Below are 71,684 nucleotides of genomic sequence, written 5' to 3'. Positions count from 1 at the left end.
TCGTGCTTTCATTCTTGCAGCAGGGGTTGGAGCGTAGGCTATCCCCCTCCACCCTCAAAGTTCATGCTGCCGCAATTTCAGCATTCCACGACCACATAGATGGCAAGTCTGTTGGTAAGCATGACCTGGTCGTCAGGTTCCTTAGGGGGTGAGACAATTAAATCCTCCTCGACCCCCCTCCATACCCTCTTGGGACCTTGCTCTGGTGCTTAGACCACTCCAGAATGCTCCCTTTGAGCCCTTGCAGTCAGCAGACTTAAAGATTCTGTCTATGAAGACTTTGCTGCTGGTTGTATTGGCCTCCATCAAGAGGTTAGGGGACCTGCAGGCATTTTCGGTCGACGAATTGTGCCTAGAGTTCGGGCTAGGTGACAGCCACGTGGTACTGAGACCCCGGCCTGGCTATGTGCCCAAGGTTCCTACAAGCACTGCCCCCAGGGGAGGCAGACCCAGCCCTGGCTTTGCTCTGTCCAGTTCGTGCTTTGCGACTGTACATAGACAGAACTCAAAGCTTCAGGACCTCAGACCAGCTCTTTGTCTGTTACGGAGGCCAGCAGAATGGAAAGGCTGTCTCCAAGCAGAGGATGGCCCACTGGATAGTGGACGCCATCGCCTTGGCTTACCAAGCTCAAGGCGTGCCCTGCCCACTCAGGTTTCATGCTCACTCCACGAGAGGTGTTGCATCCTCCTGGGCACTGGCTCGTGGCGCCTCCCTGACAGACATTTGTAGAGCTGCGGGCTGGGCGACACCTAACACGTTCAGTAGATTCTATAGCCTTAGTGTCGAGCCGGTCTCCTCCCATGTTCTCACCTCAGGTCAGAGGCACGGAGAGCCCCCGGCTTAGTGTCGGCTTGCTGCACTTACATGCGCTTTTACTCCAGAGAGTTCCTACAAGGCAGCCCCTTTGAGTCCTCCGATCTCCCTTTGGCAGCCGACGTGGCAGAGCGTCTGGCGCCAGGCCTATACTTCGTTGCATCCTTCAGAACCAGGTTTAGGCTGGGTACCATATGTGTGACCCTACAGGGATCCCAGATGTCTAGTTCCACAGTTGCTCCTAAACGAAGCCCATGTCTTTCCCTCTGGGAGAACTCACCTCTCATCGGGTTGGAGTCACCCCAGTTCTTCCATATGTAATACAGCCCTACAGGGTTAGTCCATATGTACTTCTCCACATAACTCCATCGGGGAAGGATGTGGCTCCGCAGCGTTCCTTTCCAGTAAAAGGGTACGCTTTCCCAGTGTTATCCAATAGTCTCACTGAGTGGGGTTTGGGGAACAGCAGTGATCGACACTCTCTGTGTTAGCCCTGTCCCACCGTCCTTAGGCAAGGGGGTTCAGGTGGCTTACAACAGAGCACTGGAAGGGGGCAGCTCCTGTGGCGCTTTGGTAGGGATTCCTATTCGTCGGTCTGTCTGACGTACTTTGAACGTGACCGACTGAATGGGAACGGAGACGTACGTCCCGTCGCCACAATCACTGTACCCCGCTGATGTTGCCGCCTATCTGGTTCGGCTCCTCAGCGAAAACCTGAAGATGCAACGCACCTGCTGCTCATTATATACCCGCACTGCGAGGCGAGCAGCTGCTGCCTGTGATTGCATGCCAATGTGCATTGGCTCGTTTTTACACTCGAAGTAGATTGGCCTCTCTAGTGAGATTCCTATTCGTCGGTCCGACGTATGTCTCCGTTCCCTCCTTCAGGGAACGAGGGTTCCCATTCAGTCGGTCACGTTCGACGTACGTTGACGAATAGGAATCTCGCTAGAGAGGCCAATCTACTTCGAGTGTAACTAAAACGAGCCAATGCACATTGGCATGCAATCATATGCATCAGCTGCTCGCCTCGCAGCGCGGGTATATAATGAGCAGCAGGTGTGTTGCATCTTCAGCTTTTCGCTTCGGAGCCGAACGGTGTTTGTTCCTGTTCTCTGCAAGCGAGTGTCTGCTAGAAGACGAGTCAAGCTTTTTGGTTGAACTTCTCTTTTTTTCCGAGTGCGGGCGAACAGCACAGCAGCGGGGTCGAAGTCCTCTCTTTTTCTGTTTTTGTTTCGTTTGCCGTTCTTGAGCAAATAGCTGTTTGACAGCATCAGAAGGCTGTTCTCACGGCCGGTACGGTGCGCTTTTGAGCGCTGAAAAGCCGTTTTTACGGCTGGTAAGAGTGAGCGCCTTCAAAGAGAGAGAGAGAGCACACGACAGGCTGCACACAATCTCTGTCTGTGTTGCGGCGGCCGTTCCCCTGCGTGCTTCAGCACTTTTAAAAGAGTAAAGTCCCTGAAAGAGCTTACTCAAGTAGATTCGTGTCTTTTTAAAGATGACATCCTACTTGTGTTTCTGGATGCGGTCGTTCCTGTCCTCACTGACGGCCACGATCACTGTTTCACATGTCTGGGCGCGTGCTGAAACGATGTTCGTGGGTGTTTCATGTTTTCATATGAGAACATGATCACGTCGACACGCCGGTCGTGACTCTTCTTTCTCCGGGAAGCTTGAGTCCCCTCTGTTGTTGGCCAGCTGCCGCTTGTGTGTAAAAGCACAGCCGCGGGTCTGCCCGACACTCTGGGAGACCGTGGAGATCAACGAGAGCAAACCTCTCGCTCCTCTGCGTGTCGTGTGCCGTCGAGCTGCCGGGCTGCAGCGCGGGTTGTCACGGCAACCCAGCGCTCGCTCGGCGCTCTAGATGCACGGTTCCCTTGCATAATCTCCATTGTAGCGCCCTCTCTGGTGCACCAGAAGAGGTCTACTTTGCTGATATGGCTTGGGTGACATGAGGTTGAGGGGTTCCTTCGGGGAACCAACCCCCTAGGGCCCCTCCCTCTCTAGCACATTGCAAGCTGTGCAGTTTCTGGATTGGATTGCTGGTTCTTCTCATAGGGGAACCTAGCATTTCATTCAGAGCTCCAGCTGAGGGACAGACGTCGATTGCAGCATCGGAGAGAGTGCTGTTATGCTCTGGAAATGAGGGTGACGCTGCCCACTGTAATGGTGTGTGCTTATGCTGACTCAGATTCGGAGTTTACAGCCATGCTTTCCTGGTCTTCCAGATGTGCATGGAAAACTTGGCAGTATGGGGGTATATTGGTGCCATAAATATGGAATGCCAAAAGTGCCAAAATCTGCATAAGTTTTTCCTCTCTCACTACCCTCTTGGATGGGGTGGCTGTACACAGACCACACCCACCCTGCATGTGAGGCCAAGGCACTCTTTTTGCATGAGGGTAGTTCTGTGCTGGGGTTGAGCTGCGCTTGTTGACTAACCGTGATCAAAGTCACGGCGCAGGCCCTCAGCCAGACAATGTCCACCTCAGTGGTCCAGAAGTGCCCCCTGGCTTACCTTGTGAGGTGCGAGAGGTTGTCAAGCTAAATGCTTTCTCAATGCTCCCATCTTACGAGGTGGCCTTTTCGGTGACACTGTCGAGGACTGAGCCCAGCGGTTCTCCTCAGTTAGTAGCGGATCGGGGAGCTTCCCATGACAAACCATTGAGTTCCTCTTGGGCCGCCCCTCAGTCTGCTCGTCGCCAAGTGTGTCGTCCCCTGCAAGAAACTCCGGCCCAGCAGGCTCTGCTGTGTCCATTGCGGGGAGATGACGCCTCCCGTCTCTGCAGCTGTTTAAGTGGTTATTGAGAATCACCCTGAGACGGGCGACCTAGAGATGGGTGGGGATGCTCTTCCACCCCTGGAGGAGGGCCGGGTGGTAAATCCTTTTATTGGGTTTGTTTCTGTTCCGCCACTGACCCAAGAGGCAGCGGTACCCAAATTTAAAAGAGCAGTTCCTCCATTTCCAGGTCTAAAGAGGGTTGGAGAGCAGTGGGAGGAGAAAAACCTCACCACTCTTATCCCCCTCTTCTGTCGCCAGCGGACAGCAGCGAGCAGCGGGCAGCCAAAGCCTCGACTGCTCCCTCTGTCCATCCGTGGAACCAGGTAAGTGTTGCCTAGCACACTGTGACGCCGCTTCGGGCCGCCTCACAAAGAGAGCCCCCCGAGCCGCGTCCCTGTGTTCCACCTCGCTGCCCTGCTGCGGGTACGCCGCTGGTCCCTTTGGTCCCGCTTGTACGGTCTCTGCGAGCCTGGTTAGCGCTCCCCAGTCCGTCTCGCTGGCTCCTTCGGACCATCAGGCTCGGCTATGCGATTCAGTTCGCCCGGCATCCCCCCAAGTTCAGGGACGTCCTCTTCACTACAGTGAAAGATGTCGTTGCCCCTGTCTTGCGTGCGGAGATCGCAGTCCTACTGGCGGAGGACGCGATAGAGCCAGTCCCTCCAGCCGATTTGAGGTCGGGGTTCTACAGCCCCTACTTCATTGTACCCAAGAAAAGCGGCGGGTTACGACCGATCTTGGACCTGCGAGTTTTGAATCGGAGCCTCCACAAGCTACCGTTCAAAATGCTCACGCAGAAACGCATTTTTGAGTGCATCCGTCCCCGAGATTGAGTTGCAGCGATCGACCTGAAGGACGCGTACTTCCACGTTTCGATTCTTCCGCGACACAGGCCATTCCTGAGATTCGCGTTCGAAGGTCAAGCATATCAGTACAGAGTCCTACCCTTCGGGCTGGCCCTGTCTCCCCACGTCTTCACGAAAGTCGTGGAGGGAGCCCTCGTTCCCATGAGAGAACAGGGTGTTCGCATTCTCAACTATCTAGTCGACTGGCTCATTCTAGCACAGTCTCGGGATTGGTTGTGCGAACACAGGGACTTGGTGCTCAGTCACCTCAGCCAGTTGGGTCTTCAGGTCAACTGGGAAAAGAGCAAACTCTCCCTTGTGCAGAGGATCTCTTTTCTCGGTATGGAGCTGGATTCGGTCGAACAGATAGCACGCCTCACAGAGGAACGTGCTCAGTTGGTGTTGAACTGCCTGAATACGTTCAATGGCAGGACAGCGGTCCCACTGAAATTCTTTCAGAGGCTCCTGGGGCATATGGCGGCCGCGGCGGCAGTAACCCCGCTCGGTCTACTTCATATGAGACTGCTTCAACACTGGCTTCACGGCCGAGTCCCGAGATGGGCGTGGCAACATGGCACGTTCCGGGTGCCAATCACTCAGGAGTGCCGCCAAGCCTTCAGTCCGTGGTCGGACCCTTTGTTTCTCCGGGCAGGAGTGCCCCTAGAACAAGTGTCCCAGCATGCTGTGGTATTCACAGATGCTTCTGCCACCGGCTGGGGTGCCACGTACAACGGGCATGCAGTGTCAGGGGTTTGGACGGGACCCCATCTGCATTGGCACATCAATTGCCTCGAGTTGCTAGCAGTACGTCTTGCTCTGAGCCGCCACAAAGGGCCGCTACGGGGCAAGCATGTACTGGTCCGTACGGACAACACTGCGACCGTTGCGTACATCAACCGTCAAGGTGGTCTACGCTCCCGCCGCATGTCACAACTCGCCCGCCATCTCCTCCTCTGGAGTCAGAAGTCTCTGAGGTCGCTTCGTGCCATTCTTGTCCCTGGTGCGCTCAGCCATGTGGCCGACGAGCTATCATGAGCTGAGCTGCCAGCAGAGTGGCGACTCCACCCCCAGTAGGTCCAGCTGATCTGGAGAGAGTTCGGAGAGGCTCAGGTAGACCTGTTTGCCTCACTGGAAACCTCCCACTGCCAGTTGTTTTACCCCCTGTCTGAGGGAACACTCGGGACAGACGCACTGGCACTCAGCTGGCCCCGGGGCCTTCGCAAATATGCGTTTCCCCCAGTGAGCCTACTTGCACAGACCCTGTGCAAAGTCAGGGAGGACGAGGAACAGGTCCTCTTAGTTGCGCCCTACTGGCCCAACCGGACTTGGTTCCCAGAACTCTCACTCCTCGCGACAGCCCCTCCCTGGCCCATTCCTCTGAGGAAGGACCTGCTTTCTCAGAGACGGGGCACTCTTTGGCACCCGCGTCCAGACCTCTGGAAACTCCATGTCTGGTCCCTGGACGGGACGCGGAGGTTCTAGGTGACTTACCCCCTGAGGTACTTAACACCATCACTTCGGCACGTGCACTGTCTACGAGACGTGCTTACGCCTCGAAGTGGAACCTGTTCGTCGAGTGGTGCTCTTCTCGCCGAAAAGACCCCCGAAGATGCTCGATCGGAGTCGTGCTTTCCTTCTTGCAGCAAGGGTTGGAGCGTAGGCTGTCCCCCTCCACCCTCAAAGTCCATACTGCTGCTATCTCCGCTTACCAAGACCACATAGATGGCAAGTCTGTTGGTCAGCACGACCTGGTCGTCAGGTTCCTTAGGGGGGCGAGACGGTTAAATCCTCCTCGTCCCCCCTCCATACCCTCTTGGGACCTCGCTCTGGTGCTAAGAGCACTTCAGATTGCTCCCTTTGAGCCTTTGCAATCGGCAGACTTAAAGATTCTGTCTATGAAGACTTTGCTGCTGGTTGCATTGGCCTCCATCAAGAGGGTAGGGGACCTGCAGTCATTTTCGGTCGAAGAATCGTGCCTGGAGTTCGGGCCGGGTGATAGCCACGTGGTACTAAGACCCCGGCCTGGCTATGTGCCCAAGGTTTCTACCACTCCCTTCAGGGACCAGGTGGTGAGCCTGCAAGCGCTGCCCTCGGAGGAGGCAGACCCAGCCCTGGCTTTACTCTGTCCAGTTCGCGCTTTGCGACTGTACATAGACAGAACCCAAAGCCTCAGGACCTCAGACCAGCTCTTTGTCTGTTATGGAGGCCAGCAGAAGGGAAAGGCTGTCTCCAAGCAGAGGATGGCCCACTGGATAGTGGATGCCATCGCCCTGGCTTACCAAGCTCAGGGCGTGCCCTGCCCGCTCAGGTTGCATGCTCACTCCACGAGAGGTGTCGCATCCTCCTGGGCGCTGGCTCGTGGCGCCTCGCTGACAGACATTTGTAGAGCTGCGGGCTGGGCGACACCTAACACGTTCGCTAGATACTATAGCCTTCGTGTCAAGCCGGTCTCCTCCCGTGTTCTCGCCACAGGTCAGAGGCACGGAGAGGCCCCGGCTTAGTGTCGGCTTGCTGCGCTACATGCGCTTCTTTCTCCAGAGAGTCTCTACAAGGCAGACCTTGTCGAGTCCTCCGATACCCCTACGTTCGGCAGCCGACGTGGCGGAGCATCTGGCGCCAGGCCTATACTCCGTTGTATCCTTGAGAACCGGGTTTAGGCTGGGTTCCATATGTGTGACCCTACGGGGATCCCATATGGTTGGTTCCACGGTTGCTCCTAAACGAAGCCCGTGTCTTTCTCTCTGGGAGAACCTGCCCTTCATCGGGTTGGAGTCACCCCAGCTCTTCCATATGTAGCACAGCCCTACAGGGTTAGTCCATATGTACTTCTCCACATAACTCCTTCGGGGAAGGATGTGGCTTCCGCAGCGTTCCTTTCCCAGCGAAAGGGTACGCTTTCCCAGCGTTATCCAATAGTCTCACTGAATGGGTTTTGGGGAATCGACAGTGATCGACTCTCTCTGTGTTAGCCCTGTCCCACCATCCTCAGGCAAGGGGGTTCAGGTGGCTTACAACAGAGCGCTGGAAGGGGGCAGCTCCTGTGGCGCTTTGGTAGGGATTCCTATTCGTCGGTCTGTCCGACGTACGTCGAACGTGACCGACTGAATGGGAACGTCTCGGTTACAAAGGTAACCCTCGTTCCCTGAAGGAGGGAACGGAGACGTACGTCCCGTCGCCACAGTCGCTGTACCCCGCTGATGCTGCCGCCTATCCGGTTCGGCTCCTCAGCGAAAACCTGAAGATGCAACGCACCTGCTGCTCATTATATACCCGCGCTGCGAGGCGAGCAGCTGATGCATATGATTGCATGCCAATGTGCATTGGCTCGTTTTAGTTACACTCGAAGTAGATTGGCCTCTCTAGCGAGATTCCTATTCGTCGGTCTGTCCGACGTACGTCTCCGTTTCCTCCTTCAGGGAACGAGGGTTACCTTTGTAACCGAGATGTTACCTTTGTAACCGAGACGATTTGCTTTTGATCTACATATGCTATTGTCATCACTTCAAAAAAACTTTGAAATCCTATCTTATAGAAAATTGTTTTTAATATATTGTAATTTTTTTGTAAAGAATCATTCGTTGCACCCAGAATGCAAACCAGAAGATACAAAGAAGCAATTACGATCTTACAATTTCAATGCAATATTGAGGCATAGATCAAAGACCAAATGTTTGGTCGTTGTAATGAAGTCCACAGGAGAAGAGAACCTAAGTGCAGTTTAATATAATCCAAAACATGAACAAAATACAAAAACAAAGACGTGGCTTGACCAAAACTGACACTCACCAAACAGCAGGTTACACAAACAAAGCTAGACAAGAGAACAATGAAACACGAGTGCTATATATACACAGACTGAAACAAAGACACCTGTGAATGATCAACAAAGAACCATAAGGTGATTTCAACATCGGCTGCGACTGGAGACAATCGATCGGTGAGAGTATCCGCATGCAGACGGGGAGACGTGAAGTCGGACACTTTCTGCTTCTCGTAGTGACGCTCGTGCTGCGTTTGCATACTTTATCACAGCTGAAGTGAAATAAATGCAATATTTGACTAATACACAGATGTTTCAGAGACATTTTCATTCAAAACTTTATGTACTGCTTACAGCTTCTGTTTTTACAAGAACAAAGTTGTATTGTCTTATGTTTTATTTTACCAGTTGTGGAATCCAACCATTCATCCATCTGAAGTAACGTAGTTAGCCTACTTTATTGAGTATTTCCATTTAATGCAACTTTACACATTTATTAATAGTAAATTAATAATTAATACATTTAAGATCATCATGTTTGCAGTGAACAATATATTTCAGACCTAGTGGAGTGATAGTAACAATATCTAGGTCTGAATTGAAATAGGCTATATTGTACATTTTAATGGATCATGCTACAAACATAATGATCTTATAATACATGATGCATTGCTGTGTCTGTTACCGCATAATTCCCACTTTTGGACACTTTTGCTTTAACGGACATTAGACAACACTGCAAAATCAAGCTGCTATATTTATATATTTATTGTCCAACATTCCCAATTTTTCTGATGCATGTCCTTAATTTAATTTCATTTGTTGGTATTAATTCAGTGTTTATAAGCCTTTTAATGAATTTTAACCGAAACTGACTGGGTTTTTAGAGAGCAAAGGTTTTGTGAAAAAAGTGGAAGACTTAAAGTGTGTAAAATAAACTGTAAAAAGGATTTGATGATCACTAGTGATAGTATTTTATTCTGTGTTGTCATCATTCAGGTTGGATTTCAACTTTAATGTATGTTTTGTTTTAACAAAGCAGCTGATATTGCCATAGAAACTAGTGGACTGTGACTCACTTTCACCACAAAATGGCAGAAACACAGGACTGCTGCTGAGCGCCGGTGTTTCAATGGAACGTTCTATTGAGTGTCGCTTCTTGTTAGTGTATATTCTTTGACTGTGACTGGAGCACTGATGGCAGGAAATGACAGTAGCTCTGGTAGTGATCCGGAAATGGAAGATGAATCGTGTAGTGGGAGTACAAGAGGGAATGAATGGTGGAAAGTAGTCAATCTGAAAAGAAAGAAATCTAATAATCAATGATCATTTACGGATAGTGGAAAGGAGAGTAGGAAAAACATAGAAGAATATAAAGTAATGAAGAAATTTGCAGAATCAGGCATGACGATAAACCCAATTAAACTGACAAAACCTCTGAATAAAGCGTTAGGAGAAATAAATAGTGCAACATCTGAGAGATGGAAACTTGATTATCATGTGTAAGGATGAAAAACAACAAAAGAAGGCACTAAGTATAAATTCGATGTCTCTCAGTGTCATGAACATTGATTTACATGAAACCCTGGGTTAGAGGAGTACTGGAATTCCTAATGATGTGAATACTGATAAAATTAAAAGTTGCGTCAAAGGTAATTGGAGCAGAATACTTCAATATGTGAAAAATAAAGAAAGGATGGACAGTCTATCAGTTATGCTTCAGTTTGATGAGGAAAGAATGCCAGAGAGGGTAAAAATAGGATACGTAGTTACCCAGTAAGACCTTACTTGCCTCCTCCGCTTAGATGCTTCAAGTGCCAGAAGTATGGCTATGTTAGTGCTGTTTGCAGAGGAAAACAATGTTGTGCGAGATGTGGGGGTGACCATGTATATGGTAAATGTGGCGAAGGAGTGAAGGAAAAATGCTGCAATTGCGGAGGTGAGTATAGTGCTGGCTTTGGGGGATGTATGGCGCACAAACATGCTGTGAAAATTCAAAATGTGAGAATAACTGAGGGGTTAACTTACGCTGAAGCAGCACAAAAAGCAAAACAAAATGAGCAGATAAAGAGAGGTAAAAATACAAGAATGGACTGGGAATACTTTGGCTCAAAGTAAGACAAAAGAGGATAGTTTGGTTATCGGGAAAATGAAATTTGTTTCATTTATGGCTGAAGTGGTAAATTGTTCTGCTCAAACAGAAAGCAGAACGGACAGAATTAAAATCATAATAAGGGCAGCTGAGAGATACTTGAATGTAGCAGGTGTAACATTGGAAAAAATAAATGCTAAAGACTCAATCAAGTACTCAAACAGCATGTGGAAATACATAATAATGGTTTTAACGATTCTGCAATGGAATGCCAGAAGTCTTATTGCAAATGGATCAGAATTTAAAAAGTTTATAGACCTATTAGATAAGAAACCAAACATAATTTAAGAAACATGGTTAAAGCCTAAATTAAATTTAGTTCTGCAAGGGTATAATTGTCACAGACACACCAGGCTCCACCTCACCACAGTACCCACACACCCAATCACCAGCATACTAATCACCGCCACCTGCATCTCATTCACTCTGCAATCACCAGCACTTCAAAACCACCACACTCACACACACTCACTGTCCGGTCTTGTTTGCAATACCTTGTGTTTTTGCTTACCTTAAGGACTCCCCTTCATCCTACTAACCTGCTCCAGCGATCTCCTTCATCTCCTTCATCTCCTTCATCTCCTGGTCCCTTCGTGTGCTTACCCTTCTGTGTGTGTGAGTGTCTCCAACGTCTCCCTCCATCTCACTTCAGCTCCTGGATTAGCAACCATACAAGGACAGTATTACTCTCTATTCATCTCTCAAGAACCCGATAACAGCCATTACCACTCTGTGTTCTCATATTGTTCTAATAAACTCACCTGGATTGCTTTTATCTCTGCCTCCGTGTCTATATCATAACAGAAGACCGGACCATAACAACTAACGGCATGAGTACAAACGATCCATTCCAGGAACTCGTGGACGTGCTGCGTCGAGCACTCACACCACAGCCCTCAACGTCGTCATCCCGCAACACGGCTGTCTCCACACCCACCAGCACCACTCCTTCACCTGCATTCACCGCCAGTCCCATGGCCAAACCGGCGCCCTACTCTGGATCGGCGGAGGAATGCAGCGGATTCCTTCTACAATGTGAGCTGGTCCTGGAGATGCAGCCGCACCTCTACACCACAGACACGGCTAAAATAGCGTTCATTATTTCACAACTGCAAGGGAAGGCTCTGCAATGGGCAGATTCGTTATGGACCCAGAAAGGCCCAGTCGTCCAATCCTATTCGGCGTTCGTCTCCCACTTCCGGGAAGTATTCGGGAAACCCCTGACTGATTCCTCGACTGGTGAGAAACTTTATAATCTAAAGCATCTATCTAAAGCATTAATCTAAAGTTAACGAATATGCCTTGCAGTTTCGAACGCTAGCCGCCACCAGCGGATGGAACGAGCAAGCCCTCATCACCACGTTCCGTCAGGGGCTGGAACCCTCCGTGCGGCTGCATCTCGCTGCATACGAGGACTCCATGGGATTAGAACGCTTCATCCAACTCGCCATCCGCGTGGGGTCCCGTATGCAGTCGTGCATTCAAGAACACCAGGGCCAGTCATTCACCACCAACCTCCTCCGTCGGTCCGAACCCGTCAGCTCCCCAGAACCAGCCAACGAGCCTATGCAAATAGATCACTCTCGTCTCACCCCAAACGAAAGACAAAGAAGGCTGGCCCTGAATCTCTGTCTCTATTGCGGAACAATGGGGCATAATCTCTCCACATGCCCAATCCGTCCTCCTCGACCCGTGGTGAGTGCAATATTTCCCTCCATTCAGAAAATGAAACCACTCACTACAACTGTAACCCTTACTGCTGCTAACATCTCTGTTCCAGTGGTGGCGCTCCTTGATTCAGGGTCAGCCGGAAACTTCATCTCAGGCACCCTCTGTAGACAACTCAACCTTAAGATCTCTCCTTCACCGACGAGCTATCAAATCCACTCCATCACGGGCAAACCCCTAAGCCGCAGACACATCCGTCACTGCGTGGGTCCACTTCAACTCAGCATCGGTATCCTGCACACTGAACACATCCATTTGCTGGTTCTGGAGGAATCCACCGCTGACGTGGTTCTAGGGCGCCCGTGGCTGGAACAACACAACCCCAACATCTCCTGGCGCACGGGCGAAGTCCTGAAGTGGGGCGATCACTGCTTCCCAGACTGCTTCCCAGCGCTTCCTGTTCCAAAACCTCCACTCTCCAAGTCTCTTCTCGTTAATGCCACGTCCATCGAGAGCCCTGTTGAGAAGCGCTCCGTGGATGTTCCCCCTGACTACGCCCCCTTCAGCGACGTTTTCTGCCCGCAACGCGCCTCCAAGCTTCCTCCACACCGGCCATGGGACTGCGCCATTGATCTGCTGCCGGGTGAACCAGTGCCCAGGGGACGCATATACCCCCTGTCCATACCGGAGGAGAAGGCCATGGAGGAATACATCAAGGAGGCACTCGAACAAGGTTACATCCGCCCGTCTACTTCCCCTGCTGCTTCAAGCTTCTTCTTCGTGGCAAAGAAGGACGGAGGCTTGAGGCCCTGCATCGATTACCGTGCACTCAACAAGATCACCATAAAGTTCCGCTATCCACTTCCCCTCGTCCCAGCGGCCCTGGAACATCTCCGCGGTGCCACTGTGTTCACCAAGTTGGACCTCCGCAGCGCGTATAACCTCATCCGGATACGTGAGGGGGACGAGTGGAAGACCGCCTTTGTCACGCCCACTGGACACTACGAGTACCTCGTGATGCCGTATGGCCTGGTCAACGCCCCCTCCGTATTCCAGGATTTCATCCACGAGGTGCTCCGGGAGTTTCTCCATAAGTCCGTTCTGGTTTATATAGATGACATCCTCATCTACTCCCGGAGCTTGGCCGAACATCGCCACCACGTTGCGGAGGTCCTCCAGCGCTTACGGCAGTTCCATCTCTTCCTCAAGGCTGAAAAATGCTCATTCCACCAACCCTCCGTCCAGTTCCTGGGGTACGTGATTGATCACAGTGGCATCCGGATGGACGAGGGGAAGGTCTCCGTCATACAGTCCTGGCCCACTCCTACCACCATCAAAGAACTCCAAAGATTCCTAGGCTTCTCCAATTTCTATCGCCGGTTCATCAAAAACTACAGCACTATCGTCAGTCCACTCACCAACCTCCTCCGTCACCAGCCCAAGTCTCTGTCCTGGTCTCCACTAGCCACCAACGCCTTTGAGACCCTGAAGAAAGCCTTCACCACCGCTCCCCTCCTCGTCCACCCTAACCCGGACCTCCCGTTCATAGTAGAGGTGGACGCATCTACCACCGGAGTGGGAGCGGTCCTTTCACAGCAGCAGGGGACACCAAGTAGACTCCATCCATGCGCCTTCTTCTCCCGCAAGCTCAACCCGGCGGAGGTCAACTACGACATCGGTGACCGCGAACTCCTGGCCGTCAAGCTTGCCCTTGAGGAGTGGAGGCATTGGTTGGAGGGAGCTACTCACCCATTTCAAGTCCTCACTGATCACAAGAACCTCGAATATCTGAAGGCAGCAAAGAGACTCAACCCTCGCCAAGCTCGCTGGGCTATGTTCTTCTCTAGATTCAACTTCTCCATCTCCTACCGTCCTGGTTCTAAGAATACGAAGGCTGATGCCTTATCTCGCCTCTATGCTCCTGAGGAAAAGCCCGAAAAACCTGATACTATTCTGCCGGAGTCCATCTTCGTGAGCCCTATCCAGTGGTCCGAAGAAACCATTCCCTCCGCCAATGCCTCCACACGCACTCCGCCGGGTTGCCCACCGGGCTTGCAGTACATCACACGGACACGTCGCACTCCACTCCTGCACAACGTTCACTCTTCACTTGGCACTGGTCACCCGGGGGTCAAGGAGACCCTCTCGTTGCTCAAACAACGCTTCTGGTGGCCCAATATGGCCAACGACGTCAGGAGGTACGTGCAGGGCTGCAGGGAGTGCGCCATCTCCAAGAGCCCACGCCATCTTCCCACCGGCAAGCTCTTCCCTCTGCCCGTTCCTGAGAGACCCTGGTCCCACCTGGGAGTGGACTTCGTCACCGACCTCCCCGAGTCTGACGGTCACACGTGCATCCTGGTGGTAGTAGACCGCTTCTCAAAGTCCTGCCGATTAATACCCCTGGAGGGTCTACCTACCGCCATGGCCACCGCAGAACTAATGTTTAATCATGTCTTTCGCTATTATGGATTACCTGAAGACATCGTCTCCGACAGAGGACCCCAGTTTATCTCCCATGTCTGGAAAGCCTTCTTCTCCCTCCTGGGTGACCGTCAGCCTATCGTCTGGATACCATCCTCAGTCGAACGGGCAGACGGAACGGAAGATCCAGGAGATCGGCCGCTTCCTGCGTACCTTCTGTCACGGCCACCAGAACTCCTGGAACCAGTACCTGGGTTGGGCCGAGTACGCACAGAACTCCCTCCGCCAGGCCTCAACTGGACTAACACCCTTCCAGTGCGTACTCGGCTACCAACCCCCGATGTTCCCCTGGGACGGGGAACCCTCCGACGTTCCGGCAGTCGACTACTGGTTCCGGGAGAGCGAGAGGGTGTGGGACTCAGCTCACCACCAGCTGCAGAGAGCCCTGCGCAGACGCAAGATGGCAGCCGACCTTCGTCGCTCCGAGGCCCCTGACTACCAGCCGGGGCAGAAGGTCTGGCTGTCCACCCGGGACATCAGGATGCGTCTGCCCTGCAAGAAGCTGAGTCCCCGCTTCATTGGCCCATTCACCATCCTTCGGCAGATCAACCCACCTATCGTCTCCAACTCCCGGCACAGTATAGCAGAATTCACCCTACATTTCACGTGTCCCTACTCAAACCTTACCACCCTTCTGTTGTTCCCTCCACAGAGCCTGACGTGGCAGCCGCCGAGCCCCCCCTTCCACTTCTCCTAGAAGACGGCACAGCCTACGTGGTCCACGAGATCCTGGATTCCCGGCGCCGTGGTGGTAAACTCGAATACCTCGTGGACTGGGAGGACTATGGTCCCGAGGAACGCTCATGGATTCCCAGGAACGATATCCTTGATCCTCTTCTGTTACAGAACTTCCATACCAACCATCCAGACAGACCTGCCCCACGACCCAGGGGAAGACCACCACGACGTCGGGGTCCGCGGCCCTCAGGAGCGGGCCGTGGGAGGGGGGGTACTGTCACAGACACGCCAGGCTCCACCTCACCACAGTACCCACGCATCCAATCACCAGCATACTAATCACCGCCACCTGCATCTCATTCACTCTGCAATCACCAGCACTTCAAAACCACCACACTCACACACACTCACTGTCCGGTCTTGTTTGCAATACCTTGTGTTTATGCTTACCTTAAGGACTCCCCTTCATCCTACTAACCTGCTCCAGCGATCTCCTTCATCTCCTTCATCTCCTTCATCTCCTGGTCCCTTCGTGTGCTTACCCTTCTGTGTGTGTGAGTGTCTCCAACGTCTCCCTCCATCTCACTTCAGCTCCTGGATTACCAACCATACAAGGACAGTATTACTCTCTATTCATCTCTCAAGAACCCGATAACAGCCATTACCACTCTGTGTTCTCATATTGTTCTAATAAACTCACCTGGATTGCTTTTATCTCTGCCTCCGTGTCTATATCATAACAATAATATTGTAAGGAAAGATAGAAAGACAGGCAATGGAGGTGGGGTGGCCACATTTATAAAAAATGAATTAGAATTCAGAGTTCAAATTGATTTTCTTTCTTCCTAGATCAGATATTAGGATGAATTAGCACTCTGAGGTCTGACGGTATCGCCGGCGATACCACCGTGGTTTTTTTCTTATCAGTGTGAAAGAGACTAAAAATACTCCGTCAATGTTGCACATACAATTAAGAGTTATACACCATTTTAATCTGTGGAATATCTTCTTTCATTTGTGTACACTCAGAGTAAAAACAGAATGTTGTGCTTTTTGTAAAATAAAGAAAACTAACATGATGCGTGATCTCTCCTCTCCCTCTGAACGAACTCCAATCTGATAGTTCTCAGAAAATGAACTGTAACTTAGTGAATACTAATGACAAAAAAATTACACTTATGTCTAAAAAAACGTTAAGATGTCAGGTTTTAAATCATGTAAGTCAAATAGAAAACAAACCTTCTTTGTTTATGTAATCTGTATGAAAAGAGAGCCATGTCAGAAATCCGTGATTCAGCTCATTATCCGCTAATGCGGCCACGCCCACGGAGCCAGCGCTATTCAGACGCTAATTCAGTCAATACATGCATTCATTATCTCAATCGTGTATTTATTGTCTTGAAAAGTGTTTATCTGGATGTAAAAGTCATGGTTAGCGATCTCTAGAAGACATGCAGTTACTTCCTGTTTACTTGTCTTCTACAGATGAAGTTTAGATGAGTTTTTGTTTCTTTAGCGCCCTCCGGCTGCTGTATGTATTGGAAACTCCATTCATGGAATAGCCTCTTCTTCTTTTAGATGAATTTGTGGACTAAAATGCACAGAGCGCCCTCCGACTTCAAGGATGAATTGAAAACACCAGCGCTCATAGTAATGACAGTGAATATTAAGTTAATATAACTCCTCTGTATAGAAAATTGACATAAGCATATGAGAATCCAATATTTCTCCAAATGTGCATGCTTTTAAACTAAAAGTCTATATCTATATCTTTTTGCATCACAGAAATACATATTTTAAAGTATAATATAAAACCATTACTTTATATTGTAATAATATTTTTCTGTATGTTTCATATATCATAATGAGCTTGAGACATCACAGAAGGTTTTTTTTCACAGCCTACCTGACTGAAATGCCTCATTAATATGCAAGTCATTTCAGCTCATTACTATCCAATTCTTTTGTCTTCTCAGGTGAGAATGGCCCATTTTCAGTGGTGATTCACGCCTCCTCGCATACTGTGTTTCTTGGCAAAAAGTGTCTTACAAAAACTAAATCAATATATTGTTTTATATGAAGGAGTAGGCAGCATAATTTTTACATAATTTTGAAGCAAAAACTCTAGTCTACAACCTCCAATACCCTTAAGTCTTATGAACACAGATTTATTATACTTTTTTTGGCCTTATTTCAGTGACTTAAGTTTTTTGTTTTTTCAACAACCACGCATAAATGTTATTCCTTCAAAAACACAAACATGTACATACATGTTCCTCACATATTATTGTAGCCTAGTTTGTGCTGAATACAGTGTAATGACACTTTTTCCATTAATATGTTTATGAACAACTGAAAAAAGCACAAATGTCAGGGCATGTCAAAAGTTCTCCAGGCCCCAAATCAGCCTCAGACTCCAGAGGGTTAAAAATACACATTAGGAATTTAACAGGCACTGTTGAGGGAAACTGTCCCTCATGTCTAACTTAAAAATAAATATTTAGCTAACCTAACATTTATTCTACAGGCTCATTTTACACCGTTCTCCAATATTAGGATTTTATTTCCTGTGTACATAAATTCTACATATCAAACAATCACGTCATCCTCGTGACAATAAGCCCCCACACACTGGACGTCAAGTAAAGTATAAAAGCTGAGCTGTTTCTGGAACTTCACCAAATCTTCCTCTGAGATTCTACAGGCAACAACCAAACCAAGGTGAGTTTTGGGAATAAAACCTACTGAATAACATTTCTAAATTATCTTTGTTCTTTGTCTTTAAAATACATTGAGAATCCACATATGAGTGCAGACATTTAACTTTTCCTGCTTATTCATTTTTAGGTTCATTTCAGGTTCATCATGGCAGTGCTGAGAAGTCTAATGCTTCTTTTCGTCATCTTCTCCATGGGGAATGCAGAAGGTAACAAAAACATTTAATTGTAAAAACCCTTTCTATTCCATTTTAAAAGCATTTTGGAAATGTGCAATATTCCATTTACTAATATTTACATGATTAATGAGGGATTTACAGTGTCAAAGTACACTTAATTTAAATCACACAAACATAAAATAAACTACATAAAATAATAATGAAAAAATAAAAACATGCTTTGCTGTGAATATTACGAATGCCCTAACATTTATGTACTGGATGCCGTTGATTTAGTCATAAAATGCCCCAAAGGATGGTCAAGTTTTGGACTCCGGTGCTTCAGGTACCTCTCTCCGTCAGTTAACTGGATCACAGCAGAGGTAATGTGTTAAGTTACAACAATATTTGGTCACACTTTATATTAGGTGTCTTTCACTACATCTAGATAAATCAATATGGTACAATGTACCATTGAAGTTGTATTGCAAATCACTTGCACTATTGTAAACAAATCACATGCTGCTATTGAGGTGAATACAGGTAAGGTTAGGGACAGGTGTAAAGTGTAAGGAAAGGTCAACAGTGTAATCATTGTTCTAATTACAGATGTAATTACATGCAGGTACAATTTTTTTTTTTAATATAAGTACAATGTTAAAACGTGCATCTAAATAAGTGCACTGAATCAAATTAAAGTAAACCTTTCTTTTCTGCAAATAAATTATACAGAAAACTGTTACTGTGCAAATGATCGATCAGACTTTGAAAATGAGTAAAATGTTGTTTAAAAAGTCACTTATGCTTAATGCTAAAAAGATTTGACTTTGTATTGACAATAAAAATCTTTCTCTTTAGAGAAACTGCCAAGGTCTTGGTGCGAATCTCGCATCTGTGCGTAATAAACCGGAAAATGATTTTCTGCTGGGTCTGTTGCCGCCTTCTTCCACACGTGCTTGGATTGGTGCTCATGATGCTGTACAAGTAAGTTAAATTGTGTGTACTTAAGAGACCTATTTATTTGTAGACTGGAATTTCAGTTTCACTTGTTTTTTTGATGGTCCCTTCAACACATTCTGTTGACTATAAGTAATGTTGTGTCTACATGTCTACTACTGTTAGTCTAGAATTAGTAGACTGGAATTTCTGCTCTAAACCATAAATGTAAATGTTCTAATAAAGATGGATTAAAGCTGAAATGAATTAGCTCTGTACTGAAGTCTGAGTACAGTAATGCACTCTTATAATCATGCCTTTGCTCTTTAGGAAGGACAGTGGTTGTGGACTGATGGAACTGTGAATGACTTTACCAACTGGTGCTCTGGAGAACCTAACAATCTGGATACTAAGAACTGTCTGGAGATCAACTTTACCTGTAAGAATTCAGTCCAGTTTTTGAATACTTCACATTATAATTTACATTACTATAATTTCATATCATACAGTAACATTTAATGGCTCATTTGGATTTCACAAAGAGCCTATAATGTTCAGAATAACTTACTTTATTTTTCCACCCTACAGCTAAGCGTTGCTGGAACGATGAGACCTGTGCAGACCAAATGGGCTATATTTGTGTTGCAGATGCTTGAGATCATATGCAGGCATGCTGCTCCACAGTTACATTGATTTTACACTGTGATCTTTACAAAAAACATGATATTATAAAATTAAACTTCATGTGAATCTTTTCTAAGCTTTAATCTCTTCTGAAACACTCCTCTAATCAATAAAAGCATTAATAAAGCAAATCATTTGTGTTGTGGAGTTAAATCAAATAAATGTATAAAAAAATAAGAATACTGTGTCACAAAATATCCCATTACTATTTTGGTGTGAAAAACCGAATCATGAACAATTTCTGTACCTGTTTGTCCGATCAGGTCAATAGTGATTCATTCACTGTTATGGCATTGCTAGTTCTGAATCTAAACAGCTGATAGAAACCAAACAGGACATGATTGCTAAAATATTATAGGAAAAAATTATTCTCATGCCAGAATAGGGCAATGTCCAACATAAGAGAAGGTTCTCTTTCATCATCTCAGCTGAGTCGGGAACCACATACTTCCCTACTATATAGCAGGCAAAAAGCAGTAGGCGAACAGTCCTCTATTCCAATAACAAGTCCATCGTGAATGTGTTCGTCTTTCTGTGCTCTGAATTCGCAATGCTTGGACAGCACATACAATTGTAAGACTGGTGCCGGACTGTCTGGACCAAGAGAGGACTTCTCTCTGAGAAAATTAACATTTGAACTCTCCCTTGCAAAATTAGCATCCTCATCCAAGACACAATCACACTCGATCACACCTCAGCATTGCCTTAATCTACATTACCTTTCCATCAACCTCTCTTCCCCCATCTCTTTTCTCTACATGCAGAGATGATCTGAAATTCATCTAAAATCTATGGTTTAATGTGAACAGTTATCATACAACACTATACATGTTTGGCATCATTTGAAATGTCTCAGTGTGACCAAAGATGTTAAGCATGTTGTGAACTAGAAGAAGAATGAGGACATGAATGAAAGCATCTAGAAAAGGAGTTAAAGGGGGATATATGAGAGGCTACGATGGTATACAAATTAAAGCTGGAAAAGGCTTTTAAAAGTAATAATACAAAACCGTTATGGCACATGATGAAGGGCAAGTCTCGGTTGTCAAAGACACAAATAGCATTAGTGGTAGATAATGAGATCATCAAAACATAAAAACCTCCAGGAAATGATAGGCTGGCTTATTCAAACTGCTACCCAGGCTCAATGCACGGGGCAAAAAAAGTGAACTCATATATGGAATGAAGTGACCCAGACACAGTGCTTGAAACGAGGCAGGTTTTATTCAATCTCTTTCATGGGTCTACATGGTCTGATGACTTTCAGAGCCAGCTTCCTCGAGGTAGAACTGCTGGGCAGTATGGAAATCTTGGCACATGGAATGACTGAGGTGCTCTGTCTGGTCGCTCTGTAGTCAGGCGTGGGCCTGCAGGGAAACAGAAAAACAGTGTTTGAGCATGCCAGGTACACTGTGGGCTACACATCAATATTATTATGGGGAGTACTCACGTGTGTCACCTTAGGTGTCCAAAGTTCACGTTCCCGCCAAAGCCCAATGCGCGCCTGATGGCTCTGAACTGGCTCAGCAAGTTGTTATAGGGTCCAGCCAAAGAAAGAAGCGTCACCGAGATGACACTGCTCCCATCCCATGTTCAGGCTGTCCTCTGCACCTCCTGGGTGGTCATGTTGTTCAGAACACCCTGTCGATGACCACTGATGATGGCAAGGTAGCCCGTGATTGTGCCCTGAGCCATGAGCACTCCACGGTACTCTGTGGATCCCTGCAGACGCACAAGCAGTGTGGGCACCTTCCTCTCAAGCTGTTGTTTGTACCACCAAAAGATTGTGAGTTTTTGTATTTTGTATTTTATTTGTATTATTTTTAAACCTTATTACAGACTGTAGCAAGGTTAGGAGATCAGGGAAGGAGGAGGTGGGAACCACCGACCATTTCAACACACTTTAATAAAAATAGAAAATAAACGAACACAAAAAGAATAGTAAAATGTCGGCAGTCCCTCATGGACAACTGCTCCACACACAAACAACATAATAAGGCCTGGCCCTCTCTCGTCCTTCTCTGTCGTCGCTCCTCCTTTTATGAAAAGTGCTGTCTGTCGTGCCATTCACAAAGTTTATCTGGCACTCAAGCAGTTTTTAGGGGGGTTTTGTGGTAGCCTATTTCCAAGCCACTTAAGACCACAGGTTGTGAAGCAGAATTTTTTGTCATTGCAGGTACATTATAATTGTTAATGAAGATCATGCAACCATGATCATGCCAAAAAGTAGGACTTACAGTATTTCTTCATCAGGCTTCCCTAACGTGATTGGTGCCATAGACTGCACACACGTCCCCATCAAGGCCCCACCAGGCCCCAATGAAGGGGATTTTGTGAACCGAAAGGGATTTCACAGTGTAAATGTACAGGTAAATTACTATTACGATTCTTATTCCACACTACTAATATATCAAATAATACAAAAAGTAATGTAATCAAAAAGTATGCAGTTGACTGATTAAAAATATCTTAGATGGTGTGTGACTCCATGTCCTACATCACAAATGTGGAAGCAAAATGGCCTGGTTCTGTGCATGACTCCAGGATTTTCAGAGAGTCACATTTATGCACATTATTTGAACGTGGTAAGGAAATATTTAATATCAAGCTCACTGTATTACATACATTTATTCTGAGCCTAACAAAACTGCATTTTTCCAGGTGCTTACGACGGGATCCTGCTTGGTGACAGGGGCTATACCTGCAGGCAGTATTTCATGACGCCATTCCCTGACCCAAACCCCGGACCACAAACCCGTTTCAATGCAGCTCTAGCCAGGACAAGGGCACGCATTGAAATGACCTTTGGGCAACTAAAGGAAAGATTTCAGTGTCTGCGGGTTGCACCTGACAGGGCCTGTGACATTATTGTTGCATGTGCCATACTCCACAATATTGCCACCATCAGAAAGGAGAGGACCCCTGTGGTGGAGGTGCAGCCTGATGATGACCTCCAGCCAGTGCACTTGGACCAACCTAGTGGCAGAGCTGCACGGGACAGAATTGTGGAACACCGTTTTTGATTTGATTTTCTCTTTACACACAAAAACCTTCATTAAATGAATAGAAGACAAGACAACATGCTTAGTTCCTTGAGTTTTATTTCAATTATTCTTTGTCAAGAAAAGCCAATGATGGTCATCTTTTGCCTGCAATAAGATATATTGTTATCCAAGGTCAGCAATAGTACTCTGTGTGAAATAGTGTATTTAGCACTTACTCTGAAGTTCCTTTTGAAGCAACTCAATCTCTAGTGCCAGTTTTTTCTTCTTTAAGGTGTCAAGTTCTATTTCTCCCCTTCATTTTTCTGTTTTTTCAGGTCAAAATACTAAATTTTCTGTTGTAGATTCCGTTTATATACGGATATCACCCTGTGCCATGTTTGGATAAAAAGAATAAAAAAACTAAAATAAAATAAAAAAGAACTGTCAACACAAGCCTCATGCAACAAAAATAAAAAGTACAAGTAGGTTACTACACTGCCCACCTCTGTATCACTTTGTGCAGTAGGCCTTTCCTCCTGCCACTCATATTGCAGTCAGAAATAATATGTACACAAGTTACTATAAATTAAGTAAAGTTATTTATGCACTTACAAGTACTTCCTCCAAAGGACAGTCATCTGAGAGGGTTTCTTCACTGTCCTGTGCAATGGAAACAAATGGGCATTACAAAGTGTTGCACTTTCTTCCCTTTTGATGTAAAGTTAGAAAAAGTCCACTTACTGCACATATTTCAGCCATATATCAGCATATATCAGCTTTGTTGGGAACAGGTAAAAGTGTTGGTGTATTATGTAAAACTGCACAAAAGAGGAAACACAATGGCATTACAATGAACTACACTATATGAACAAATGTGATCAGTAACTCATGGCAAAATATTCTTACATTAAGTTCAGCAGTTTTCAACTTCACAAGTCAAAGCAATTCATCACTACTCAATATTTAACAGTTGAAATGACAGTACCAGCCATTTGGATTATAGGCACTCTTAATTTAATGCAGCAACAAAGTATTTACAGTGTAGCAAGATACATTTAAAACTCTTTCCAGTAAGAAGGTGTTGCTGCTACTGGTTCCTGGCTGTTGGTCTGAGGAAGAGCTGCCCCCAGGGATGCCCTCCACAATGGGTCGGTTCACATTTAACCCCAGGGCCAGCTCTACTGCTGGGGTATAATGTGGTATAATGTGAGGGAGCAGGACCACCACCTGTTTTTTTCTGCTCCGCCTTTTTCTTGGTTCTGTTATAAACAGACAAACACATCATTTAAAATGTCTTTGCTAAAAGAGACTAATCAGTAGAAGTAGAAAAGATTACCAGTTTGAAGAATATTCTTGTACTTCACTTTTACTTGTTCCCATGTTCTAGTGGGTCCTGAGGTGGCTCTGACATTAAGCAATTATGAAATTATTAAAATACAAGAATATACACTGTAATAAGTGATATAACCATAACATGGAACACTTACGCATTTAATTTGTCTGCTACTTTTTGCCAGCCCTCTCTCCTGGCTTTTGCACACTTTGAGGTGTTCCCTGGCGTTTTAATTAAGGTTTCATATTCTGCATAACCTTCAATAACTCTTGCTCTGCTGCAGAGAAAAACTGTGCGCGCTCTTTGGCCATGGTGAGCAGCCAATAGCAGCGTTGCTGATCAATGTTTCTACTATCGATACATATCCCCTTTTAAACCAGCGCATGAACGTGCAATTAAATCACGATACATTGGGCCAGCTAACCAATCTGAGCATATTGCGTATTTTGGAGGGAGTGGCTTCTTAGAAGCAGGAAGTCAAACGAGCTGTTCATATGAAAATGGAAACAGAGGTGTAGAATAAAGATAAAATATATGAAAAATACAGCGTCTTCAAAAAAAAAACAAAAAAAAACAAAGCATTAAGACATGTTAAAGTGTGCCCCAAAAACACAATCAAGCCTAGATAAAAACCACTGAACCACCCCTTTAAAAAAAGTACCTTTCGATTGAAAACTGGAAGTCACCACTTTGACATTTGTTTAAAAATCATACTAGCAGGCAACTTTAGCTGATCTGCTTCTTTATTCTCTTTCTTTAACAATGTGAAAAGGAATGTGTCAGTGAAACACTATTGAAATTGTTAATAGAAAATTAAGAGTTTAATTAAAGTCAACAGTTTAATTAAATGAAACATTACTCACCATAATGATGACCATTATTAAACCAATAAAACATCTAGAGCTAAACTTCTTAATTCTTAAGAAGAACTTCTGTAGACATATGAAAGAAATAAAGTCAAACTGGTTAGTAATGAGTGAAGATGATAATGCTGATTTTGGAGTCATCTGCTGAGATCTTGAGAGATTTAATGTCTTCTTTTATCTTCAGTTGATTAAGGCTGTGTGTTTGTAGTCAGTTGTAGTTGTGTTACTGCTCGCCTCTTCTTTTTTCACCAACAACTAGGGATGCACTGATACCGATACTAGTATCGGTATTGGGCTCGATACCAAGCTCATGTGCTTGTACTTGTACTCGTACTTGTAAAAATACCCCCGATACCAAAGACCGATACCTCACGTGACGTAACTGACAGAATTGTCCGTGCACAGAGACACCTGAGGCAGCCTCAGAGGTGTGGAAATACTTCAAAATTAATGATGACAACACACACATTGCGAACTGCATGCTTTCAATCACAATTCGTTATTGATTAGCGGGATAGGCAGAATCACGCTGAATGACACAGACCAGAAGCGCTCTCTCTGGCACGCACTCTCGCGATCCCAGTTCTCTCTGACAGCGCGCGATCAGTTCTCCTCGCGCCTGAATGGTCAAATGCACACATAGTTGTCAAAATGTCCATCGTGTGGAGTAGCTCATGTAAATACAGTCGGTTATTGCTTAAGTGGACATAAACATTTGGGTATCCATGGATTCGGTCTTAAAGGGACCTTAGCCTATTTGTCATTAATGTTAATAAAACAACAAAATATGTTAAATAAATGTATACATGGTAAATAAACCTACTGTATCTGAAAAAACAAGTTTATTTTATTTGTATCTCTATAGTATTTGTTGTATTGTTTGTAATTTGTTTGTAAATTTCTTTTTAAATAACAACAATTATATATATTGGTAATTATACCCTTTGAAGGTTATTGGACACTGTGAAATTTTTGTTCTTTAGGTTTGTGACAAGCACATAAAAAATTATTACTTTTTTCATTAGAGTAATACTAAAGAAGCTGTCCTACATTCTGTTAAGTCTTCATGTAGACAAGAAGCACAAAACTATGGAAAACTAAGGAAACTTTAATAACTAATAGGAACAAGCAGGATAACATGCATGAACATGCTCAGCATTCTTTCTCATTCTTCTCACTTACTTCCTATGTACATATCTAACTCAAGAAGCTTGAGTGCCATCTAGTGGCGCATTAATGTGACATCACATATTCCCCTCTTAGTTAAATTAATTCTTTCTTTAGCAGACAATTGGCATGAAATAGAGATTATAAAGAACATAAAATCTGCAATGTATCAACAATTTCACATGTATATGAATTATACACTAAGCAACACATTAAATGAATGCAAAAGAGCATTTAAAATAAGCAATATGAACAAAACTTCTATTCAATATTTGAATTTTCATGTGAGAGTGTGTAATGTATGTTGCAAAAGTCCATGTCAGTTTCTGTCCCTAATGGACATAGTCCTTTAGCCAACCTGGCTCACGTCTTTGACGTCTCTCCCATGGACAAGCATCAGAAGACACTGAATTTCCAGACAATGGAACATGAGAGGGAATCAAGTTTTCAGCATTGATGGTCAGTCCATTATCCATCGCTTTAGGCGGCACGGGTGCAAGACACGAGGCATGCCACTTCTTTCTATCATCCAAGAGATAGGTGTAAGGGCCAACTTTTTTCCTAACCTGAATTTTGGATGGGCTTTTGGTACATGTACTGACTTTTTAATGTGTACTTTATCCCCTTTTTGGAAAGAAAAATGGCGCACTTGATGCTTATGGTCAAAGCGAGATTTCATGACATCCTGACGTGATAAAACACGCTTCTGCAGCTGTTAAGGCTCATGACCAGAAGGTGAGGGTTTCAGGACATTGAGGCAGGTATGCATTTTCCTTCCATGAAGTAATTCGAAGAGGGAAACCCCTGTCACAGCATGAGGTGTAGCGTGAAGGATCTGCAGGAAGTCAGTCACTGTTGTTTTCCATGGTGCTGATTGTAGGATTGCTGATTGAATTGTACTTTTAAGAACTCTGTGGAAGCGTTCAATAGCTCCATTTGCAGCAGGATGATACACTGATGTGCGAATGTGCTTAATGTCTCTCTCTTTCAGGAAAACGGCGAACTCTGGGGAAGTGAACTGAAGTCCATTATCACTGACCAGAGTGGTAGACAGAGGTAAGAAATGCAGTCACCTGTTTTGCTGCAACAAACGCAGTAAAAGCTACCTCAGGTCATTGACTATGATAGTGAGTGTCAGAGCATATCAACAGTCCCAGACAGCAGTCTCGAAAGGGCCCACAATGTCTATTGCCAGTTTTTCCCAAGGCGCAGAAAGTAAAGGAACAGGCTGGAGTGGAACAGCAGAGGCTTTCGCAGTTTTATCCAGAGAAAGGCATAACTGACAGGCAGTAATTTTCTCTGCCACAAGTGTGTCCATTTTGGGCCACCAATACATTTCATGCAGGTGTTGCTTTATTCTCACACTCCCCTGATGGCCTTCATGTGCAATGCAGACCAATGGCTCATGCAGTTCCCCAGCTACCACTAATCGAGACCCTCTAAACACAAAATCAGCTTGCACACTGAACTCATGTCTGAGTTTGTAGTGCAGGCGAAGAACAGGATCCAGAGCAGAAGAAGATGGAGGCCATGACATCAAAACACCGCGAGAACGATCCAAAAGCACAAGGAGTCGTATGCTCTACAAACACACCCGTGGACCTGCAGCACTCTGATGTCACCCGGTCCACGCTCCGAATCGGTCCGTGCTGCTCCGATGCATCTTGAACAAGCCTTCCATCAACAATCGCGAATGTTTCACTAATGTTAATGCTCATGGCTTTGCAAACCTACATCGTCATCCTACCACGGCTCGCTGTAATTTGTATATAGACAGAGATTACGATCGAGCTGCTATTAGCTCGATTAGCTGCTATTTCAAAAATGACGGTCACAAGATTCTTGTTGATCACAGTAACCCCGTCCCCAACCCCTGACGCAAGTGGTTCTTACTTCTAGCCCAGCAATGTTTTGGTGCTACTTTCCTGGTTCGGAGCTGGTGCTTTGTGTGTCAAAAGACAAATAACTGATTTGAAACTAGGCTCTGGCTCCGAACCAGCACTCAAACTGCCTTGGTGGAAAAGAGGTATCAGTGAGTTTTTCTGCTTGTTTTCTTAGTGACCTACATTGTAGGAAGTCGTTCCTGGTCCTGGGAACAATGTTGGTGAAAGTGACTGTGGAAATCATGACATGAAGAGCGTGATTATCATGTCAAGAGAAAATGATCCTGCATCCGTTCCTAAGACATTTCTAATATGATCTTCTACATGATATGAGATGATGGAGGATCATTTCTGAGAGCAGGTGAATCTCCAGGACTTTACCTCTGATCTTCTTGAGCTCCTCTCTGCAGAAATCCTCCAGTTTGTCTCTCAGCTGATGGACAGATTCTCTCACGTCATCAAAAGAGGAGAGAAAACTAAAGGGATTGTCATTTACGTCTGTAGATTCAGGAGGAGTTGAGAGAGACTGGAAACTCTACAGAAAACAGAAATCAAAGCTCATCACCTCCACACTTCAGCCAATAACCTGCACTACTGTCAGATTTGAGCAGCTCTTGTTGATCTTTAGTGACTCTCCTCAATCCAGCACTTTCACAGCATCTGCTTCATTCTTCTCATATTCATTATATTAGAATAACAAATTAGACTGTATGTGAACTTTCTAATAAATCATTTTGTTTGGATGATAAATCATTTGCTAAGAACATAAATGTTGAGTAGATTTGATCAGGAAAAGCATTTCAAAAGCTAACAGTAGATCAAGAATTATTAATAACTTTTGAGCAGTTAGTGGTCATTTTATGCATGGCTTGCTTTCGATGGCTCTGCATGAGCTTTCAGCGCCATCTAGTGGCTATATTCAGCATATCCTTAAAATCTCAAAATGATCATTTGATAAGCGCCAAGCTTGTGATCTGTGATCCACAAGTCGCTTTAAACGTGCATTTGATAATGCAACATGCGCCAACTGTCTTCCAGGATTTGTAATTTTATCATGCCAGCATGCATCCATACAGCAATACAGAAACAGCCAACCTGGTACTTTACATGCTGTCATCAAAATGTTTTTTTTTTTTTTTAATCTTTAAAAGTAAAACGGCTTTGATATATAATATTATAATATTTAATATATAATATAAAATAGTATAGTGAGAGAAAGTGGTCAAATAAAATGTCTATTTATTCACTATAATTCATCAAATTCAAATAAGGTATTTTAGTCCAGTGAATCTTATCACAAATGTAATAATTTATTCTACACAATCAAAAAAGAAAGAAATGTATATTTCTTTTATGATAAAGAGTGGGACAGTGACTCTCAAAATGTGAATTACACCTGTGGTGGGAGATGATGCAAAGGTTCTAGTTAATATATCTCTGAAATCAAAGTAGTTTATTAATTTAATCAAAATCAAAACTGAATATTGGACTTTACGATCCTGTCCTGCATCAGGACATCTTTTAAACTGTCTAGACTACAAGCTGCTGGAACTGAACAGTTTTGACTGTGCAAAGGTCTGCATTATGTTCTACAATTTGTACTTCACAAAAGACGTAATGTTGTTTCGCTGGAAAGTTAAGTGCATTATTGTTGTTGCTCATGTTTTGCTGTCAGATTATCATACAGTATGTATCAATGAATAACACGGTTTTGACTGTTCATGCACACACCATGACAAGCATAAAATATCTGCTAATTACGTTGCTTATTTTGATCACTTATATTGGCCACTTTTTGCATTTAATTTGGCTTATTTGTATCGTTGACACTGAAAATGATGCATGTGTTTTACCGAGGATATCTGTAAATTTCTTGATTGCCGTTTTGATATAGTGTCTGCCTGGATATTTTAGTCATATTTGCTAATTCTCTTTAATTGCCCTGATTTGATCAGTTTTTCTGAAGTATTTATGTAATTTTAGAAATGTTTCTCTGTGAGTCTCTTGCTCAAGTCCACTATGATCCTGTTCTTCTAGATCTCTGTTACCTGCAGGAAATGGATGTGATCCTGTGTGTGTGAAAGCTGCTCCAGTTCAGCGTCTCTCCTCCTCAGATCATTGATCTCCTGCTCCAGTCGCTCCAGTCGTCCTTCAGCTCGACTCACTGCAGTCTTTTCCTGATCTCTGATCCGCTGTGTGACCTCAGAGCGGCTTCTCTCAATGGAGCGGATGAGCTCAGTGAAGATCCTCTCACTGTCCTCCACTGCTGTCTGTGCAGAGCGCTGTTAGGACACACATCACAATCACACAGTGGCTTCAGTGAGTCCTGACTGAGACTTCTCAAACTTCTCTTCTTCTCCAGACTCACCTTATGAGACTCCACAGCCTCTCTCAGCTGCTGAAGATCTTTCTCTCTCTGCTGGATCCTCTGCTGGAACAATTTCTGCGTCTCCTTCAGCTGGTGCTAAAGGACAAACCAATGACAGGAGAAACATCACATAAATCATCATGCTGCTAAAGGACAAAACAGTTACACAAAATCATCATGAGAACATCTGATATGAATAGTGGTCGTCTGATATAGTATATCGCCAATGCTGATATATTGGCTGTAGCCCTATAGGTCATTTTTAAGCACCTTATTATGACCTATATTTACATTTTAAAGTCATGCGCCCTCTAGCTGGCGTAAAAATAATGACAGTGTCGTGTTACGTCTGTCGTCATGACTGTCATTACCAATCAAAATGTGTGTTCATTTAAATGCAGTGTGTGGAGTTTTTACACCATTTCTCCTATTTCCATTTAGCAAAACTCATTTTTTATTAAGGACTACACCCAGCCCACAGACGCAGATAAAAGGGAACAATGCATTAAAATGAAAGTGTCCTGTTGTCGATAGGGGCGCAACTATAGCAAACGCTCCTATGGGTCGTATTTCAGGGAAGTGACAAACGATCTATATGGTCGTATTGGTTGGAGAACATGTTTCAGTAAGCACAGTGAAGGCTTCCGTGTTTACGTCCGAATGCCGGCTCAGTATTGGTCAAAGCTGATCACATGAGCAGCACAATGAATGCGTGTGATGCTGATGCAGGAGCCGGCCAATAATGAGTCAGCGTTGTGACGTAGAACCTGTAAGCGCTGGACGTAAACAACTTATGAGAATATGACACAAAAGAGAAGATATTGTTGAATAAATGTTATTTTTGCACACAAAAAGTAATCTTGAAGTGAATGTGGACAGGAGAGTTCAGCTTCACTGAAGACGCGATCGTCAAACTTTAAACCCTTAATTTCAAACTATGCTGCGCTATTTTCAGTTGCCCACTACGTCATATTCATGTCATTTTTACTTAGTGCTTAATGTGAAATTAGTGTTACTTTGTCTTTATTTGAAAAAATATGATTCCCAGTCTGCACAAACTTACCAGATATCTGAGTGCCCTGTTGGTTACAGTCTTTCTTTATTTGTGAAAAATACTGTAATATGATAAGTTGTTATCTAAAGAAAGCCTGTTTAATTTAGAGATTTATTTAATTAATTTTCAACTTATTTTTTTCTAATATATTAAATATTAATTAAAAGAAATATAAAGTATACAGGTGCTGGTCATATAATTAGAATATCATCAAAAAGTTGATTTATTTCACTAATTCCATTCAAAAAGTGAAACTTGTATATTATATTCATTCATTACACACAGACTGATATATTTCAAATGTTTATTTCTTTCAATTTTGATTTCAATATTGTGAAAAGCTTCAATATTGAAGACACCTGGTGCCACACTCTAATCAGCTAATTAACTGAAAACACCTGCAAAGGCCTTTAAATGGTCTCTCAGTTTAGGTCTGTAGGCTACACAATCATGGGGAAGACTGCTGACTTGACAGTTGTCCAAAAGACGACCACTGACACCTTGCACAAGGAGGGCAAGACACAAAAGGTCATTGCAAAAGAGGGGAGATGGGGGAGATTCAAAGAGTGGACTGCAGCTGGATTCAGTGCTTCAAGAACCACTACGCACAGTGTTTTCTTCTGTGTAACATTACATATATCCTTTATAAGTAAAATTTTGGCTGTATTATTTGTGTCCCCTTCAAAAATTGCTCTTGAGAAATTTTATGTTTATTGTCCCCCCCTACTGTCAGATGAAATTTACGCCCCTACATGTGTGTTCCCACCAGGAGTTATTTAACATAAAACAATGACAAACCTTGGTTTACTGCAAAACTCTCAACCTCAAATAGCACACTTGAACTCATAGTGTACTACAAGTGGTAACTAAATACATTTTTAAGTACTGAGATATATTAAAGAACATTTTAGTTAATATTTGTCTCATGTTGTCTCAAAATAGCACAGCTGAGTACACTTAGATGTTCTTAAAATGATCTTAAGAAGTACTAAATAAGAATTTTTAGTATATTAAGTACAAAATTAGTGTGCGAAAATAGAGCACTTTAAGTATTTTTGAAATGTACTTTTTTTTGCCTGGGACATCTGGACAAACCAGGGACTCTGTTTGTGGACTTCAGTTCAGCTTTCAATACCATAATCCCAGATACCCTCCTGAATAATCTGACCCAGCTCTCTGTACCCACCTCCATCTGTCAGTGGATCTCTAGCTTCCTGACAGACAGGCAGCAGCTAGTGAGGCTGGGAAAACTCACATCCAGGACCCGCACCATCAGCACCGGCGCCCCTCAGGGCTGTGTTCTCTCCCCACTGCTCTTCTCCCTCTACACAAATGACAGCACCTCCAAAGACCCCTCTGTCAAGCTCCTGAAGTTTGCAGATGACACCACAGTCATCAGCCTCATCCGGGACGGAGACGAATCTGCTTACAGACTGGAGGTTGAACAGTTGGCTATCTGGTGCAGTCACAATAACCTGGAGATGAACATGCTCAAAACAGTAGAGATGATAGTGGACTTTAGGAGAAACCCCCCTGCTCTCCCCCCACTCACCATCATGAACAGCACTGTGGAGGCAGTGCAGTCATTCAGGTTCCTGGGCACCATCATCCGTCAGGACCTGAAGTGGGACAATCACATTGACTCTGTGAAAAAAGCTCAGCAGAGACTTACTACAACCTGCCACAGGAACTGCTGACACAGTTTTACTCAGCTGTTATTGAGTCAGTTCTGTGCACTTCTGTAACTGTTAAAAAGACTGCAACGGATTGTTAGAACAGCTGAAAGGATAATTGGTATGCACCTGCCCAACCTTCAGGACTTGTACAACACCAGAGTGAAGAAACGGGCAGGTAACATCATCACAGACCCCTCTCACCCTACACAACCTGTTTGCACTTCTGCCCTCAGGCAGATGTTACAGATCTCAGTGCACTAGAACATCTAGGCATAAGAACAGTTTTTCCCCAATGCTATCTCCAGTTTAAACAGCTAACATAGCAATTACCCCGGTTTTTAGTATTCACTTTTAGTACTTGAGAGAGAGCAAATTTAGTTGTGTAAATACATATATATAAAATAAAACATCAAAATTAATTATTGCTCAGGAGTCCCAATTATTGTATACAGTCTGCTTACTATTATGTGTGCATAAAGTGCATTATGCATAAAGTGTATTGCATATTTGTGTCTGGGATTACTTAAGCTTCTGCAACCTGTCCACAGCCCTGGAAAAGAAACTGTTCCGCAGCCTATTTGTTTGTGTTCCTGGAGTTCTTAGTCTACCTGAGGGGAGGGTGGCAAAAAAGGATTCCTAGGATGTTTCTAATCCTGCTGGATGTTTGTAGCTCGTGTGAAAAGACGGTTTGAGTAGATGTCACCCAGGCTTGGAAGAGAAGAGCCGACAGTCCTTTCAGCCGTCCTCACAACCCGCTGCAGATCTTTCCTGTCCACAACTGTGCAGCTGGAATACCACACAGTACAGCAGTATGTTAAAATGCTCTCTATCGTACAGCGGTAGAAGCTTATCAGCAGTCTCTGGGGAAGCCTATTGTGCCTCAAAGTCCTCAGGAAAAACAGCCTTTGCTGGACTCTCTTAATGATGGAGGAAATATTTAAGCTCCAGGTGAGGTCTTCAGTGATGCCCCCAAGAACTTAAAACTTGGGAGTCTCTCCACTTTTTCTCCATTAATACACAAAGCATTGTGGGATTTTTTTAGCACTCCTGAAGTTTATTATGATTTCTTTTGGGGTTTTTTTGTGTTAAGAATGAGGTTGTTGTCAAATTTGATGAGAGTATTACAGTTGTGGGAGGAGGTGTAATCGTGTGTGAAAAGAGAGTAAAGTACTGGACTGAGAACACAGCCTTGGGGGACCCCAGTGTTAACAATGATGGTGGAAGAGCAGTGATGGCCAAACCTAATATAATGGGGTCTATCGGTGAGGAAACTTTTGATCCAGTGACAGAGAAGGGCTCCCAGACCCAGTGCTTGTAGTTTATTGACCAGTTTTATTGGACTGATGGTATTAAATGCGGAGCTGTAATCCACAAATAAAATCCTGAGATAGCTGTTAGGGTTTTCCAGGTGTGTGAGTGCTGTACGCAGTGCAATTGAAATTGCATCGTCCATGGACCTGTTGGTCCTATAGGTGTATAGATGTTTGTCCAGGTCTGAAGGAATGCACTTTGCTGATAAGATGCCCTTGTGTAAGTTAGCCCTGGCTGTTCAAAGTGCTCCCACTAGTGTCCTCAAAACAATCCTGGAGGGCTGAGGAAACCTCCTCATTCCATATTTGTACTGTCTTGACTTGTGGTTTTATTCTGCCTATGAGTGGTTTGTAGGCTGGAATCAAGGACAGAGACAGATGGTCCGACTGTCCAAGATGAGGTGAGTGATAGCTTTTATGAACCCCAGAAATATTTGCATATACTTGATCAAGGGTTTTGTTTTTCCTTGTTTTAATTTTTAATGTCCACATTTCTATACAATTTAGACAGAACAGCCTTTAAACATGAGGGATTGAAATCACCAGCCACAATAAAAATCCCCTCAAGATGTTTGTTTTGTTGCTTACAGATGGAATCATGTAGCTCATCATGTGCCATAGCTAGCTTAGCATTAGCTCAAGGATGAACATAAGCACCAGTAATGTGGACAGATGAGAGTTCCCTGGACAAGTAAAATGGTCTGCACTTAAGCGTTAAGAATTCCAAATCTGAACAACGTCTCTCAATAACAGTCGAGTCAGTGCACCAACTGTTATGAATATAAACACACACACCTCCTCCTCGTCTTACCGGAGTTGGCTGTGCGATCCACCCGGTATAGAGTGCGGCCAGCTAGCTCAGCAGTTACATCAGGGATGTTTTCATGCAGCCAGGTCTTCGTGAACACCATAACACAGCCGTCGAGGCGATTGTTGGTAACCCTCAATCTCACATCGTCGATCTTGTTGACGAGAAAGCAGGCATTCGTGAGGAAAATGCTGGGAACTGCAGGCTTGTGCGTGCCTAATCGTAGCCTCGCTCGGATCCCAGCTCTCTTACCCCGCTTCTGCTTCCTCTCGCATCTCTGCCTGCATCTCCTCTCGGTGGGTCTGTTTACCTCCATATGTGCCACTGATCGTAAAATCTCCGTCGGAATGGAGCCCAAGTTAATAGATGATTGTCCCAAGCGCCAGTCTTTTAAACACAACATTTCCGCCCGTGTGTAAACTTTAATATCACTATTACTATTACTGCTACTACTAAAGCTGAATGTATATAAATCTGCATATTGTCAGCATACAAATGATAATGGAGGCAGAGCAATCTGATGGCCAAGTGGTGACAGATAAATGTTAAAAAGTGAGAGGGCCCAAGACTGACCCCTGAGGAACACCAGTGAAAACAGAGCTAATCTCAGACCTATGACCACCCATAGAAATGAAATGGGAACGGTCAGTAAAATAGGATCTAATCCCCTTCAAAACTGTCCCAGACACACCAAACACTTTTTCAAGATGTGTGAGTAATAGGTTGTGATCAACAGTGTCAAAAGCAGCTGTTAGATCGAGAAGTATGAGAATGGATGTTGTACCAGAGTCAGAAGCCAATAACAAATCATTGGTGACTTTATTTGTAGAAAAGCCATCTCAGTACTGTGAAATATATGAAAACCCGACTGAAGGGGTTCAAAAACAATATTAATTGTGAGATAGTTACACTGTGCGAAGCAACAATACTCTCAAGTATTTTTTGCCAGAAACAGAAGATTTGAGATAGGATGATAATTAAATTTAAAAAAATAATTAAAATGGTCCAGAGCAGCATTCTCATTTTTTGGTACAGGAGTTATAGCAGCAATCTTTAATGCTGCTGGAACAACCCCAGTCTGCAAAGAGTCATTTACAATACTGAGAACAGCAGGGTACAAAACAACGAAGCAAGATTTAAATAATCTTGTGAGGATAGGATCAAGCAAGCAAGTGGAAGATACCTCTCTTTTAAGTTAGTAAGAGAAGTACCATTGAGCCCAGGTGGATAATGGAATGAAGGAGTGGAAGTAGACAAGACAGAGATTTGTTTGTGAACTTTATCAATTTTAGAATTGAAGAAATGATGAAGAGTTACATAGCTGCTGAGAAACAGGCATGGCAGTAACAACATTGACTTGAAACAGTCTGTTTATAGTTTGAAATTAATGTCTTGGGTTTCCTTGATTGTTTTCAACATGTTTATGTCAAATTTCTATACAGAGGAGTAATATTTATTCTATATTTATTCTATATATCATCACTATGAGTGCTGGATACAATTCATACTTGCAGCCAGAGGGCGCTCTGTACACCTTTAGGCCACAAATCCATATAAAGAAGAAGAAGAACCAGGAACTAACTGCATGTCTTCTAGAGTTCGCTAACCATGGCTTTAACATCCAGATAAACACTTTTCAAGAAAATAAATACACGATTGAGACGATGAATGCATGTATTGCCTCTGAATTTGCGTCTGAATAGCGCTGGCTCCGTGGGCATGGCCGCATTAGCAGATAATGAGCTGAATCACGGACTTCTGACATGGCTCTCTTTTCATACAGATTATATAAACACAAAATGTTTGTTTTTGATTTGACTTGCACAATTTAAAACCTGACATTTCAACATTTCTTTAGACATAAGTTTAATTTTTTTGTCATTCGTATTCACTAAGTTACAGTTCATTTTCTGAGAACTATCAGATTGGCGTTCGTTCAGAGGGAGACGAGAGATCACGCATCATGTTAGTTTTCTTTATTTTACAAAAAGCATTTTTGTAAAAAAATTTTGTTTTTACTCTGAGTGTACACAAATGAAAGAAGATATTCAACAGATTAAAATGGTGTATAACTCTTAATTGTATGTGCAACATTGACGGAGTATTTTGAGTCTCTTTCACACTGGTAAGAAAAAAACGCGGTGGTATCGCCGGCGATACCCTCAGACCTCAGAGTGTTAATGCTCTGTAGTAATTCAGAAGATCCTTCCAAGCTAGAAAAACATTCAAGCCAGTGAGATGCCATCTACAATCCGTTTTCTGACAAGCAGCCTTCTTAGTGCACAGTTTGTGATTTTACCATGGAGCTGTCACAGACACGTCAGGTTCCAACATCACCCAATCACAGCGCGCACCATCACCAGAGTACTGATCACCGCCACCTGCACCTCATCACCTCACTCATCAGCTCCTCCATAAATAGCACACGCACACAGCACTCTATGTCCGGTCTCGTTTGCATATACTTCCTGTAATGCTTACCTCAAGGACTCCTCTTCGAATACTCACCTGTCTCCAGTGTGTCTCCTTCCCTCTGTGTGCCTCGTCTACTGTGTGGGTGTGCTCCCGTCAACTCCAAGTGTCTCCAGCGATCCCCAAGCTCCAGCGTATATCTCCCTGCAACAGAAAGGACAGTAACTATTCCATATATCACCTTCTGAAACACCATCTGCATCCATTCTACTCACCTGTTGATATCTCATGCTCTACTGTGGTCAATAAAACATCTATACCTGTTTACATCAGTGTCTGCCTCCTGTGTACCGTAACAGGAGCAGAGCGAGCAAATGTAACCTTGTGTGACCTCAGAGGAGAAAAACAGTCTAGGTTAGCAGCAAGAGTGTTATTTAACTGTGAGACTTTTTTCCTCCAAAGATGTAAAGTGCAGATCACTTCAAGTGGAAAAAAAAAACTTAAAAAAAAAAAACAATCAAAAAACAAAATTAAAGAAGACTGAGAAGCTGAGTGGTCCAACAGACCAATATCAACAGAAGATAACTGTGATACATAGGAGATATGAGACATTTGTAATCAAAATATCCAGAGTATGGCCTTTGCAGTGAGTCAGGGCCCACAAATAGCCCCAAAGGTAGCCCATTCTGCTTAGTGTGGGCCAGCCACAGTGTGCGGCGCACATGTGCCCTGCAATTCATGCCGGTATCTGGGCCCACTGTGGGCTGCCTGCAATGGCCCCATACGGGCCCCAAAGTAGCTTGGAAGTAGATGGGTCACTCATATCTGAAGGTGCTGCTAGATGCAGAAGAAGCTCATGAGAGTGTTTGAAATCCTCTGCTGAAACACTACACTTCATCATTTACTCTGATGAAATTGAAGTATATTAATATATTGAATTACCTGTGTTCATTACAGCACTGAGAGCAGCAGAATAATTGTTCTCATACTTTCATTGATCAAGGCTTTACAGTATGATCAGATGATCTGGATTGATACATTTTCTTTTACATTTTCTTTTACAATTTCTTTTATTGAATAACACATTTTAATGAATTCTGTGTGTGAACATTTTAATTAAAAGGAAATAATCAGTGAAAAGAAAAGCACAGATACACACCGTCACTCATTATGACTCACAAACACACACTGATCTCAATGTCTATATGAGGATTCATTACACTCATTACACTCATTTATTCTTTATTCTAACCCGCACAGAAAAAGCTGCATTTTTGAAAATAACCATGTTTGTGTGGACAGGGCCTGACATGTTATTTCACTGACAGAAGTTCAGCTGTAGCATTAATGGAATGAAAAGGAAAATAAGAGACTCTATAACATCTCACTGATACTGATTTATCATGAGCTCAAAGCATTATGGGTAGAATCTATTCTGATTCATCAACATAGTTTCACTACTGATCTAATCCGATGCCCAGGATAAACAATAAATCCAGGATGGAGCGGTTGAGTGAATGTGGTCTGGACTGTGTGGATGAGGCTCATTGTGTCTCCAGAGACACTGTAGAAGGACAGAGTTCCTGCACTGTGATCCACATACACTCCTATTCTACTGATGGACTCTACAGGGAGTTCAGTCCGTATGTTATTGTGCCAGAATGAGCAACTGTCACAAGAGTAGACCAAACACCAGGACTGATCATTAGATCCAAACCCACACTCTTTACCCCGTCCCTTCCTGCTGATGCTCTTATATGACACTGATATAAACACACCATCATCACCACTCCATTTAATCTCCCAGTAACAGCGTCCACACACACTCTCTCTACACAACACCTGCCACTCTTTATCAAATCTGTCTGGATGATCAGGATATGACTGGAGTGAGCCAGTAAATGTAATCACTCTGTTATTCTCAGACAGACGGAGGTTTTCATTCACTGTGTTTGGATCCAGAGTGAACTGATGGTAATCTGATGGAGATAAAACACATCACAATCAGGAATTATGAATCTGATGTATTATTATGAATTATGAATGTATCTGAACTCTTCATGTTTAATATATCAGCAGTGTCTCAGTACAGGATTTTTGGCTTGATTTTGCTGTCGCAGATAGATTTCCAAAGTTTGCAACGAAACCCCCAGAACGCCACCAAATCAGTGCTCGTCAAACATGAGCAGGTCAGTAACATTATCTGGAACTGTCTCTAGCAGTCACAGACGCTGAGATATTTTCAAACCTGTTTGATATTATCACCACGTTTTTGTATGTAGTGCGAGCGAAGAAACAAAATAATAAACTGCTCATATATGCATGCTTATCGTATATGAATGCGAGGTGACAATTTGATAATTGTTTTATTCTAATAAACTAACAATATATTTTTAAAATCTAAATACATGGTCTTCCACATTATGATATATTTTTTTACTGTCAGTTTTCTGCTGAAAAGACATTTAATGAATTCTGTGTGTGCAGCCCGCATTTATTTTTGCTCATTTGTTCCCACCTTTATTGTCATCTTTTTTTGTATACATGACTTGGACAGCGGCTCTCTAAAGTCTTGCATGAAAACTATTAATTTTATGAAGCATTTCCTAAGACCATGTTCATGTGAGCAGTCTATTTTCTAATGTAATTCTTTCTGTTGTTAAACTAGCAAAAGTGGATTCGGGCACACCCTAATGAGTACACCTGTGCCATGTGCTTCAGAACATGTGCTTAGATTCTTAAAATAGGGCCCTAAATCTTCATTATTCTTTTATCATTTTCCTTTTGTTTCTATTCAGCCATTATTTATTGTGGCATTATGGCTTGCCCATCTACACCACTTTCATCCCACTATACATTCATTCACCTATTATCTGAAGTCTTTCCAGAAAAAAAAGTATTCTTCAACCTTTTGTGAATTCTTTTAACAAAATAGATTGTGAAATAAATATAACTCCTGGCGTGTGAGGTGCATTAGAGCTACAATTGGCATCAAGCTATATAACACAATTTAAGATTCATATACAATTAAACTCAATTAAAACGAACATTCAATGGTGGTTTAAAGGATTAGTCCACTTTTAAATAAAATTTTCCTGATAATTTACTCACCCCCCGTCATCCAAGATGTTAATGTCTTTCTTTCTTCAGTCGAAAAGAAATTAAGGTTTTTGATGAAAACATTCCAGGATTATTCTCCTTATAGTGGACTTCAATGCCCTCCAAACAGTTGAAAGTCAAATTTACAGTTTCAGTGCAGCTTCAAAGGGCTTTAAATGATACCAAACGAGGAATAAGGGTCTTATCTAGCGAAACGATCAGCCATTTAATTTTTTTTAAATGTATATGCTTTATATAAACAAATGATCGCCTTGCACGTGCTTCCATTTTCCGTATTCTTCAAAACGCTTGTGCTGTATGTCCTACGCCTTCCCTATTCAACTTACGGAACAAATGCAGCGCCAGTTTTTTTTCCGTAAGTAGAATAGAGAAGGCGTAGGACATACAGAGTAAGCGTTTTGAAGAATGCAGAAAGCAGAAGCACCTACAAGGAGATCATTTGTGTTTATGATGGATGGAAGCACTTTCTTCAGTTCATACTCATTGGTCCTGTTCACTGCTATTATAAAGCCTGGATGCGTCAGGATATTTATTAATATATCTCCAAGAGTGTTTATCAGAAAGAAGAAAGTCATATACACCTAGGATGGCTTGAGGGTGAGTAAAGTTTGGGGTAAATTTCATTTGAAAGTGAACAAATCCTTTAAGAAATTAATGTCACTGCAAACTAGTTTAATCATGAACAGTTGTCAAATATCAAAGCTGGAGTCTTTAATCTTTCTAACGATACTCAGTTTGTCCCAAAAAAGTAAGAGTGTGATGATTTAAAGTGCAGTGAATACTCAACAACATTAATCTGGGGTTGTCTGCAATCTCTATGTAAAGGGGTTAAAGACAAGAAGATGATGAGAAAACTTGTTGTGTAGTGTGAGCACCATGGCAATTCATGTAGTCCTGTAGTGTGAGCTTGCCTTTACCAGATATCCTGTGCAAATCATCATTTACATGATATACTATAAATCTCTTATGTCATGTTTTCGTTCTCCTTCTACAGGAAGAACATGAACACACTCAGTGAGTTTTGCTGCTTGTTTTCTCAGTGACTTACATTGTAGGAAGTCGTTCCTGGTCCAGTGAACAATGTTGCTGTAAGTGACTGTGGAAATCAACAGACATGAGTGTGATTACCATGTCAAGAGAAAATGATCCCTGCATCCGTTCCTCAGACATTCCTAATTCGATGATCTACATGATATGAGATGGAGGATCATTTCTGAGAGCAGATGAATCTCCATGACTTTACCTCTGTCAGAGAACATCTTGAGCTCCGCTTTGCAGAAATCCTCCAGTTTGTCTCTCAGCTGACGGACAGATTCTCTCACAACATCAAAAGAGGAGAGAGAAATGAAGGGATCGTCATTTACATCTGTAGATTCAGGAGGAGTTGAGAGAGACTGGAAACTCTACAGAAAACAGAAATCAAAATCATCACCTCCACACTTCAGCCAATAACCTGCACTACTGTCAGATTTGAGCAGCTCTTGTTGATCTTTAGTAACTCTCCTCAATCCAGCACTTTCACAGCATCAGATTCATTCTTCTCATATTCATTATATCATGTTAGAGCTATAAGTTCTTGCATTTGACACTTACACCATATGTGAACTTGATGATCAAACATCTGGCAATAACATAAATGTAACAGATGAAGAGCATCAATGGCGTCACATGGCAGGATAGTGGCTCTGAAATTTCCAAGGACTCTTGGAAGGACACAATCCCAATGTCAGGTTTTGTGTTTTAAATACACTGAAGCATTGATAATATACAGCCTCACTTCCTGTTTGAGAACTTCACTGTTAAATTCATTGATGTGTTAATGAAAATTATTATAAAAGGTTTTATTATCTAATTTTGGTAAACATTACTCAAAATTTGTAGTCAACGATTGTAAAAAAATAAGTAAAGACATCGGAAATCTAGCTGGGTGAAACTTGGCACCATCAAGTTCATGGATTTCACATAGTTGTAAAACAAAGTTTAAATATTAATGTTTTGATCTTGTAAGGACTGTGGTTGAACCAGACAAATAAATCATTCAGATGATTCTTTCAAAACATAATTTCATAAACGTCTAGGTTACGTATGTAACCCTCATTCCCTGAAGGAGGGAACGGAGACGTTACGTCAGAGACTGACGAAATGGGGGTCTCGCCTGAGAGCCCTATCACCTTCGAGTCTTAACAAAACGAGCCAATGATACGAAGAGCATCTTGGTCTGCGGAATTTGCATGCGCAAGCTCCGCCCCACACTGTGGGTCTATAAGGAGCAACTCGCATTCAAGTCTTCGCTGAGGAGCCGAGCCAAGTGACCCGGCCGATCAGCGGAACAGTGATTGTGGCAAGGGGACGTAAGGTCTCCATTCCCTCCTTTAGCTCAACCGAAAGCAAAGGTTCAAAGGGAGCTCTCTGGAGCGCAGATAGAACCAGAGAGAGGTCTCAAGAGGGAACTTTAGAAGGGCGGGGAGGAAAAAGTCTCCTCGCCCCCCTGAGGAATCTAACGACCAGGTTGTGCTTTCCCAAAGACTTACCTTCGACAAGGTCATGATGGGCTGAAATCGCCGCCACATAGACCTTAAGGGTGGAAGGAGACAGCCTTCGATCCAACCCTTCTTGAAGGAAGGAGAGCACAGACTCGATCGGGCATGTCCGGGGGTCCTCATTCCTAGAGGAACACCAGGTGATGAGTTTCCACTTCAAAGCATAAACTTGACTAGTGGACAAGGCTCAAGCCCGAGCCGAAACGTTGTTGGCATGACCATCTCGGTCTCGTATGGAGCAACCCCAGCGGACTAACAAACGCTGTGGAAGCCATATGCCCCAGGAGCCTCTGAAAAAGTTTCAGTGGAACCGCTAGCTTGCCGTCGAACTGAATCAGGCAATTCAGCAGAGACTGCGCGTACTCGCTCGTAAGCTGCATGTACAGAGTTTGCTCTTCTCCCAGTTGACCCAAAGGCCCAGACGGGCGAGGTGTCTGAGCACAAGATCCCTGTGCTCGCACAACCACTCTCGAGAGTGAGTTAGAATCAGCCAATCGTTGAGGTAGTTGAGGACACGGACACCTTGGACCCTGAGGGGAGCAAGAGCTCCCTCCGCGACCTTGGTAAAGACGCGGGGAGACAGGGCCAACCCGAACGGGAGAACTTTGTACTGATATGCCTGCCCCTCGGAAGCAAACTGAAGAAACAGTCTGTGTTGAGGAAGAATGGAGATATAAAAGTACGCGTCCTTCAGGTCAATGGCTGCAAACCAATCTAGTGGACGAACACATTCAAAAATGCGTTTGGGCGTTAACATCTTGAACGGGAGTCTGTGAAGAGCTCGGTTCAAGGCCCGAAGGTCCAAGATTGGTCGTAACCCACCTGTCTTCTTGGGCACAATGAAGTATGGGCTGTAAAAACCTGACTTCATCTCGGCTGGAGGGACTGGCTCGATCGCACCCTTCTTCAAGAGGGTAGCGATCTCCGTACGCATGACAGGAGCATCTTTGCCCACCATCGTGGCACGGACTCCCCAAAACCTGGGGGTGGGGGGCTGAATCGCATAGCCGAGCCTGATCGTTCAAATGAGCCAGCGGGATAGGTTGGGTAGCTCTAACCAGGCTCCCAGGAACCGTACCAGCGGGGTCAAAGGAACCACAGGTGTACCCTCGGTGGGGCAGCGAGAGGGGGGGGATGAGAGTGGTGCGGGAAGACAGAGCACAGCTCTTTTAGTGAAGATTTGGGTACCACTGGCAGCCAGTGGCGAAAAAGATGGAGTGGTTCTCCCCCGGCCCTCCAGCGGGGGAAGGAGCGGCCCTGCCTACCGACTCCTGAAGAGCTGACATCTCTGACTTCGGGTCGCCCGTCTCAGAAACGCCGCTTCTTGGCCTGACGCTTGGCAGGTGGAGGGGCGGAGACGGGCTGTGCCGCCTTCCCACGGCTATCTCCTCGCTGCGCCCGGGGTGTAGGCTGCTGCTATGGCCGAGCGGGAGTGGAGGGGGCCGCGGGAGGGCGGCCTCACAACGAGCAGACTGAGGCACCTGGGCCGGCGGAGGTGCAGGAGCAGCAGCTGGCTGCCGGGGCAGGATATGGCTGATCGCCTCAGATTGCTTCTGAGCAGCCGAGAATTGCTGGGCAACAACCTCGACCGCATCGCCAAAAAGGCCGGCCTGAGAGACAGGGGAGTTTAGGAGCTGAGAGTGGTCCGACTCCCTCACGTCTGCCAGGTTCAGCCATAGGTGGCACTCCTGGACCACCAAAGTGGACATCACCTGACCAATAGGCCGCGCCGTGACCTTCATAGCCCGGAGGGCGAGGTCGGCGGCCGTGCGTGCCTCCTGAAGGGCCGCTTGGTCAGCACCCGCCTCATACAGGCCTTTGAGCACCTTCGCCTGGTAGACTTGCAAGGTGGCCATGGCGTGCAAAGTAGAGGCAGCCTGACCCGCAGCTCTGTAAGCCTTGGCCACAAGCGTGGATGAGATCTTACAGGCCTTGGACGGGAGCTTGGGATCGCCGCGCCACGTAGAGGCGCCCGGAGGACACAACTGCATCGCAACCGAGCGCTCCACAGGGGGTACCCCAGCATACCCTTTAGCCGCCCCGCCATCGAGGGTGGTGAAGGCGGAGGAGGCAGCAGAACGATTTCGGGCAGTTAAAGGTGCCCTCCAAGAACTGGTAACCTCCTCATGCACTTCCGGGAAGAATGGAACCTGTGGGGTGCCTTGGCGTGCAGCCCCCAGGAACCAATCATCCAGCCTCGAGTGTTCAGGACAGGGTGGATTCCACTCCAACCCAATGCTCTCAGCTGCCTGGGCAAGCATGGCCGTCAACTCGGGATCTGACTCGGACGACGCCGCTCTCCCAGGGGGAGGCAACGCAGCCGAATCTTCATCTCCCGAGGACTCAAACCCGCCTTGAGATGCAGCGATCGACATACAATTATCCTCTGGAGCCCCGAATGAGATGCTGGGTCCCCTAGAGGAAGAGGCAGCAGGGCCCACCGGAAGCTCCACCGGCTGAGATGCTTGGGAGGGCGTGCGGCCCCAGGAGGCTGACTCGTCGGGGTGTTCCACACCGTAACCCTCAGATCACCCTGGCCACCAGCCGAAGATCGGGGTGTGGCAGAGGGGACTCTATACTGTTTAAGGTAATCGAGTCTAGATCTAAGCATCTTGATGGTCATGTTCCCGCAATAAGAACATGAACCATCCACGAAAGCCGCCTTAGCATGCTGGAAGCCAAAACACATAAGACAGCGATCATGGCCGTCAAGAGGAGCCATATAACGACCGCATCCAGAAAATGAAGCTCTAGCGCAAGTTCTGCCGGGAAGACTCAAATGTTACGTCACTTATTAATTCAGATCTAACCAATCATTATCTAACACTTGGAGTATAAAAGATTGGTACTTACACTTGTCTGAGTTCGCAGATGCTGACGCTTGAATGCGAGTTGCTTGCGCTGCTCCTTATATAGCCACAGTGTGGGGCGGAGCTTGCGCATGCTAATTCCACAGACCAAGATACTCTTAGTATCATTGGCTTGTTTTGTTAGCACTCGAAGGTGATAGGGCTCTCAGGCGAGACCGCCATTTCGTCAGTCTCTGACGTAATGTCAAAGTGACCAACTGAAAGGGAACCCAAGCTATCTAATTTTCGGCTCCAGTCCGTCTACAGAACAACCCCTTGCTAAGTACTCTTATGGCACCCATGCTTCCTGACTGAAGGAGAGGTGACAAAACTTAAACCATTGGTAGCAACCAAATGGTCACCAGAAGATAAAGAGTCTTTGATCTCCAGATCAAAAGAGACAGAGAGAGAGGCCTGTTTCTCTGGGTGACCTAACTTTACAGAAAAACCACAAAGACTGTTCTACAACTAAAACTGCATCAAATTGTTCCAAACCATTTAAAATGGACTTATCAAACATCTTTTAACTGCATAAATTTTATATCATGTCTACACATGCTACATGTGACCAGTTATGTTTTAGAACACCCACAACTCATGTAACTGTATAACTATTGAATGGTTGAATGAAAGTATTTCTTGTCTGATATGTGTTTAAATCTCTTTTTCTCATTTAAATCATGGCTTGAATGAAATCTGTGTAAAGTGTATCATAATCCATTTAATACAAATTATCTAAACAGTACTCTCTGCCAAAGCCAGCAATTCCAGAGACTGGAGATAACGCTTATTTTATGATTGGGGGTGGATAAAAGCCACCTTTTGAAACAAGACGATATCTGATTGGCCATAACTCCTCACAGAGGTGGGACAAATTCCTAAGTTTAAATAGTCACATCACAGTAACGAAACTACTGTAGTAAGAAAAAAGTAACCATAGAGTAACAAGAAGAACGAAACAAAGACAAGACTAAGCTGACAAAGGACAGACAAGCAGCTCATTCAAGCCATCCAACTTTCACTCACTTTTCATTTCTTTCACTTAACTTTCTTTCCGTTGAGAGTCTAAGTTTGCCACAAAGTTTAACCAACGACTTCTGCTGCCTCAACTAACTGAAAAGATTCTGCAACAAATCATTGACTCGGAAAACCCTTCTCTCCACGCCAACGAGGAGTTTCCCATTTAAAGTCGACTCAAGCAAGTACCTCCAGATTCTAAAGCTGAACTGGTGCAATAAATTAATGATTCATGGTTTGTTCAGGTCAGGTCTTTTTTCTAGAAATCCTGTTCATCATTTCATTCTCTCTTAAAACTCTTTCTCTCTCATTTCCTTTCTTTCTGCAATGCATATGAATGTTTGTGTTTGGGTTTGTGTTAGATTAGTTTGTGTTGAAATAAATAAAGTCTCTTGTAGATTTTAAAAGAAAGTGTCTTGTATTATGGGCTTGTAAAATTCAATGTCTTAAACTGTCAATCTTAAAGTTACCGGGCTCTAATCAGTGTTTTCACGATAGTGGATATTCATATCCGCTACAAAAGCTTATTATGGCTCGAGCAAATGAACGCTGGACGACTCAGTTGCTTGGTTGTAAACTAAATGACTCTTTATAATTCCCTATAAATTAATTATTTTATTTGAGCTAATTTTGGTTCCTACAATATGTTGTCTGGAAGCTCAATGTATCTTTCAGAAAAATGTTTCCTAAGAGATTTCCAGAGCTGAACTGCATTTGTAAGTGTGTCTCTTTCAAAAGAAGATGATCAGATGAGAGTCTGACTGATGATGATATAATAACCGAACACGCAGATCAACACTTCAGTCAACGGCTCATTCTGCTCTCATGAAATGTTCCTCTGTGAGTCTCTTGCTCAAGTCCTCTATGATCCTGTTCTTCTAGATCTCTGTTACCTGCAGGAAATGGATGTGATCCTGTGTGTGTGAAAGCTGCTCCAGCTCAGCATCTCTCCTCCTCAGATCATTGATCTCCTGCTCCAGTCGCTCCAGTCGTCCTTCAGCTCGACTCACTGCAGTCTTTTCCTGATCTCTGATCCGCTGTGTGGCCTCAGAGCGGCTTCTCTCAATGGAGCGGATGAGCTCAGTGAAGATCCTCTCACTGTCCTCCACTGCTGTCTGTGCAGAGCGCTGTTAGGACACACATCACAATCACACAGTGGCTTCAGTGAGTCCTGACTGAGACTTCTCAAACTTCTCTTCTTCTCCAAACTCACCTTATGAGACTCCACAGCCTCTCTCAGCTGCTGAAGATCTTTCTCTCTCTGCTGGATCCTCTGCTGGAACAATTTCTGCGTCTCCTTCAGCTGGTGCTAAAGGACAAACCAATGACAGGAGAAACATCACATAAATCATCAAGTAAACAGATATGAATCCAGTATCATTGAAGTGGTGAGATTGAGGGGTTAAAGATCTTTCATGATAAGGTTATAGTTTTAATCATAAGTGCCAGAATTATTTGATCAATGCCTAGTTTTAATAGGGATAGTTCACCCAGAAATGTAAATTCTTTCATTGTTTATTCATTCTCATGTCTGTCCAAACTTGAATTGATTTTCTCTTGCATAACACAAAAGAAGATATTTTGAATAATGTCTCTGTTTCTAGAGCCTAAATCAAATATGGTGACACGTTAAACCTCATTGGCACATGCATGTCACGTGACTAAACACGCCATCATATTATTTATGGCTTCAGAAGACTTAGGTCACCCCCTTGGAGTTTTATGGATTTCTTTAATCCTTAAAGGTGCCCTCGAATGAAAAATTTAATTTATATTGGCATAGTTAAATAACAAGAGTTCAGTACATGGAAATGACATACAGTGAGTCTCAAACTCCATTGTTTCCTCCTTATATAAATCTCATTTGTTTAAAAGACCTCCGAAGAACAGGCGAATCTCAACATAACACCAACTGTTACGTAACAGTCGGGATCATTAATATGTACGCCCCCAATATTTGCATATGCCAGCCCATGTTCCCAACATTATGAAAGGCATTACACAAGGGCAGCCAGTATTAACGTCTGGATCTGTGCACAGCCGAATCATCAGACAAGGTAAGCAAGCAAGAACAACAACAGCGAAAAATGGCAGATGGAGCAATAATAACTGACATGATTCATGATATCATGATATTTTTAGTGATATTTGTAAACTGTCTTTCTAAATGTTTCATTAGCATGTTGCTAATGTACTGTTAAATGTGGTTAAAGTTACCATCGTTTATTACTGTATTCACGGAGACAAGAGTCGTCGCTATTTTCATTATTAAACACTTGCAGTCTGTATAATTCATAAACACAACTTCATTCTTTATAAATCTCTCCAACAGTGTAGCATTAGCCGTTAGCCACGGATCACAGCCTCAAATTCATTCAGAATCAATGTAAACAATATAACAGTATACTATACTCACATAATCCGATGTATGCATGCCGCATGCATGACGAACACTTTGTAAAGATCCATTTGAGGGTTATATTAGCTGTGTACTATATTATATATTAGGGTTATATTAGCTTTGTAAACTTTGTTTATGCACTGTTTAAGGCAAGCGCGAGCTCCATGGGCAGGGAGTGTGAGCATTTAAAGGGGCCGCAGCTTGAATCGGCTCATATTTAATGATGCCCCAAAATAGGCAGTTAAAAAAATTAATTAAAAAAAATCTATGGGGTATTTTGGGCTGAAACTTCACAGACACATTCAGGGGACATCTTAGACTTATATTACATCTTGTAAAAAAACGTTCGATGGCACCTTTAATGTCCTTTTTGAATATTAAAACTTTTGGATTCCATTGACTTTCAATATACAGACAGATGAGACATTCCTTGAAGTCAACATGAAATCAAAATTGACACTTTTTACTTTGTTAGTGCATATTACTAGACTTGTGGTGAACAATTAATCTGTGCAAGTTAAAACACAGAAAAAAATTGTTTGTCGCAGTAATCTTTAATCAAAAAAATGTACTTTCGGTCTGGAATGGCATTACACTTCTCTGATGACGTCAGTTTGACTGCTTGGATTGAAAATGCGTAAACCACTCCCCTCCAACCGTTAGTCTGCTATGAGCGAGAGATGGAGAGGAGGAGCGCTAAAGTAAAACTCTGCCCTTTATTCAATATTCTGTTTCACTTGGAAATACGTCACAACACTGGATAAAACTCATTTGCAACTTCCGGTTCATGGGGACTTTAAAGGATTAGTCCACTTTCATATAAAATTTTCCTAATAATTTACTCACCACCATGTCATCCAAGATGTTCATGTCTTTCTTTCATCAGTCAAAAAGAAATGAAGGTTTTTGATGAAAACATTATATTTTTCACCTTATAGTGGACTTCAATGGCCTCCAGATGGTTGAAGGTTTCAGTGCAGCTTCAAAGGGCTTTAAACAATACCAGATGAGGAATAAGGGTCTTATCTAGAGAAACGATTGATCATTTTGTAATTTTTTTTTTAAATGTTTATGCTTTATATAAACAAATGATTGCATGTCCTACGCCTTCCCTATTCTACTTACGGAACGAACGCAGCACCAGTTATATTTTTTCCCTAAGTAGAATAGGGAAGGCGTAGGACATACAGCGTAAGCTTTTTGAAGAATACGGAAAACGGAAGCACGTGGAAGGTGATCATTTGTGTTTATAAAGCTTAGTTGTGTTCCTTAGTTGTCAGTTATAATCATCAAAATTAAAAGAAATAAACATTTGAAATATATCAGTCTGTGTGTAATGAATGAATATAATATACAGGTTTCACTTTGTGAATGGAATTAGTGAAATAAATCAACTTTTTGATGATATATTTTAATTATGTGACCAGCACCTATATACAGTTTCGCTAGATAAGACCCTTATTCCTTGTTTGGTATCGTTTAAAGCCCTTTGAAGCTGCACTGAAACTGTAATTTTGACCTTCAACCATCTAGAGGCCATTGAAGTCCATTATAAGGGGAATAATCCTGGAATGTTTTCATCAAAAACCTTCATTTCTTTCTTCATACCTAATTTACTGTTCCTCAAAAAAAAAAGGAAAAGAATAAGTAAATGATGTATGTCTTTTTTTGTGGGAACTACTGGTTTAAAGGGGTTTTGTTGTGCTTGTAAATGATCATAATGGGATGTCTTTAAGTTCATACCTGATTCTCTGTCCTCTGTGCTGCAGCTGATACAGTGTTGTGGTTTTTATGTTCATCCATACACAGCACACATATACACTTCTGATCAGTGCGGCAGAAAACCTCAAGGATCTTGTCGTGTTTCTGGCAGATCATCTCCTGCAGTCGTCCAGTGGCGTCAGTCACTTTATGTGGCTTACGTGAGTGAAATTCCTCATGACGGTCAAAATGAGTCTGACAGTAAGACTCCAGACACACCAGACAGGACTTGACGGCTTTGTGTTTTCTTCCAGTACAGACATCACACTGCACATCTCCAGCTCCATCGTAACAGTCAGCAGGAAGTTTAATCTTCTTCAGTTTCTCCACCACTTCAGCCAGAATGGTGTTTTTAGCTAAAGCAGGTCTTGAACTGAAGGTCTGTCTGCACTGAGGGCAGCTGTAGACTCTCTTCTGATCCTCCTGATCCCAGCAGTCTGTAATACAGCTCTTACAGTAACTGTGTCCACAGGGAATGGCCACTGGATCCTTCAGGAGATCCAGACACACTGGACACAGGAACTCATTCTGATCCACTAAAATTCTGGCTTCTGCCATTTTATAGTATGAATACAGAGACACAAAAACACACCACAGATCAACTACACTTCAGTTTCTATTTTCCTGAACTCATGTGATTCCTGTTTCCTGGTTCTGTGTTTGAGTGATGTGTTTCTCTGCAAGTCTAAAGGTCACAGATAATAAAACATCCACTAGATGTCAGCCTCAAACACATACTCAAAGAATATATGTAATAGATAAGCAGACAACACAGCTAAAAACCACAGCAATACTGCTTCCTAATTGCTGCACTGGTACTGCAGGACTGAAAACTGTGTCCATTTTACAGTTCCTTCACTCCCCATTAAAGTTTTAATTTTGTAAAATCAAGTTGAGTCACCTTTCTATATATAGCACTTTTTACATTATAGATTGTTTCAAAGCAGCTTTAGTTTGATAACAGAAAAATTATCCAACAAGGTTCATTTCAGCTGTACAGCAGCTCTAGAGGAAAATAATGTCACTGTCCAGCTTTAGTAAGTTCGGTGTTAATTCATTTCCATATTAAAAAGCATTAATTATTCATGTAGATAATTAATCTATACTGTAACAAATTAGCTCAAATGGGTGAAATATAATTAAACCATAACACATCAATCATGTAATTACTGTATGTATATATGGATAATTAATTACGGATTATAATTAATTATGAATATATATGTTCTATGTTGTGGATGAACCTTGCGGTTAGAGGCAGTGAGTTGACAAGGACAAGCAGGATATGTTTGATGCACAATATATTTAACAAAAAGTATAAAAAACCCACAGTGAAGAAAAAAAACAGTGCTACAAAAAAAAAAAAAACATAAATCAAAGAAATAAACAAAAATGTACAGGACAGGAAAGATGTTTGTAACAACAGTCTATTGCTGCACCAAACAAACTAAAAAGTGTCGGTACTCCAACCATGCTCACACCACACTCACCACACCTGCTTACTGAATGTTACAGTGGCCATCTTAAAGTCGTGGCTCCACCTAACATACCATGCTGCAGGTAAGTCTAACATTAAACATTCACATTCACAACAGGTAGTCAAACATGTTTACACAAGCCACGCATAAACTCCATAAATACAGTTCTCCTATAAGCAAAACAATATATCAAAAAATAACTAGATATATGCGCATAAGGCTTTGAACCAATAATGCTCCTGACTGGTATGTATATCTGTGGTACTTACATCAATAAATGTCTTAACCTGTATTAATGTCTTGTAGATATTTATAGACTTAAGAATGACCAACTTGTGAAACATGAACAGAATATACAACCAAACATGTACAGACTTTCACACTACACACAATAACTCTACATAAATTGCACCCAACATATATCTTTCCAGAATCACAGAAGTCAATGTAAATATATGTGTGTGTATATGAGAAATGAGGGAATGTGCCCCATAGTCTGTATATGGTCACAGAGTATCTTCGTGACAGTCTAGATTTAGTTTAGTTTTAGAATTAATTTCAGAAAGACTGGTCTGTTTTGTCCACCAAAACTTATCAGTCCGATCTTTTGTCAACTCTTAAAAATGAGGTCATTCTTCTGGCCAAGAGGAATTCTCCTATCCTAGTACTTACAAAAACATATAGCTAGCAAAATTAAAAATGTTAAAATGACCTGGTTCATTCATGAGCATCAACAGAGACAATCAAGCATGATCACAATGGATTTAATACATGAATATAGGAATACATACAACTAAATCTAAGCTAAGAGTACATATATATACACAGAATAACGAAAGTAAATAAAGAAAGAGAGGAAAGACTAAAGAAGAGAGCCAGCAAAGAATCACATAACCTTATTATGGGCATATAAACATATTACTAGTCTTGTGGTGAACAATTAATCTGTACAAGTTAATACACAGAAAGAAAATTGTCATGGTAATCTTTAATCAAAAAAGTTACTTCCAGTCTGGAATGGTGTTTCTTCTCTGATGACGTCAGTTTGACGGCTTGGGTTGAAAATGCATAAACCACTCCTCTGTAACCATTAGTCTGCTATGAGCGAGAGATGGAGAGGAGGACCGCTAAGGTAAAACTCTGCCCACTATTCAATATCCCGTTTCACTTGGAAATACGCCACAACACCGGAGAAAAGACATTTACAACTTCCGGTTCACGGAGACTTTAAGATCGATTGGTTGCTTGCATGAATTTGAGTGCTGAGTTTCAGATAGATACGTGTGGAGATTCAGTGCGTCCGTGGCTGAGGTTCGTTGGCTTCTTTCGTGCATCCGCAGGAAGTTTGAACTGAGGTAACTTGAAAGCAGGTTTTGCCGAAGGTGGTCGTCTCGAAGAGGAGACGAGTGCGTGATGGGAGCGCGATTGCCGGAAGATGAAAGACGTACGAGAGATGGCAAGAGACAATAGACCTGGGTCCCTATGTATAAAGCCACTCAGAGTAAAATTTTAGTCTTAAGTGTGTCAAAATTCTAAGAATGATGTAATTTTACTCTTATTCTTAGACTTAAGAATAAGTGTGATTCACAAAGGTTCCTAAGAGTCAAGACTAGGTCTCAACTCCTAAATTATTTAGGAGAGCTGGAGAGGCCTCCAAACCTAGTTAGGAGTAATAAGATGGCAGAAAGAAGAGGAGACACACGCTTTCCAATGAAGATATGATGTATTGGAGTTATATAGTGTATTGGAGTTACTGGCAAAAAAAAAAAAAAAAGAAGAAGAAGAGGAAAACTACAACTACAGGTTTCAGATGTCAAGAGAAATGGTGTGTTCTCTTCCAAACCATTTGAAAAAGATTTAAATTATAAGACAAAATATAATAAAAAAACAGAAAATTGTTGATCTTGGAAAATCTCTTGGGGCCATGAAGTTTACATAAGGTGACATAAAAACACACACATGCTGTACGCTCAAGTGTAGTGTATACCACATCCTGTAAAGATGACGTATGTTATGTATGTTAACACATTTTTAAAAATATTTGAATTAAGGTTGAAGATGTCAATTTTCATATGGCTGGACATCACATTTGGCCACTACTCTTTGGCAGTTCATTGACTTTACATCTGACCATCAAACCATGTGGCAAAAGCAAGTCACTTTTATGTTGACTGTGGGCTTCCCTGGAGTTGTTGGAGCCATTGATGGAACTCATGTTTACATCATTGCTCTAACTGTAAATGAGGAGACATATATCAATAGAAAAAGATTCCACACCATCAGTACTAACTTGTGATAATTTTGCACAATGCAAAGCTATTTTTTAAAAATAAATGTAAATATTAAAACATTTCAGTGTCTTTTTAAATGATTTTTTTATAATAACATTAAATTATTGGTGCTGTGACTTCACCCTTGCAGGCTTACTATTGGCTGATTCAGAGGTTGAGGGCGGCCATTTTGAGTTGATATCATTGTAGTCCTTAGTTCACAACACTTCAGTCAGCACTTAAGAATCAGTCTTAGACTTTACTAAAAGGTGCTTTTGGCTTCTTTATAAAAGTCTTCCACTCTTAGAAAAGTCCTACTCTTTACTAAGAATTTTTTGACACTTAAGTCAAAACTTAAGTTTATTCTTAAGAGCATTTCTGAGAAGTTTTATACATATGGGCCCAGGTTTGGTGTTGTCTTTTAAGGACAAGTATGCCTACACGCTTCCTTGGATGAACTGGCCAATGGCGAGGGTGCATTTTGAGCAGGGAAAATTTTTTCTTTGTCTCTTTTTATGACCTAATTTGCCTGATTTATGATGGTGTCTGATTTGGTAGTCTTTACTCCAAAGGACTTTAAAAATAGAATAATACATTTTCTTTTAACATAACACCTATAGTTGGTTAAGACATTCGAAGAGGATTAAATCAAGACTAAACACGAGTTTGGGCAACGCAGTGTCCTATGCCATTTTGTTGGATTAGATTAGTGAGTTTTATTGGATGGTGTTTGATCTCAGTTGGGTCCTCCTTCCTCAGATCGTCACACCACACACTGGCCAAACATGGACCTAGCAGAACAATCTTCTATCTTACCATCTCTATGATAAAGCAAGAGATTGGTGGCAGATTATGCTATTGAATTTAGAACTCTCGCAGCCACCAGTCAGTGTAATACCGAGGCACTGGCAGAGCGGTACCTGGATGGGCTCGTTGATGACATTTAAAGATAAGATTTATGCCTATGATCCCCCAGAACATCTGGATGATCTTATTGACATTGCTATTCGTCTCGATTCCAGAATGGAGTTACGTTGTTGGGTTCTCCTCCTGTGTTGATTCTCCTTCCAGTTCCCAGGTACTTGAAACATTGTTGGCAGAATGCATTTTTTGCGAAGGGAAAACAACAATGCTTGTCTGAGGGTCTCTGTCTTTATTGTGGTGGCCATGGTCATCTGACTGCATCCTGTCCAGTAAAAGCCAGCACTCGTCAGTAGTTGGGAATTCTGGCGAATAGAACCTTTACATCCTACAGAACATTCCATGGTGGGTGCAGGGTTCTTCTTTGCGAAGAAAAAGGATGGCTCTTTGTGTCCCTGTATAGATTATTGGGGGCTGAATGACATAACAGTTAAGAGCAGGTACCGCCTGCCTCTTATTTCTTCAGCCTTCTAACTCTTGCAGGAGGCGAGATTCTTCACAAAGTTGGATCTGCACAATGCTTACCATCTTGTTCGGATTAAGGAGGGAGTTAAGTGGAAGACGGTCTTTATCCTTCCCACAGGGCACTTTGAATATTTGGTTTTACTGTTCAGCCTGTTCAATGCCCCAGCCATCTTCCAAGCAATCATTAATGACATGCTGAGAGATATGATGAATAAATTAGTTTTTGTGTACCTGGATTATATTTTAAAATTCTCTCCCTCCTTCCTGGTGCACATCCGGTACGTCAGACGAGTGCTCCAGTGGCTGAAGGAGAATCAGTTGTTTGTCTGAGAAGTGTACTTTCCATGCCCATTCGGTCTCGTTCTTGGGTTCCATTATTTCGGTGGAGGGGATTCGCATGGACCCTGCGGAGGCGAGGGCCGTCTCTAACTGGTAGGTGCCTGACTCCAGAAAGAGTTTACAACAGTTCCTGGGTTTTGCCAATTTATATCAGCGATTCATCAGGAACTTCAGTCAGGTGGCGGCCCCTGCCTTGACCTCCACACCAAGGCTAAATTTGTCTGGACTGTGGCAGCTCAGAGTGCTTTTGATGAACTCAAATGCAGGTTTACTTCTGCTCTAATTTTTTTACACTTGACTCTGCTCTGCAGTTCGTGGTGGAGGTTGATGTATCAGACGTTGGTGTTGTAGCAGTTCTTTCTCAAATATCCACTCAAGATAATACATTACATCCAAGTGCTTATTTCTCACATTGTTTGTCTCCTGCAGAGCGAAATTATGACATCGGCAATTGAGAGCTGCTGGCGGCAGGACTGTCTCTGGTTGTTAAAATAACCACATCATCTGCAGCTGTTAATGTGTTTAATGTGTTTAGCGGGATAGAGAACAGAGAAGCAGCGTGCACAGAGTGGAAAGGGCTTGAATGAAGCGCATTTAGCTCTAGATAAAAATACAAGAGGATGTAGCGTTGAAAGATCATAAACGACCCTGAACACTTGTGGTGTAAACTACTCCGTTGTTTTGACGCACTGATCACTTGTATCTGTAGAAATGGTAAAATGCCGCAATTATGTCCCATGGCCCTCCATTTGAATACCGCTGATCTAAAATCTATTCCGATTCATTAAATGTCACAGCTGGTTGCAATGATTAACTGACTCATAACCTAGAACTCAGGCAGACACAAAGGGAAAAGCAGAACATGCATGTGACATCAACACAGTTTTACTGATGATCCATTATAAACCCTAAACCCAGGATAGAGTGTCTGGGTGAATTTGGTGTGGACTGTGTGGATGAGGCTCATTGTGTCCCCAGAGACGCTGTGGAAAGACAGAGTTCCCGCACTGTGATCCACATACACTCCTATTCGACGGCTGATGGGCTTTACTGGGAGTTTAGTCTCTATCTGATTTTGTCTTAATGCATATCTAGAGGAAGAGCAGATCAAACTCCAGGACTGATCATTAGATCCAAACACACACTCTTTACCCGATCCCTTCCTGCTGATGCTCTTATATGACACTGATATATACACGTCACCACTCCACTCAATCTCCCAGTAACAGCGTCTACACACACTCTCTCTACACAACACTTGCTGATTATATCCATCAAATCTGTCTGGATGATCAGGATACGGCTGCTCTGTGAGAATGACAGTAATCACCCTGTTCCTCTCAGACAGATGGAGGTGTTTATTCACTGTGTTCAGATCCAGAGTGAGCTGATGGGAATCTGATGGAGGTAAAACACATTGCAATCAGGAATTATGACTTTTTCTGATCTTTTAATGTTTCTGAACTCTTCATGTTCAATATATCATCAGTGTCTCAGTACAGTTTTCCAGATATCCTGTGCAAATCATAATTTACATGATCAACTATAAAACTCTTCTGTCATGTTTTCTTTCTCCTTCTACAGGAAAAACATGAACACACTTTGAGTTTTTCTGCTTGTTTCCTTAGTGACTTACATTGTAAGAAGTCCTTCCTGGTCCTGGGAACAGTTGGTGGTGAAAGTGACATGTTGGTGAAAGTGACTGTGGAAATCAACAGACATGAAAAGTGTGATTATCATGTCAAGAGAAAATGATCCCTGCATCCATTCCTAAGACATTTCTAACATGATGACATACATGAACTTTACCTCTGTCAGAGATCTTCTTGAGCTCCTCTTTGCAGAAAGCCTCCAGTTTGTCTCTCAGCTGATGGACAGATTTCCTCACGCCATCAAAAGAGGAGAGAACACTGAAGGGATTGTCATTTACATCTGTAGATTCAGGAGGAGCTGAGAGAGACTGGAAACTCTACAGAAAACAGAAATCAAAGATCATCACCTCCACACTTCAGCCAATAACCTGCACTACTGTCAGATTTGAGCAGCTCTTGTTGATCTTTAGTAACTCTCCTCAATCCAGCACTTTCACAGCATCAGCTTCATTCTTCTCATATTCATTATATCATGTTAGAGCTATAAGTTCTAGCATTTGCTATATGTGAACTTTCGGTCACACACTTTAGATTAGGGTCCAATTCTTATTAGTAACTAACTATTAAGTATGACTTTTGCCTCAATAAACACCTAATGACTACTTATTAATAGTTAGCAGGTAGTTAAGGTATTGGGTAGGATTAAATATTGGGTAGGGATGTAGAATATGGTCATGCAGAATAAGGCATTAATATGTGATTTATACATATGAATAAACAACCAATATCCTAGTAATATGCATGATAATAAGCAACTATTTAATAGTGAGAACTGGACCGTAAATTAAAGTGTTACCTAACTTTCTAGTTGTTACGTATCCGGCGCCTGCTGGTTCCTGCTACTCCCCACCAGAGGTCGCCGGTTCACCATTTCATTGCACACACAGTCGTACATCACTCTGGACTACATTTCCCATAATTCCCTATTTAGGAACCAATCACACACTCGCACCTGTTTCCCATCAGTGGACCCTTTATAAGCTGCACCCAGACACACACACACAGGGCTGAGTATTGTTTAGTCGTATGATTTCTGTGTTAATTCTTGTTCTTAGTTCCTAGCCTTGCCTTGTTTTTGACCCTGGACTGTTTCTCCCTTGTTTGATGATCGTTTGCTGCCTGTTTTGACCATTGCCTGTGACTTGGATTACTCTTCTGCCTTGCCCTTATGTTTCTGTTTGCTGGTGTTTGACCCTTGCCTGTACAACTACAGTCATTCTAATAAAGCCTGCGTTTGGACCTACCCCTTGTCGTCACGACTCCCAACGTTACACTAGTAAAACCCTTGGATGACAAAACATCTGCCAATAACATAAATGTAAATGTAAGAGATCAGGCACATCAGTTGACATTCAGGGCCATTTCTAGGTGCTTGTATTGGGCCCCACCAGCTGATGGGGCACCCAATGAGTGCCTCAAAGCCCCCCTAACCACGGTAACAATCACACACTACTTTAGCAAACATTCAACACATGCTAAGTACATATTAAGTACTCAATTAAGTACATACTGAGTACTCAATATTAGCATAAGAAATACATGATTTTTTTATTAGAAAGACTGCAATAATAAATTCAAATATTTAGTGTGATTTGAAATTATATATAAAAAATAATATATATAAATATATGTTTAAAACAGCAAAATAATGCAAGTTTAAAAAAAAAAAAACATTTGTTCAGAAAACATGAAAGTGATTAATTCATGTTTTGAAATAAAATCTTGAGGTCATTAATATACCAACATCTATCCCACTGTCACATGTTTGGTTTATTTGTACATGTTGTCACATGTCTTCCTTTGTTCAGTTTTCCTGCCACTCTTTAGTTGTCATAGTATCAGATTGATTTGAGTTTTAGTTCAGAGGTGTCTTGTCATTAACTCAATAGTCTCTGTGTACTTAAGCCTTCTGTTTCTGTCAGTCCTTTGTCTGGTGTTTGTCGTGTTAAGTTGGTCTGCTATTATCTTCTCGTGATTATTTACATCTTCATTTGTGGATTTAAGTTTATCTTCGGACTCTTGTTTCTTGTGCCTTTGTGAGTGGGTTCTACACAGCAGTACTGTGACACCCACATTAAATATTTGTATTAATCATTTCATTATCCTGATCAAATGCATCAATCACCATCTTAGCTGAATTACATTGCATAAAATGGACTCTAAAAAGTTTAAAACATGCTGGGAATGTCATTAAAATCTTTGTTTATTGACAGAATTATAGGGGAAAGTTTGCTAAATTCATATTTGTGTGATGAAAAGGCATTAATATGTGATATTTTTGTTTTCATTAATTTAATTTACGTAGAATGTGAAGTAGTATTACAAAACAATAAATTAATATATGCTTGGACTTGGACTAATTTAGCTTATAACAGCACGAAGTTTTGCTGAAAAAATAATAGGCTACTGTAGCATTATTGAAACTGAAGAAACAATACTCTCGTGAATCTTCTCATTAACAAAGGCACAATATAAGTAAGAGATTCATTATGCGGTGTGTGTAGATTGTGAAGTGTGAGATTTTAATGAAACTTTGTGAGATCGCGAACTAAAATGAGTGACAGCTTTTTAGTGATTGTAAAGTGAGTGCTCTTTGAGGCTATAATAGCTATAATCGGTTAAATAAAAATTATTTTTTTTTCATGCTGCTAAGAGGACTGATGGCTGGAAAGTTTTGGAGGTGACATCTACATCAAAAGTTTTCATCTCCAATTCTTAATTCATTGTGTTTCCAGGAGCATCAATGAATCTTTGCACCTTTTTTAATAGTTGTGTTTGAGTCCCTCAGTTGTCCTCAGTGTGAAAAGATTTGTGAATCTGCATTCGTCTGCCCTCTTCATCTGTGACAGAACAACTGACCACTCAAAACAAAATAAGAAAAATATGGACTCACCAGTATTGCGGTTTCTCCTCCTCCCTGAAAGCAGGCCATATCTGGGTTATCTGGCCTGGATGCTCCGGAATGGCAGCCTCTCCCTCACAGCCAGCGAGCCCGAGGCGCCCACCTGAGTCCCCACCCTCGAATCCTCCTCGTCTTCGCCGGTCCCGTCCGGTTATCTGGATGCTCCGGTCCTGTCCGGACATCACCTTCAGCCTGTAACCCTGCCTGTCTTCCTGATCCCATCTCCATCACTGGTCACGACCAGCCCCCTGGATCCATTGGTACCACCGATGTCATCAAGCTCCTCAGCTCTGCCGAGTCCCCGGCTGCACCTCGGGCCTCCAGGCCCACACCTCCACCTCAACCTGTCAGCCTGTCACCTTCACCTCAACCCACCACTCCTTCATCACCTCCGTGGTCCACTTGCCCGGAAGCTTCGCTGGGATCGCTCGACACTCCAGGTCAGCCTTCGGCAGTCGACACCCAGCTACAGCCACAGACTTCCGGGATTTGGGCTGCACCCTCACCCTGCACCCCTTTGGCATCACTGGACTCCTCCCTTCCTCTGACCTCCCTGTCAGCCTCCCTCACCACATCGTCACCCCGGTCATCTGTTAAAAATGTTATCACCTCAGTCCTGTGAGTCAGCCGCTCAGCTCCCGTCTTCCAGGTCTGCGATGTTGCCACGGTCCGTCAACCACTCTGTTCTGCCGGTTCCTCCACCTCTCACCATGGTTCCGCGATCGGCTCCCGGTTCCCGCCCAGCATGTCAGTCAAGGCTCCACCCTGGATCCTCCCTCCTTCAGCGCCACCATGGTGCCTGTGGCCAACGTCTTCAGGGTTCAGTCCGTCTCCAGCTCCACGCCCTCCACCAAAGCCTCCACCCTCTTTTTTTGTGTACCTGTTTCAGTTACGGTGCAAGGTCGCACATTCTGGAGGGGGAGCTAATGTCATGTGTGTTCTGTTTTCTGTCATGTTCTTATCAGTTGCTATGGTGTTTGATTTATGTTAATCCTTGCCCAGCTGTTCCCGTTTAGCTCCCTCATTTCCTCCTGTGTATATATTTTCCCTGTTTAATTCAGTCCCTGACGGTTATTGTTTGTGTTTGTAGCACACTGTTGCGCTTCTTCCTGCTTGTTGGATAAAACCATTTATATTAGTGAATCTGCATTCGTCTTCCTTCTTCACCCGTGACAGAACAACCGACCACTCAAAATGAGGTAAGAAAAATATGGACTCACCAGTATTGCGGTTTCTCCTCCTCCCTGAATGCAGGCCATATCTGAGTTATCTGGCCTGGATGCTCTGGAATGGCAGCCTCTCCCTCACAGCCAGCAAGCCCGAGGCGCCCACCTGAGTCCCCACCCTTGAATCCTCCTCATCTTCGCCAGTCCCGTCTGGTTATCTGGATGCTCCGGTCCTGTCTGGACATCACCTTCAGCCTGTATCCCTGCCTGTCTTCCTGATCCCATCTCCATCACTGGTCACGACCAACCCCCTGGATCCGTTGGTACCACCGGTGTCGTCAAGCTCCTCGGCTCTGTCCCCGCCGCTCACTCCGTGTGGCTCATCCTCCTTGCCTCGGGCTTCCCTACCACCAGCTCGGCTAGAGGCCGAGTCCCCGGCTGCACCTTGGGCCTCCAGGCCCACACCTCCACCTCAACCTGTCAGCCCGTCGCCATCACCTCAACCCACCACTCCTTCATCACCTCCACGGTCCGCCTGCCTGGAAGCTCCGCTGGGATCGCTCGACACTCCAGGTTGGCCTTTGGCGGTCAACGCCCAGCTACAGCCACTGACTTCCAGGATTTGGGCTGCACCCTCACCCTGCACCCCTTTGGCATCACTGGACTCCTCCCTTCCTCTGACCTCCCTGTCGGCCTCCCTCACCACATCGTCACCCCAGTCATCCGTTAAAAACTTAATCGCCTCAGTCCCGTGAGTCAGCCGCTCAGTTCCTGTCTTCCAGGTCTGCGATGTCGCCACGGTCCGTCAACCACTCTGTTCCGCCGGTTCCTACACCACTAACCATGGTTCCGTCGCCAGCTGTTCCCGTTTAGTTCCCTCATTTCCTCCTGTGTATATATTCTCCCTGTTTAGTTCAGTCCTTGTCGGTTATTGTTTGTGTTTGTAGCACACTGTTGCGCTTCTGCCTGCTTGTTGGATTAAACCATTTATATTCATGAATCTGCATTTGTCTGCCTTCTTCATCCGTGACAATGTTTGCTTGTTATGATGCATAAATCTCAATTTTAACAATAAAAAGTATTAGACAGACAGTGATGCATGTGCAACAACAATAATGTGGTCTGATCTACTGTCTTAACATAATATAACTTATTCTAAATCATAATATGGTTAGTTTCTATTAATATCAAAGGTTATATGCTTAATATGTAGCTCTGACACATTTTGTATATGGGGTACCTGCTCCATGTCTTTATCACCTAAGGGGTCCTTGCCCTGAAAAACTTTGAAGACCCCTATTCTAATTAATTGTAAGTGTGAACTTGTGAAATGAGTTTGGATTTAGATACTGTTTACTCGTGACTTCCAGAAGAAAGTGTTTTCCTAGGAGATTTCCAGAGCTGAACTGCATTTGTAAGGGTGTCTCTTTTAAAAGAAGATGATCAGATCCTGTTCTTCTAGATCTCTGTTACCTGCAGGAAATGGATGTGATCCTGTGTGTGTGAAAGCTGCTCCAGCTCAGCGTCTCTCCTCCTCAGATCATTGATCTCCTGCTCCAGTCGCTCCAGTCGTCCTTCAGCTCGACTCACTGCAGTCTTTTCCTGATCTCTGATCCGCTGTGTGGCCTCAGAGCGGCTTCTTTCAATGGAGCGGAAGAGCTCAGTGAAGATCCTCTCACTGTCCTCCACTGCTGTCTGTGCAGAGCTCTGTTAGGACACACATCACAATCACACAGTGGCTTCAGTGAGTCCTGACTGAGACTTCTCAAACTTCTCTTCTTCTCCAGACTCACCTTATGAGACTCCACAGCCTCTCTCAGCTGCTGAAGATCTTTCTCTCTCTGCTGGATCCTCTGCTGGAACGACCTCTGTGTCTCCTTCAGCTGTTTCTGCAGCATAAAACCAATAACAGCAAATGTCACATTACACTGTCACTAAATCATCATATGAAGAGGTTGTTTTTTTTGTAAAAATGTTCGTGTTGGTAAATGTTTACGGTGCATTTTCACCATATTTTGTGTTAAGTTCAATGCGGAGCACAAATACGCTGAGCAGTGAAACTCCACTTGCAGCTACTGTTCACTTATGTTGACATCTGCAGTGTGAATGATGTCACCTGATCATATGAGTGCCAATATAAATAATGTCAACATTATTTCATCAGTGTCTAATTTAAAGGTGCCCTAGAATCCTTTTTCACAAGATGTAATATAAGCCTAAGGTGTCCCCTGAATGTGTCTGTGAAGTTTCAGCTCAAAATACCCCATATATTTTTTATTATTAAATTTTTATTGAATTTTTTAATTTTATTTAACTGCCTATTTTGGGGCATAATTAAAAATGCGCCGTTTCAGCGTGCATCCCCTTTAAATGCTCGTGCTCCCCACCCCCAAGCTTGCAACTCTATAATACATTGCATAAACAAAGTTCACACAGCTAATATAACCATCAAAATGGATCTTTACAATGTGTTCGTCATGCAGCATATCAGATCATGTAAGTATAGTATTTATTTGGATGTTTACATTTGATTCTGAACGAGTCTGAGGCTGTGCTCCGTGGCTAAAGCTAACATTACACACTGTTGGAGAGATTTATAAAGAATGAAGTTGTGTTTATGAATTATACAGACTGCAAGTGTTTAATAATGAAAATAACGACAGTCTTGTCTCTGTGAATACAGTAAGAAACGATGGTAACTTTAACCACATTTAACAGTACATTAGCACAGTACATTAGCACAGTACATTAGCACAGAACATTTAACAGTACATTTCGTTACATTAACATGCTAACGAAACATTTAGAAAGACAATTTACAAATATCACTAAAAATATCATGATATCATGGATCATGTCAGTTATTGTTGCTCCATCTGCCATTTTTCGCTGTTGTCCTTGCTTGCTTACCTAGTCTGATGATTCAGCTGTGCACATCCAGACGTTAATAGTGGCTTGTCTAATGCCTTGAACATGAGCTGGCATATGCAAAATTTGGGGTCATACATATTAATGATCCCGACTGTTGTGAAACAGTTGGTGTTATGTTGAGATTCGCCTGTTCTTCAGAGGTCTTTTGCACAAATCAAATTTACATAAGAAGGAGGAAACAATAGAGTTTGAGACTCACTGTATGTCATTTCCATGTACAGAACTCTAATTATTTAACTATGCCGAGGTCAATTCAATTTTCAATTCTAGGGCACCTTTAAAGTTCATACCTGTTTCTCTGTCCTCTGTGCTGCAGCTGATACAGTGTTGTGGTTTTTATGTTCATCCATCGTACAGAGCACACATATACACTTCTGATCAGTGCGGCAGAAAACCTCAAGGATCTTGTCGTGTTTCTGGCAGATCATCTCCTGCAGTCGTCCAGTGGCATCAGTCACTTTATGTGGCTTACGTGAGTGAAATTCCTCATGACGGTCAAAATGAGTCTGACAGTAAGACTCCAGACACACCAGACAGGACTTGATGGCTTTGTGTTTTCTTCCAGTACAGACGTCACACTGCACATCTCCAGCTCCAGCATAACAGTCAGCAGGAAGTTTAGTCTTCTTCAGTTTCTCCACCACTTCAGCCAGCATGGTGTTTTTAGCTAAAGCAGGTCTTGGACTGAAGGTCTGTCTGCACTGAGGGCAGCTGTAGACTCTCTTCTGATCCTCCTGATCCCAGCAGTCTGTAATACAGCTCTTACAATAACTGTGTCCACAGGAAGTGGTCACTGGATCCTTCAGGAGATCCAGACACACTGGACACAGGAACTCATTCTGATCCACTGAAATTCTGGCTTCTGCCATTTTACTGCATGAATACAGAGACACAAACACACAACAGATCAACTACACCTCAGTTTCTATTTCCCTGAACTCATGTGATTCTTGTTTCCTGTTTCTGTTTGAGTGACGTGTGCAAATGTCTGCAAGTCTGTAAAGTCACAGATTATAAGACGTCCACTAGATGTTAGCCTCAGACAATCAAAGAATATAAGTTACAGAGAATCAGGACAACACCATTAATAACTGCAGTAAAACTCCATCCTAATTATTACATGTATACAGTAAGAAGGTGTGTAGGCACCTATTGTAATCGTTAGTGTTTTTATTATTATTATTATTATTATTCCACTCTTGAGTCAATGGCAGCCCATAGAACCGGTTGCGGGAAAGTTATGAAATTTGACACACAGTCTGAACTGTCACCATAGCACATTTGGTGTCTCTCAATCCCTCGAGAGCCACCAACTGTCCAAAGTTGCACTCACGGTTAGGTTAATAAATTTTGAACTGTAAGGGCTAGAAACATTTTCTTCCCTCTGATTCCTTGTGTTACATCCAAGGATGTATTTTTTTATTTGCATTCTTTGTATACCTCTGTGGAAATGTGTGATGTGTTGGTGTCTGTTTTCTCTCCCTCTGTTTATACTTTTTCCTTTTGTGCTCCATTTCTTGTTGCCACTCTTCCTATCACTCAATAGGTTTGTACCATCTGGAGTCAATTCCCTGCTCATCAGTGGTGGCTGTTTTGATTGGCTCTGTTGAGGAGTGCTGGAGTTTAAAGGGTTAGTTCACCCAAAAATGAAAATTCTGTCATTTATTACTCACCCTCATGACGTTTCACACCCGTAAGACATTCGTTAATCTTCAGAACACAAATTAAGATATTTTAGTTCCGTTAATCCGATGGCTCCATGAGGCCTCCATAGGGAGCAATGACATTTCCTCTTTCAAGATCCAAAAAGGTACTAAAAACATCATATTTAAATCAGTTCATGTGAGTACAGTGGTTCAATATCAATATTATAAAGCGATGAGAATATTTTTGGTGTGCCAAAAAACAAAACAAAATAACATCTTATAAAATGATGGCCGATTTCAAAACACTGCTTCAGGAAGCTTCGGAGCTTTTGGCAATAAAATTGCCACACCCAAGTCTCTTATACACAAATACAATCACTTTCTTTAACTTAATCATAACATACTTCAACAAACATTTCTTTCATTTTCTTTCAAAATTACTAACGCTTGACAGTTTTATTCATCAAAGCATATTGAGAGGATACAAATTTATTCATAGCATGATTAATCAAAGCCCTGATAAATGGAATAATACAACAAATAATAAATGAGATGATTAATAGGATCACACTTACAGGAATTAAGGCAGATACAAGCATTTGTTGCCATCCTGTGAGCCATGCTAAGAACCCACTCTGATCATCAACATCTCGTCCTTGTAATTCTTGAGCAATTCTAGTCATATTTTTTAAACCCTCTGAGATTAAATGGCCATCTGCGTCATTCTCAGGGATATAGGTACAACAAGATGTTCCAACCATAACGCACACTCCTTCTCTCGCTGTAGTTAACTGATCTAAGACCAGCCTGTTTTGCAGGGCCATTAAAAGGAGCCTTCGAAGTTCCTGTTGACCATCAGCCAATGTGTCTCTTGTAGTATTGATGAATGAAATTAATTCATATCTTGTTACCTCTACTTCAACTGAACTTCAGCCAGAAAGGAAGCGTTTCTTTTTCTGTTTTATCATAACGTCAGGTTTTTGTGGTTTAATAACCATGGAATATTCTTTCAAAGTTACTAGAGCACATCTTCCACTCCAATCTTTTGGGAGAGTAGTGTAGATCCTATATATACACAACCAAAACCAATCTTTGATGGCTCTAGTTCCCCGTGAAGCAGGAGCATATCTGTGGCATTTTTGACCTGGCATAAGTGCACAATAACTAGAACATACGTCTTTAATAAAAGGATTAGCCAATCCGTAAGCAATTGTAGTAGATACAGGATGTGGTGTATAAGGCATATCTTTTATCTCACAATGTTGGTATGTTCGATTACATTTACTTTCAGGAATTGCCTCCAGTCTCACTGTTCCAGTTTCTCTTTCCATACACATCAAGGAGTCTGGGATAGAGCCAATGGTTGTCACTTTAGCATGTACTTGCGTTGCAAGCATCATTATTCTGCTCTCTCCACAACTCCATATTGCGGTTTTATTTAGCCGTGCCAACATTCTGGTAATGCTGACAAATAGAAGGCATTCTAATTCTTCTTCTGTTATTGGTGATTTAACCTCTACATGTGGTCCAGAAGCACTATGTGGCATTTTTGTGCAAACATAACAGTCACTTGTTTTTCCTTCATATTTGGCAGTGTAGTTGGCTAATCACCACCACATATTACCTGCGAAAGCATGTGGTTCTTCTTCATAATGTACCCAAGTTTGATTACCAGTGTTAACAGCTTGTATATGAAAAAATGTAACAGCTTGTATATGAATAAATAAATTTGTGGTTACACTTTATTTTAAGGTGTCATTGTTACAGTGTAATTATATATTTAAGTACTGAGTAATATTAATTAACAACATGTATTTACTATAGGGTTAGGGTAGGATTAGGGTTTGGTTGAGGGTTATTTGCATGTAATTATGCATAATTACTATGGTAAGTACATGTGACATATGTAACAAGGACACTGTAAAATAAAGTGTTACCAAATTTGTTAGCACGACCAGGTAAAAATTCAATTGAGCAATTATGGCTTGAGAGCTTCAACATTAATTATTGCTGGTTCTGGATTAGCAATCTCTTTCCTCTTCTCCTCTTTGAACGTCTTGGTTCACCTTCCACATCAGCAAATGGGGTTTTCAAAAGAGAATACTTTGTAGAGAGGGGAAAAAAAAATTAAATGGTCAAATTCACTCAGTATTCCATGATCTAATTCACTCATCTCAATTACAATTAAGTAGGCTACAAATTAGGCAAAGTCCAGTACATTATAGTCAGACTAATTTTTTTCTGTTGAAATAATGAAGATTTCTGTGCCACCCCAGACTGGTTGCTGGCCCCTGTCTGGCCATCTCTATAAAAAATGCTGGCTCTGCCACTGTGCATGGTGCTGACAAAGTCAGACATTGTTGGGTATTTCCAGTGAATTTCAACAGAAAAAAAAAAAGAACACAGATTAACGATGACAATGTGGTTGCACAATCTGAGAAGACTCCAGGTTTCATGTATATGCTAACACTTGTTGCAGTTGCTCATTTTGAAAGTGAAAGTAAGAGTTAAACTGCACATTGCTATTTGTGTAATTAACTGAAGTGGATGTAAGTAAGCCATTAGGAATAACCAGAGAGATACTTAGAGGGACATTGTTGGGAATTTCCAGTGAATTTCATCAGAAAAAAACAAACAAAAAAACACACAAATTAACAATGTTTACATGTGCACCAATTTTTGCAGTAAGATGTTTACATGATGTGACCATAACTCTTCACTCCAGTTTACATGCAATTTTTTTATTCTGATTATTCACTAATAAGTATGGTTCCCTGATCAATACGGTTAACTCGTATTGTGTAGCAGCATCCCAACGCCCCTATGTTTCCGGGTGCGTGATGAGATATATACTCACCGGGGACCACTGCACCCTGAAGCACATGAGGTGGCAGGGTTGGCAGAATGTCCCCCTGAGGGCACAGAGGAGAAATGGGCACTGTATACTGCGGTGTTGACCACTTCTCCCCTGAGGGGACTACCCTCAAAGTTCTGACACCACTGGTGAGAAAAGGCGCACCCCTTACACGCTCAAAGTTTACAGGGCAGCCATAGCAGCGAACCATGCTTTAAAGGTGCCGAAGAACGTGTTTTCAAAAGATGTAATATAAGTCTAAGGTGTCCCCTGAATGTGTCTGTGAAGTTTCAGCTCAAAATACCCCATAGATTTTTTTTAATTAATTTTTTTAACTGCCTATTTTGGGGCATCATTATAAATGCGCCGATTCAGGCTGCGGCCCCTTTAAATTCTCGTGCTCCCCCGCCCCCGGAGCGCCCACTTGCCTTAAACAGCATAAACAAAGTTCACACAGCTAATATAACCCTCAAAATGGATCTTTACAATGTGTTCGTCATGCAGCATGTCTAATCGCGTAAGTACAGTGTTTATTTTGATGTTTACATTTGATTCTGAATGAATTTGAGGCTGTGCTCCTTGGCTAATGGGTAATGCTACACTGTTGGAGAGATTTATAAAGAATGAAGTTGTGTTTATGAATTATACAGACTGCAAGTGTTTAATAATGAAAATAACGACAGTCTTGTCTCCGTGAATACAGTAAGAAACGATGGTAACTTTAACCACATTTAACAGTACATTAACAACACGCTAACGAAACATTTAGAAAGACAATTTACAAATATCACTAAAAATATCATGTTATCATGAATCATGTCAGTTATTATTGCTCCATCTGCCATTTTTCGCTATTGTTCTTGCTTGCTTACCTAGTCTGATGATTCAGCTGTGCACAGATCCAGACGTTAATACTGCCTTCCCTTGTCTAATGCCTTGAACATGAGCTGGCATATGCAAATATTGGGGGCGTACATATTAATGATCCCGACTGTTACGTAACAGTTGGTGTTATGTTGAGATTCGCCTGTTTTTCTGAGGTCTTTTAAACAAATGAGATTTATATAAGAAGGAGTAAAAAATGGAGTTTGAGACTCACTGTATGTCCATGTACTGAACTCTTCTTATTCAACTATGCCAAGGTAAATTCAATTTTTGATTCTAGGGGGGGATTTTTGATTCTTGAAGGGTACCATAATACCCGCCTCACCTTGCCCCCTTATTATTCCAACTTGGGACCTGTCGACAGGGCCCTGAGGGGCCCACACTATGAGCCGCTTCAGTCGGCGGAGTACCGGCCCTTCTTGCTGAAGACTGCCCTCCTGCTGGCCCTAGCATCTGTCAAGTGAGTGGGAGACCTTGAGTTTGGGCCAAACGACTGTAAAGTCATCCTCAAACCAAGACATGAATGTGTGCGTAAGGTGCTCTCCACTCCGTTCAGAGCACAGGTCATTGCGCTCTCCATTGTTCCTCCGTCCGAGGACGAGCGAGAGTTGCACTTACTCTGGCATGTATCAGGCATGTTAACACCTTAATCTCATTATTACTGCTCTGAACAACGTGAGCATGTGCTTGGTTCTACACGAATGCTGTGTGTTGTTTGCACAACTTCATGAATGAACTCTGTGACATTATTTTGAAGTTTTTTCCTTTTCCAACTCATTAAACTATGTCAACACAACTCACTGCACAGTCTCTGCTCCGTATCTTCATCCAGACGAAGAACACAAGGGTAGACAAACCCGGCATTGTGATGTTCATCACAGTGCTGAAAAATATCCAGTTCGTCCATAAAAAAGTATTTTGAATTTGATGTGAGTAGATTAAAACAATGGCAGG

At 43.0% G+C, this 71,684-nt stretch overlaps 4 protein-coding genes across 4 annotated transcripts; 1 reads left to right on the top strand and 3 right to left on the bottom strand.

Moving 5' to 3' along the window:
- Positions 1-18,036: 18,036 nt before the first annotated feature.
- On the top strand, positions 18,037-19,644 carry LOC137025101 (ladderlectin-like). Its single transcript, XM_067393134.1, has 5 exons — positions 18,037-18,103; positions 18,350-18,435; positions 18,911-19,036; positions 19,319-19,427; positions 19,577-19,644. Exons 1-5 carry the CDS (start codon positions 18,043-18,045, stop codon positions 19,642-19,644), a joined length of 450 nt encoding a protein of 149 aa, XP_067249235.1. The 5' UTR covers positions 18,037-18,042.
- Positions 19,645-27,856: 8,212 nt separating this feature from the next.
- Positions 27,857-30,632, bottom strand: LOC137025100 (tripartite motif-containing protein 29-like). The gene is made up of 5 exons (XM_067393133.1): positions 30,621-30,632; positions 30,274-30,369; positions 29,954-30,187; positions 28,287-28,440; positions 27,857-28,136 (listed from the first exon to the last, which is right to left on the bottom strand). Exons 1-5 carry the CDS (start codon positions 30,630-30,632, stop codon positions 28,000-28,002), a joined length of 633 nt encoding a protein of 210 aa, XP_067249234.1. The 3' UTR covers positions 27,857-27,999.
- An 8,097-nt stretch (positions 30,633-38,729) lies between these two features.
- LOC137024665 (E3 ubiquitin/ISG15 ligase TRIM25-like) lies at positions 38,730-51,859 on the bottom strand. Its single transcript, XM_067392460.1, has 6 exons — positions 51,204-51,859; positions 48,273-48,368; positions 47,953-48,186; positions 41,897-42,056; positions 41,702-41,749; positions 38,730-39,512 (listed from the first exon to the last, which is right to left on the bottom strand). Exons 1-6 carry the CDS (start codon positions 51,777-51,779, stop codon positions 38,977-38,979), a joined length of 1,650 nt encoding a protein of 549 aa, XP_067248561.1. The 5' UTR covers positions 51,780-51,859; the 3' UTR covers positions 38,730-38,976.
- Positions 51,860-57,322: 5,463 nt separating this feature from the next.
- LOC137024664 (tripartite motif-containing protein 16-like) lies at positions 57,323-66,267 on the bottom strand. Its single transcript, XM_067392459.1, has 6 exons — positions 65,636-66,267; positions 64,208-64,303; positions 63,888-64,121; positions 58,504-58,663; positions 58,331-58,396; positions 57,323-58,092 (listed from the first exon to the last, which is right to left on the bottom strand). Exons 1-6 carry the CDS (start codon positions 66,212-66,214, stop codon positions 57,569-57,571), a joined length of 1,659 nt encoding a protein of 552 aa, XP_067248560.1. The 5' UTR covers positions 66,215-66,267; the 3' UTR covers positions 57,323-57,568.
- Positions 66,268-71,684: the final 5,417 nt, after the last annotated feature.

Source organism: Chanodichthys erythropterus, chromosome 8 (genome assembly GCF_024489055.1).
Source record: "Chanodichthys erythropterus isolate Z2021 chromosome 8, ASM2448905v1, whole genome shotgun sequence".
In the NCBI taxonomy this organism is placed as follows: Eukaryota; Metazoa; Chordata; class Actinopteri; order Cypriniformes; family Xenocyprididae; genus Chanodichthys; species Chanodichthys erythropterus.
The sequence above is the reverse complement of the archived record's forward strand: the minus strand, read 5'-3'. Positions and strand labels throughout refer to the sequence as shown.

Bases quoted from the DNA above. Each gene is read 5' to 3' on its own strand.
- LOC137025101 (XM_067393134.1), top strand. From the start codon at position 18,043: ATGGCAGTGCTGAGAAGTCTAATGCTTCTTTTCGTCATCTTCTCCATG. The intron at 19,037-19,318 runs GTAAGTTAAATT...TTTGCTCTTTAG, and splicing joins GTGCTCATGATGCTGTACAA to GAAGGACAGTGGTTGTGGAC. The intron at 19,428-19,576 runs GTAAGAATTCAG...TCCACCCTACAG, and splicing joins TCTGGAGATCAACTTTACCT to CTAAGCGTTGCTGGAACGAT.
- LOC137025100 (XM_067393133.1), bottom strand. The intron at 28,441-29,953 runs GTAACAGAGATC...TGTTTTCTGTAG, and splicing joins ATCACATCCATTTCCTGCAG to AGTTTCCAGTCTCTCTCAAC. The intron at 28,137-28,286 runs GTAAAGTCCTGG...TGATTTCCACAG, and splicing joins GGAGCTCAAGAAGATCAGAG to TCACTTTCACCAACATTGTT.
- LOC137024665 (XM_067392460.1), bottom strand. From the start codon at position 51,779: ATGGCAGAAGCCAGAATTTTAGTGGATCAGAATGAGTTCCTGTGTCCA. The intron at 48,369-51,203 runs GTATGAACTTAA...TTTGTCCTTTAG, and splicing joins CACAGAGGACAGAGAATCAG to CACCAGCTGAAGGAGACGCA. The intron at 48,187-48,272 runs GTGAGTTTGGAG...GTGTCCTAACAG, and splicing joins AGGCTGTGGAGTCTCATAAG to CGCTCTGCACAGACAGCAGT.
- LOC137024664 (XM_067392459.1), bottom strand. From the start codon at position 66,214: ATGGCAGAAGCCAGAATTTCAGTGGATCAGAATGAGTTCCTGTGTCCA. The intron at 58,397-58,503 runs GTAAAGTTCATG...TGATTTCCACAG, and splicing joins CAAGAAGATCTCTGACAGAG to TCACTTTCACCAACATGTCA. The intron at 58,093-58,330 runs GTAAGTCACTAA...TACCTCCATCAG, and splicing joins CAGGAAGGACTTCTTACAAT to ATTCCCATCAGCTCACTCTG.